The sequence below is a fragment of a genome, unplaced genomic scaffold, assembly GCF_019419815.1.
Source record: "Pyrus x bretschneideri cultivar Hongxiangsu unplaced genomic scaffold, Pyrus_bretschneideri_v1 Contig4, whole genome shotgun sequence".
NCBI lineage: Eukaryota > Viridiplantae > Streptophyta > Magnoliopsida > Rosales > Rosaceae > Pyrus > Pyrus x bretschneideri.
In genome coordinates, this window is record NW_025999723.1 from 12,394,106 (window position 1) to 12,466,194 (window position 72,089).

At 37.2% G+C, this 72,089-nt stretch overlaps 1 protein-coding gene across 1 annotated transcript; it reads left to right on the forward strand.

Moving 5' to 3' along the window:
- Positions 1–25,983: 25,983 nt before the first annotated feature.
- On the forward strand, positions 25,984–27,870 carry LOC103932258. The gene is made up of 5 exons (XM_009341810.3): positions 25,984–26,380; positions 26,458–26,663; positions 26,755–26,853; positions 26,958–27,031; positions 27,496–27,870. Exons 1-5 carry the CDS (start codon positions 26,086–26,088, stop codon positions 27,719–27,721), a joined length of 900 nt encoding a protein of 299 aa, XP_009340085.2. The 5' UTR covers positions 25,984–26,085; the 3' UTR covers positions 27,722–27,870.
- Positions 27,871–72,089: the final 44,219 nt, after the last annotated feature.

A 72,089-nucleotide genomic window follows, 5' to 3' on the forward strand; every position in this document is an offset into this window, starting at 1 on the left:
GGCAATGGTGGTGGAATGGTGTGGGAAAAAGCACGGCAGTGAAGGTTTTTGGTTGAGGGAGGCTACGGCTGAAAAGATTTTGGGAAAAAAATGGTTGCTGCGGCCGCCTGGAAATTATGGGATAATGGGATGTTATGGCTGCGGCTGGAATGGTATTTTGCACGGATTATGGAGTAGAAATAGGAGATGATTGCTGAATGAATTAGGGTGAGATTAATGGGGGGGCCACGGCAGATTTTGAATTAAGGGATGGTTAGTCACGGCTGAAAAAGAAAGAAAAGGAAAAAAGGTGGCTACGGCAGTTTGTGATAATGGGAGAATGGTTGATTATTGTATTAGGGTTTAAGTGGAATACACGGCTTGGGAATAATGGGAAAAAGTGATTAATGGCTGAGATTGTTTTATCAAATAAATGGATGGGATTGTGACGGCTAAAGATGTAAAACCTAGGGTTTTAAATATGTTTGGTTCCTAGCTTATTTTTATTAACGAAAATAAATTCAAAGGCTTCTAGAATTAGGAAATAAAATCAGAAATTAAAGAGGGAAAGATTAAAGGGTGTGGCTAGGGCCTTGGTTTTGTGTCCTAAAGCGCCTACAAGGAATTCAAAGTGGCAAGAAAATACGGATGTTTAAGATTAGGAAAGGTTACCAAAACGGGAAACTTAGGGTTAACTTTCCTAAAATAGGAAACCTTGTTTGAGTAGGATTCCTCGTTTTGGTAAGAATTCATCGTTGGCATAGGAATTCGTCGTTTCTTCACGTCTTCAACTCATTCATTCCTCTTTTGCTCCAAAAGGCTCCAATTTGCATCTTCTTGCACACTTTGGCCTTATAATCTGAAAATACACAAAAATGGCCTTAAACACTAAAATAACTAAGTAAACACAACATAAATGCACGAGAACAAGCTAATTAAGTCGCATGAATATGCTCCTATCATATCCCAACCATATAGCAGCATTTATCACATTTAATATCACAATAACGAATACTTGGCAATATAAGTGTAAAAGTGAAGTAACTACGCATTTTGGGAAACTATAAATATGTATAGGTATAAAATAAACTGCCCACTCACAAGTACATCGCAGGGTCGTAACCCTCGAGTCTAGCTTGGCCTCATAGGTCTTCGGGATACGTTTCCCCTATATGTGAAATAACTATAATAGAATTAATTAAAGCACATATACGGAAACTTAAATCAAACCCTCATAATTTACTCAAACCTAGGGTTTAAATACATGAAATCGATCTACTTGACATCACGAACCTACACAAATTTTTAGATAAATCTTTGGATCCCGTACACGCCCTTACGTGCCAGCCAAGGCACAGCTAAATGCGCCCCCACGCGCAGGCATGTGCTGTCAGTGTGACTGACACCGTTAGGAATATTCTATAGAATATTCTATTAAAACCTTAACAGAGATTAACGGCGTTACCTGACACTGTTAGAATATTTTGTCGACTTTGATGGAATATTCCTTGTCTTCTCCGGCGAGCTTCATCGTCCGCCGTCATCCTCTGGCACCGGTGCCGGTGCCGCCGTTTGCAACTCAAATCTCGCCTGTTTCTAGAAAAATTTCAAACCTCCTTTATATGGATTTGAAGCTTATAAAGAGTAGAATCATGTTATTCATCTTTGGAGTTTAAAAAGAGCACAGAGGTGATCAGAAATCACCTCGAAAGTTCCGGTCAAAAGTGAACTCCTCGAAACTCGGTTGTTTTGACACCCAAGCTTCTTCAAAATTGTCCTAGAGGTCTTAGAAAGTTGTGGGAAAGCTTCCTTGACCTTCAAAACTCCTTTACTCGGCCTGAAATTTGATGAACTCAAACTCATTGAGTTTGGACCTTCAGAGTTCAACTTCCAAAACTCGGTCAAACTAAGGTTGGTTGGTATGGTTGAGTTCGTGAAGATGAGATGAATGTAATGGTGAGGTTTTTAAGCTCAATCTATGAGCTTTGGTGCTCGTTCATGGTAGTTGCAGAGAAAAAGAGCTTTGGGAGGGAGAGAGAGAAAGTTTTTTTTTTCCTTTGCTTTTCTAATTGGGTGCCGTGAGAGGGGAATTGATGGGATTGGTGAGAGATTTGAGGGAGTTGATTGGTGAGGGAGTGAAATAATGGGGAGTGCACGGGTTGGCTTTAAAGAAAACCAAGGATAGGGTTTTGATTTTGTACATAAAAGAGAATCGAAAATCCATCCGAAATAGTGGTTTCACACTGATAAAAATTCTCATACTCTCGCAACAACATGTACAATTTAAATGCGATATAAACACGTCCACGTCACTTACCTACAAGGGCATAATAGTCAATCACATACACAGGGAGGAATTACATAGAAAATTAGGGATGGGTCGTCACATTTGGCCTATGGCACTTTGGTGCCCTCGGTTGGAGATGGTAAGAAATATGGCATGACATTGTCCATTAAAATATTAATTTCTTGGAGGACTATAGGGCTAAAAGAAGCTCTCTAGGCCTTATTCGGTTGAAGATGGCCTTAGTGAGAAAAATAGCACAGCTGCGATTGTGAGTGCTTCATAGATGGTGTAGTCACTTCATGGTGCATGAGTATAAATGATTATACTAGCCTCCATGCACGAGCTCATGCGCGTTCAGAAGGCATTTTTTGAATCATGACGTGCTACATGCGATTTACATGTTTTAAATGTATTTGTTAATGTAGATGGAAATGAATGATAAATACATTTAATAAAAGCGGTCTTTTAACTAATCAATGTAGCTGAATCCATATTAATAAAAGCGGTCTTTCAATTTCCATCTACATTTTATTGAATTTACATTAAGATTAGAAAAAATAATATTTAATAAACAACTGATTGCTAGCCCATTGTGAGGCTATGCCCACTCCCTCCCCCTTAGTGTAGATAACATTGTTTGTTCAAAAAAAAAATGATCATTTGACAACTAATTTAATCACATTATTATGTGCATATGAGAGACTTTTCTATAACTGGCACTACGCACCTCTTAAGTGTTTAAAAATTGAGAAATAATATTTAATAAACAACCGAGTGCAAAAAGGATTTTTTGAATCACAACGCGGCACACGCGACTTAGATATTTTAAATATATTTATATGCGTGAATTGCTTCAATATTTTTTTTATTTCATTATTTTCTTTTTTTATCACCTGCTCTATGTGCCTCTTAAGATGTTTTGAACACAACATTCATGATTTTTCTTATTTTTTATTATATTTTTCTTCCCCATCATGTGAGCACCATCAAATTTGTCATTTGTTTATTCTTTTCTCTCTTCCCTTTCATTTTTTTATTATTTTCTCTCTCCTCATTTATATTTATATTATATTTTATGATGACCAAATTACCAACTTACCCTTGCATGATTTGATATATTATTTTGTGCAGGTTTTGAATTTTTTTGGCTGAGGGGCAATTTGGTCCAATTCTTTTTGTCGAAGCCGGTGACGCAAAATTGAGCCTCCGGCTTTATTTATAGATATTTGGTTCTTGTCGCATAATTAGGCTAATAGGCACAAAGAAAAACTATATCAGTCGTGTGATTTTAAAAGACAAAATTTAGTTTTTCTTCACTGTTCTTATTCGGACTTTAATTGAAATCAATTATGAACATGTGCTTGTGATTTTTATAATTGGGTAATTTTGAAAAATCATTTCACCTGAAATATATTCTATATGATTGTGTCATTCTCTTACAAAGTTTTAGGAGATAGTGATTGATGGCTGCGTTAATGTCGTGCCACTTTCACTCGAAGGCTGAAGAGAGATCAAGTAGCAAAACATGGAGACAAAACTACCTATTAGTATGCGTGTCTAGTTGATGAGTTTGTAAGTCTTTCTGTACTCATTTCTTTTAGTGTTTGTCCTAGCTTGGGAGCTTGAGAATTTTTCCAGTGGTGGGCCTTGCCTCGTTAAATCTTAAATCATGTGTGCACATTTTATTTATCATTTTAACGCATATGAGTGATAATTTGATATGTATTGTGGATATGAAAATGAAACTGAAAATTGAATTGGATTTTTTAGTTGGAACCTATTCAGCTCCCTCTAGGTTAAATTAGTACCCATCTTAGAACTTTCATGTCTTCCTCATCCCACCCTTTCTCCTCCTCACTTTCTCCCCTTTCAGATGAAACCCAAAAGCCACTGTACTTTTCTCTCTAGAATATACAATTGCTCTCTCTCTTAGTAAACGGGGTTTTGAGATAGGTTGGCGGGATAAGCATTTTTTAAGCAAGTCCTCAGATACTTTCTTTTTAAGTGAGTCCTCCTAGAATTTTTCCTAGCTTTAATAAAAAGGGCTTGGACTAAGTTTAATTTAACCAAAAACCATACTACACTATTATTTAATCAAAAGGGCTTCACATTTAATCATAAGGACAAAACAAATCTATATCAGACCCCACAAACATTTAACACACATGGGTTGAATTAAAAGCCCAAGTTACTCCAACTTCTTGTTATCAAAGGATTGTCACAGATGGGTTAAGTCTGCATTAAGTTTTTTTCTTGTCTTGTAAACAAGGACTTTTACTTCATAGTCTTGTATGTTCGAATGAAGGGAGTCCAGAGCCCCTTAAGTCATTTGTTTGGTCCTAGACTGCTCTTAATGAAAACATATCCATTAAACTAACCGGATCCAGATGCAAATGAGACTCTTAAAATAGAAAAACAGGTGGAAATAACTTGAATACATGCTGGAGAATGCATTAAGCAATAGATCTACTAATTTAGAAAACAAACAAAGAGTTTTGGGCAAGATTTCACCTTGGCAAGGTTGAACTTCTTGCAGTCACTTGTCTTTGTATTTATAGGGTTTATATGCTAAAAAGGTATGGATGGTAAACAAGTTTACTCGAGGGAATCGATACTACAACACTAAGGGAGGTAGCAGAGCTTTTATATTAGACAAGAGATAGCATTTTCAGAGAACTATCGCTAAAAATGACTGAATCTGGGTTGATTTCAGCTTTTGGATGCAAATTTGGCTTGAGAGCAGAGTTTATATGTTTGTTTGCTTGATTGGTTGAGTGTTCTTGTCCCCGTTGTCTATTCTTCCTTTTATAGGCAGTTTGGTCTGACTGCTATAGCTTTGCTTTTGCCTGAAAACACTTGGAGGGTAGTGAGTCATCAACTTTTTACTAGCAATGCCACTGGAAAGTGTTTTTTGGCTAATAGTAGTTTAGTCTCCATCACTTGTCATTTCAATTATAGACATGTGGCTTGTGTTTTGGTTTGAGAAGGCTTCAGTTTGCTCATAGGCTTGATGCTTCGAGTAAGTCATCCTTTAATTTTGGCATCCTTGGGCTTTCCTTCATTTAAACCTAATATTCAAATATTAACCCAAACAATGCGCCCTTTAATCATTGTTGAGCTTGCAAATCAAGGCGTTAATGATCTTTAAACAGTCATCGCATGCCTTCACTTGGGACATGCACCATTTAAGATAGCCGTTGTTAATTAAATATTTGCACTAACCCATGATTTCCAACGTTAATTAACCATTTACTATACATTCCTCACTTAAACCCTTCGGCCAAGTACTTTAGCAATCTCAAACCTTCAAATTTCCAAAACTTCCCAGTACTCTCTTGCTCTCTACTCATTCTTGCTTTTTTCTTTCAATTTTTTTTTTCTATCTTCTCTAAGATTATCCAATGTTACCCAAAGTTGCTCAAACTCAAACTTCCTATGAGATTGGTGAAAGAATTGCCACTATGGGTCGTTTCCTTAATAGCCTTTATCACCATCGGGCTAGCCTTCAGACCTCACTTTTCTTTGAAGAGGGAGGAGTGCATTCCTTGGGACTTGCATGGACTTCTCAGGTCCCCATTGTAGTGGAAAACAACATGCCCAAGGTGAATTAGTTCACCCCAAACCCATTTTTGGTCGAAGTTGGCATTCCTTTCTCCAAATGGTCTACCCATCGACGAGGATTTCCTTTGATGAATGATGAAGCTTAGGTGCAGTGGATAAATAAGCTCGAGCCCACCTTTAAGAAGAAATGGATGAACAACGGTATATACGAGCTAATTATGCTGTCCAAGACTACTGTAATTGCTAAGCCTGAACTGCTGACCACATATCTCCTCTTCTAGAATTTGGGCACCAACACTTTTGACTTCAGGATGGGCTTCATGTCCCTGACCATTCTTGACATGGCTCAAGTCTTCTGGCTAAGGCCCTCGGGTAGAGTTGTGGATGTCATCCACGACTGGTCTCCTCTTTCTTTCCTAATTGCTGAGAGTTGGGGCACCTCTGATCTAATGACTCGTCTGGAGTATAATTCCTCTACTTTTAAGAGCTAAGGGACTTCTTTCAAGGGATTCATCCCATTTTTTAAGAAGAACTTTGGTCCCTCATCTTTTAATGCTAACCGAGACCAAGAACACATGCACTTCCTTCTGTACTGGCTCAACAAGCATGTCTTCCCTAACAAGTCCAAGGGAGTGAAGGTCAAGTGTATCCCTTTGGTGGAAGTTTTCGATCACTTTGATGATGTGGCCACGAGTCCCTTCCTCCTTGCTTATCTGTACCATCTTTTGTATGAGATGACCAAATACGAGCCCTTTGAGATCAATCTCAATAAGTCGACTTGGATGATTTAGTTATGGATGTAATGGTACTTCCTTGAGCTTCGGGCACCCAAGCTGGAGTTCTTTTAAGGTGTTGCTCTTCCCAAATTTTGGCCGAGGCTTCTTCTACCAACCATTCTACATTCTGTTGCCTCTACTTTTTAAGAGTCTGTATGACTCAGGCAAACTTGGAGTCGGGATCTTCAGTGCTTAGGAGATATCCTTGGTTCTCCGACCAAGCCTCTTAAGACACGTTTGGGGAGGATGTCAATGCCTTCTACAAGGAAAAGTTCGTCAGTTGCATCCAGCAGAGGTACTTGGCCTGAGTGTGAAGAGCGATTGCTAAGAACGCGGGCTGGAGGTTTAACATCCAAACTTCAGCAGTAGGCAACTAAGCTTCAGGTAAGCTATTCTAGCCCTATTTTTGATTCTGTGCAATGCAGCACGTCTTACCATCTTCACTCTCCAGAAGAAGTCATATTCCGAGTTGCCCGATGTAGTCTTAAAGTCATGAGCAAGATTGCCTGCAAGTCTGTAGCTCTCAATTTTGAGTGTACTCCAACCTTTTCTACTTGGTGGGAGACTAGGTGTGGTCCAAAAAATTGGAAGTGACCTTATAGAAGCCCACAATCGTCTCTTTGAGCAACTATCTATCAAATCATTCCCTTCCTCTGGTGAACTTGAAAACTGGAAGAAGATGGTCCATCAGAAAAACCAACTTTTTCTAATAGGTAATCTTTGTCATTTCTCATTTGTATTTTATGATTCTTTTATAATCTGTTTTCTACTAATCCTTTCCTTGGTTACTTTGATCTTGCAGCCCAAGGTCACACTAAAGAGGTGTGTCGGGCTAGATGAAGAAGTTGCAGACGTCTTCATCCTCCAAGAAGCTGTAGTTGAGGTGGAGAGGCAAGGCGCTGGGTAGGGTGGTGATGTCTCTGAGTTATTTGGAGAATCAGAGGGCGAGGCTGAGCTTGAGGTGGAGGTTTGGGCTACTCGGCGGGCAAGAACAACCATGGTGGAGACTTCGGAGTCCGAGCCTGAAGAACAACCTACACATCGAGCAACTTCGACCAAGAAAAGGACAAGGGCACAGGCTTCTAAAGCTTCGAAAGCTCCCTCTACCTCTACCACTTCTCCAACTAAGGCGAGTAGGAAGAAGCAAAAATCTTCTAATAAGCAATCTTCTATTGTCCTTTGCTGGTTTCACTTTACCTTGGAATATAAATTGACCATTTTCTGCAACTAGGGCCTCAAGGAACCAAAAAACCAACCTTTGTTTCAAGGGAAGAGCCATTGGGAGCAGAGATGTATCAGAAAGACAAGCCCGTTCTTGATGCTACCCTTAAGGAATTGGAGGTACAAGTTCGATTCTTTTAAGTACCCAACTCCTCTTCATGTTTATTTCTCTCAATATTTGCACTAGCTCCTCACTTGTACTTTTCAATAGGACATTAGAGGTGAAGGGTCCATTCAGCCCGACATTTCTCCTCCTCCTGCCTGACCAACACATGCTTCCTCTTCTCGGGCTAAGCTTTCAAAGGTATATCTCTTACTTGTATTTTCACCACTTTTAGAGTTTTAATACTTGACCTTCATTTTTTGTAGGCTAAGGTTGAAGCAGCTGCACCCTTTGTCAGACAAAGCTCTACTTCTATTCCTTCAGCTTCTCCTCATTTGGTGGTGGCTCTTACTTCCCAATTTGACCCAACAACTGAGAAGATGCTGCAATTCATGGAAGACGACAATAATTCGATGAGTACCTTTAGCTTGAATCTTTCTGTTTTAAAATCTTTTATTTATACTTATTTTTCTTCTTGTTTTTTTTTTTAGTCATCCCCAGCACAGAAGTTTCAACCACCGGCAACAACAACCTTTGGGAAACCCATAGTCCCTGAGATCCCTGTAGTTTCAGAGGTCACTAGCCCGTGGGCTTTTCCTCAGACAGCAACAATCACAGAAAAACTTCTTCCTCCCATTAAAGATCCTGCTTAGGTATAGAAGTATCTTTACTTCTATTTTCTTTTCTTCACAAGTTAATTATTGACATTTGCCCTTTATCCGTAATATTTATTTAGTGAAGGTTCAGGCATCATTCCTCCTCCTCAAGTAAGTGAGAATGATCCTCCTCAGCCATTGAAGGAAACAACTCATCCTCCACCTCTTTCTAAAGCTTCAGGTTCCATTCAAGTAAACCAATTTTCTTTATCTCGCATTCCTTTACTTTGAATTGTAGTATTTCTTCTTAACTTTGTTTTCCTTGGTTTTGCAACAGGGTCTTGGAGAAATTTCAGGTAAATCTTCTCCACCCTTGGTGCACAAGGCAGATCTTCCAAGGCCTCCCTTGACTTTTGGGGTCACGGGGATTCCCATCCCTCGACCTAAGAAGAAGACTAAAGTTGCTGATGTCACCTCCATTTCTGCCTCTGAGCCCCTTCCTTCCCCACCGATCGAGGCTGCTCCTTCTACTACTACTCAAGGTATTGGAGGGACACACCCACCTTTGACATCTACTCCTTCAGCAGCACCTTTGCCCAAACTGGTCAAGAAGTTCGAGCAGATCAAGACAAAGCTACTTTCTCCTTTATCTTCCTCCGAATCACCTCTTCTTTAAAATGTTCATCAAATCTTCAAGGATTGGATGAAGAGGGACTTCACTACTTCCTTTAGTCTCAAGATCCTTCATGATGCTGAGAAAGCCTTGACCGAGCTTTACAAGGCTCAGTTACTATCAAAGGCTCAGTACGAGTCATTTCTCAACTTTTCTGAGAATCTGCGAGCGTTAGGGGATCAGCATCAGAAAGCGGAGTAGGCATCCAATAGAGTTAAATTCTTCTAAGAAAAAAACATAAAGACCTCAACCACTTTCTAACAATTGGTGGAGGAAAGATAGTCATGGAGAACTAGATTACCGTTGTAGATTCTGAGATTCAGAGATTGAAGGAGCATATTTCTTCGCTGAAGGCCGAGAAGATGACCCTTACCAACCATCTTTTCAATAAAGTAAAAGAGATGGAGAAATTTTCTCAAGAAGTTGAGGACTCAAAAACCCAACTTGCCAATAGCAACATGCATCTAGAGGAACCAGGCATAATTTTCACCATTATGCAAACTTACTATTCTAGAATAATTGCCTTGGCTGAAGATGCAAAGTTGTCAAGCTAGGATCTTTTGTAATCTTTTATGAAATGAAATGAATCTCCTATTTTCTTTGTCTTATTTTACCTCTTTTTGAATTTTTAGCTGTAGTATCCTAACTCCAAACCTTCTCTAACTTACTTAGATCTCCTTAATATAACAATCTCTTGCATCCTATAAACTTGGAAGGTATATCTTTAAAAACTTAACATTAACTGGGTACCTTTGCAAGTTCCCTTCCAAATCTGCCAAGTAATATCCTCCCTTATCCAACACTTGATTGATAATGAAAGGACCCTCCCAAGTAGGGCTCTACTTCCCAAAACCTCTAACTTGATCTCCTAAGGGCAAAATGGCCTTCCAAACTAATTCTCCTTCTTTGAAGGTTTTCAATTTCACTTTCTTGTTATATGCTCGAGCAACAGTTTCCTTCCCGTCTTGAATTTTATTTAAGGCTTCAATTTGGGCTACATCTAGATCTTCAACTCCTTGACACATAGCCTGAATGTATTCTTCACTGTGTAGCCCAAACTGGTATTGAATCCTAACAGAACTCACATTAATTTCCATGGAAAGCGCAACATCTTGCCCGAAGGTTAGGGCATAAGGAGTAGTTCCAGTTCCTACCCTCTTGGAGGTTTTGTAAGCTCACAAGGTGTCTTCCAACTTTTCATGCCATTTCTCTGGACTATCTACCACCATTCTCTTAATAATATTCACCAAGACCTTGTTGCTGGCTTCTGTTTGACCATTTGATTAGGGGTACTAAGGACTAGATTGGATCATCTTTATCTTGAACTTGCAAATTCCTCCACTTCTTTTGAAATAAAAAATGGCCCGCGGTCTGTAACAATTGTCTCGGGCACTCTGTATCTGTGTAAGATCTTGGTTTCAATAAACTTATTGACTACATTTGGGGTTATAGTCTTCACTGTTGAAGCTTCTACCCTTTTGGTGAAGTAATCTGTTGCCACAATTATGAATGTATGCCCCTTACTAAAAGCTGGGTAAATTTGCCCAATGAAGTTCATTGCCTATCCTTGGAAGGGCCAAGGCTTAACTATAGGGTTCAAGGGTACTGAGTGCACATGTTGGAGAGGTACATGTCTTTGACATTCTTCACACCCTCGGGCATAAGCCTTGTAGTCTTTCCCCATATCGGGCCAAAAGTAACCATATCTCCTGAGCAACCACCTCATTTTAGTCCCAGCTTAATGTGCTCCACATATTCCTTCATGCACTTCAGCCATTACTCTCATTGATTCTTCTTGGCCTAAGCATTTTAACAAAAGTCCATCTGGAGTTTTTCTTAATAGATTATCCTCCCATAAGACATATTTAGTTGTTTACCATCTATTCTTCTTACTTCTGGGGAAAAAAGGGTTTTTCAAGTATTAAATCATAGGTGATCTCCAATCTTCTGTCTTTGGTCCTTAGCCATCACATCTAGGCTGAATCTTCTATCAAAGATAGATGGGAGATTTCTCCTTTGCACCTCCACCTCTACCTCGACTCTTATTTCTTGGATCTGTGCTCTAGAAGCCAAATGTTCCATCTCATTGGCCATTGCATTTGATTCTCTGAAATATGGTTGACTGATATTTTAGTGCCCTAATAACTCAACAATTGAATAGCTACCAGGTAATAACTAGTCATGTATTCCCCATTTAGCTGATTAATCACCAATTCTGAGTCACCAAATGCTTCAACTTCAATTCCCTAACTTTATCAAGATTTCCAAACAAATTATTAATGCTTCATACTCTACCTGATTGTTAGTAGTCTTTTGATAATCCAGGAGAAATAAATAACAATGGTGAGCATCCTTGGGATTAATGATGACAATCTTGGCCCTAACAGCATTTTGAGTGCAAGATTCATCAAAATACAGCTTCCAAGTTGTGATCCAGAGGCTGGTTATCTTCTTTATTTCTTACTGAATCCATTCTTCTTTGCCTGAGAAGGCTTTGTTTGGTGGTAGCTAGAGACTAGCCATCTTTAGAGTTCCTGGGATGTTGATAAGCTCATCCTGTGATTCTTGGTGATCAGCCAAGAAGTTTGTAATTGCTTGCCCCTTTATTGCTCTCTGAGGTACATATTGAAAACTGAACTCTGATAGTGCTAGAATCCACTTTCCAATCCTTTTAATTAGCATTGATTTTGACAGCTTGTATTTGATCACATCAGTCTTGGCAATAATATGGATATGGCAAGGCAACATGTATTGGCTTAGCTTGCAAGCAGTGAAGTATAGAGCTAAACACAACTTCTCCATTGGGGTATATCTTGTTTCTACCTTAGTAAGGATTCTACTGAGGTAGTATATCGCTTGTTCCTTTCCTCCTTCATTGTTTTGAGCCAACAAGTTTTCCATTGACTTTTCAGAGGTAGAAATATAAAGCTTTAAAGGCTTCCTTATCTAAGGTGGCATGAGCACTGGTAAAGAGGCTAAGTAAGCCTTTATTCTGTCAAAGGCCTCTTGGTATGGTGGACCCCACTCGAACTTTTCTTTGTCTTTCAATCTTAACAGAGGAGTTAGCGGTTGAATATTGCCCGCCAAGATAGCAATGAATCTCTTCAAGAAGTTGATTTTCCCCAATAGCCTCTGTAGTTATACTTTATTGGTAGGAGGAGGTGATTCCATTATTGCTCGAGCTTAATCTTTGTCGATCTCTACCCCTCTTTGATGAATAAGGAATACCAAAAAGTTGCCCGACCTTACCCCAAAAGCACATTTCTAAGGATTCATCTTTAACTTATGGATCCTCATTCTTGTTAAGGTTTGTCTGAGGTTTACTAGGTGTTGTTTTTCAGTTTTAGATTTCACCACGATGTCATCAATTTATAATTCCATGTTATGGCCAATTAAGTCATGAAAAATGGCATTTATTGCTCTTTGATAGGTTGTACCAGCATTTTTGAGCCTGAATGGCATGACCAAATATTTGTATGCTCTGACATGGCCTGGGCACCTAAAAGTTGTTTTATGTATACCTTCTTTAACCATGTTTATCTGATTATAACCAGCATTCCCATCCATGAAAGATAGGATTTTGTGTTATGTAACTGCATCTATGGATAGGTCAGCCATAGGCATGGGATACTTATCTTTAGGCGTGGCTCCACTAATGTTTCTGTAGTCAACACAACATCAAACTGCATTAGTTATAGCTTTTAATACAAGTACAATGTTGGCCAACCACTATATTTGGCAGGCCTAATAAATCAGGCCTTTCAATCTCTTCTTTGACTTTTCCTTCGATCTCTTTTGACATTCTTCGTGGTGTTTACTTTACAAGTTTATATCCCTCCTTAATAGGCATTATGTGTTATACTAAGGTTGAATCTAAACCTGGCATCTCAGTGTAATGCCAAGCAAAACAATCTTTAAACTTGTGCAAAAGACTGACTATCTTTACTTGATTTTCAGTTTCCAACATGCCACTGATCTATATGGGCCTTAGATTTTCCTTAGTTCCTAAATCAATGGTTTCTAACGGGTCTTGCACCTCTAGCGGTGGCTTGTCAAGTTCTGCACATAAAAATTCGTCTCGCTCTAAACTCTCGGGCATATCCTCTGGCCAATCTAAGTCATATATACATTCAGCCATTTGTATGGCTACTTCCAAATCTCTTCCAAAAACTCTTATTCTTCTGTGTTCTGGTTACTTGAGGCTCATTCTTTCCATTCCTCTTGTTCTTTGGCTGAGCTCTCATTTCTTGCTTTCTCTCTCTCACACACACCAACAGTTTTTTGATTAAAGACCTAACTGCAACTACTTGGTCCTTTCTTATTTCTACTGTCATTACTAGTGTTGGGAGGTTGGGACGATATAGGGTTTATCCTATTCTTCTATTGTGAAGAACAGTCCTTGCTCCAAGAGCTTTAGGGTCGTTAACTTAGTCGGGCGGCTGTTCTCATCAGCTCCTAAACACTAGAGAATCCCAACATTGGCATTATAAAAGCTAGCTTCTGTAACATTGGTGGTAAGGAGGAATGTCGTGATTCGGCCTCTATCATCTCCCAAAACCTTGGTCTCATAGCCCCCTCATCGTGGTAAACAGTTATTTGTTGATGCAAAGTGGATGGCGTAGAGAAACTCTGATGAATCCAATCTCTACCAAGCAACGCTCCATAAGTAGAACTAATATCCACCACGAAGAAAGCTAACATGATTTACTTGGAACCCAGGTCTACCTCCAAAGGCAATATCCCATGAGTTTTGGTAATGGCTCCAGAAAAGCTAAAGACTATCAAGTCAGTAGGAATAAGATCTTCCTCGCTTCTTCCCAATTTATTCATCTGTTTTAATGGTATTACATTGACTGTAGCTCCTCCATCAATCAAAACCCTATTGAAGGGTACTCTCTCCAAATGAGCAATTACATATATGGGCTTAAGATGGTTAGCTAGGGCCAAACTTGGGCAGCTGAAGACCATTGGATCTAAATACACCCCATCAGACTCTTTATTTGCGAGCTCTAGCAAACCTGTTCTACCCGATTCTCATTTTCCTGCTTCCTCAACACTAATATGTGCCATCATAGGTTCTGTTGCCAAGTAATCACCTTCTATCGTGGCAGGTTGATCAGGCTTGGTGCAAAACATGGCAGATATAACATATGTTATGTTTACGTGGAAGTTGCCAAATTCAGGTAAATCCTCTTTTTTGTCCCTAATATGGTTTATGAATTCATCTAACCAAGCGTATACTTCTTTTGGCATCATAAGCTCGGGCAATTTTTCTTCCCAAGTTATACCAAAGTTCTGCACTTGCTCTGGGACTTTACAAAGAGTATCAACCAGAAAAAGTGAGCGTATTCTCCTCTCACGTGAGATCATTCCAAAACATATGGGTTATGGGCTCAATCTTGGAGTTAGCATCATTATCATATCCTCTTGAGCTCTCCTTAAGATTATGTGTTTTCTCGGATGAGGGCTTTGTGGCACATGAACTCTCTCCTTCAGTCTTGCTATTAGTCATCCTTGCCTCCTTTTTGCATCTCCAGTAAAGTTGATTTCTTCCCTCATGAGGTACTTTCTCAAACTTCACATTTTCAGAGGTTTCTAAGGTAGTAGGAACTTTTAGTGAGTTCATATGGGCTTTGTGCTGCCTCTGAACTCTCCTAATCATAAAAGCTCCCATTTCCTTGACAAGTCTCCCATCCTTTCTAACTACATAGCATTCCTGCCCGAGTCGGCCAGATTCCTTCTTGGTGATTGGGGATACTAGGTTCTTTATTCTTCCCCTTATCCTGACATTACCACCTTCATAACTTGATTGGGGAGGCTTAACTTCCACCCATTTTGGTATTTTGGCCTCTTTATCTTCTACCTTTTCTGAGGTTCGTGGTCTCTGAATACCTCGAACAAGTTTTTTGGCTCAAAATCTCCTCCTAACCTTTGAAAAACATTTCTGGATATCTCATTCTCAGCTATCCACATGATGCTTCTGCGGGCTTCTTGCTCTTCTTTCTCTCTTCTTCTGATCAACTTTTGATCAATAATAACTCCCAATGCTGGTACTTCTAGCTCACATTCATATTGGCACTTGCTACAAAACACCAACCCTTTAACTATGGTTGCTTTGGGTTTTTCGGGCAACTTGATGACTCTTTCTGTAGGTCTGTCTACTTGCCTTCTTTCTGCTTTTACTTCCCAAGTGGCTTTTCCCTTTCCCTTTTTAGCCTATGTTAAGTTGATCATGTTTATTGGGGCTTATGGGAAATGATCTGTGTCAATCATCATATTAGCCTGAGGTTTCTCTAAGAGCAACTTCCCCTTAACTATGAGGTCTTGTATCCAGTCCCTGAACTGGACACAATTAATTATAAAATGGTTGAAGGTATAGTGCAACTTGCAATACTTCTTTCCTCTTAATTCTTTTGGCTTAGGCATTTTCTTGGTCCTGTCGCCACAATTACTCTTGCATGCACCAACTCTTCATAGATTTCTGAAGCCTTAGTTAAATCAAAAGAATAACTCTTGTATTTAATGGGCTTCATAGGGACAAATCCATCATCATTCATCACCACTTTCTGATCCTTGACTGGCTGAACTAAACCCTTTACTGTCAAAGGTTTGAAATGGGTGTTCATCTCTGTTGCATACATCTCAATTCCCTTTCCTCCATGACCATCACTTTTTCTGGCTTTGCTTTTTCAAACTCTACTTGGTGAATCGTAGCTTTATTTTTGTAGAAATAAGGTACCTTGGATGAGTGTTTCACTTTTTGTTCTTCAATCAACAGCATCTCGTACTTTGTGGCAGTAATCACCAACTCTTGCAGGTTACTAAACTGTACATCATAAAACTTTTTTCTCAAAGGCAGCCTTAATGCTTTCTGAGCAATGGATATAAGTTGAACATGATTGATAGGGAATTGGCACCTCATCCTTGTCTTTCTAAACCTCATCATGAAGTTTTCTGTAGACTTATGCTCATATTAGTTTACCTCCACTAGATCATTGATAGTCATCTTGGGCTCTATTCTATAAAACTGTTCATGAAAAGCTATTTCCATTTGGCCCTAATTAGCAAAAGAATTGGGGGGGGGGGTAACAAGGAATACCACTGAGACGCTAGGCCAACCAACCAGTTCCCAAACAATGTTAACTTATAGTTAAGATTGTCTTCAAACACCACACAATGGTTGGAGAACTTGAAATGTGATCTCTAGAGGACACGCTGCCATCTTCTCTACTAAAAGTGGGAAACGCAGACATCTTGAAGTTGAGGGAAAAAGATTCTGCTCATTAATATACTTGGGATATGGCTTCTAATAGGTAATCCTAAACAGCGGGCGGGCCTAAGGTTAAGCATTCTGGACCACCATCATTCTTAATTCGACCAACTATTCTCTGAGTTATTGGTTGGTTGTATTATTTGGTGGGGTAGGAGGAGGTTCCCACTTCGGGCTACGATCATTGCCCAAGAAAGTTTCTTTTCTTAGTTCGGGCCTCCATCTGGCTCATCCTTCCTTATTAGCCAATGGTGGTGACCTATAAGAGGGAGGTTTGTCCACAATTGCGAGCTCACCTTTCCCACTGGATTCTCTGATTAATTGGGGCATCTTATACTTTTTCTTTCTTGCTCACTCTATCCCTTACTATCTAGTGAAAATAATAAGGGGTTGGGCAATTCTGTTTCCAAGATTTCCTTCAATACTGGCTGACTAACTCCAGATTCTTCCTTGTTTTTCCCTTTATCCTTCTTTTCTTCAAGAAAAGGAAATATGGGAATGACGGGTTCTTTCTCCGAGCTTGCCTCGCTCATCATTTCCCTAGCATAACCATTTTTAGGAGTAGAGTAGTCTAGATCTAATCTTCTTTATAGACTCCCTGTTAAGGAACAGAGTCTACTATTCTCTAGTTTCTGGAGTAATCTTCTCCATACTTTTCAACACTTGCACCATAATGGCTTATAAGTCTTCATTAGTTACATTTTCTCCTGATTTCTCAGATAAAGTTGGGCTCTCCAGAGTAACTGGTCCTCATAGGGAGGGGAAATCTTATGGATGATCTGTCATGCTTGATCTTGGTAGACACTAGGTTGGCCCATATTCTGTGTTCCACCTGTAAGTTATCTCCTTCCTTCTCCTTCTTGGCATACAAGACTGATGGGGTCCCAGTGGGCGTGCCAAAACTCTGTTCGGGCAAAGATTTCTCTGGATAAGGCTCATTCGACCTCAGCACAGTTCCTCAAGGGATTGGCACTTTGGACGTGTAGTCGGCCTCTTACTTGTTGATGTGCTACAAGAAGAGAACAAAGTTAGTTCTGAATGGTGCTTTTGTGGGGCCTTAGGTGTAAGCCTTGAGGCTCACAATCAAAACTAACTACGTGCTAGGCGTGCCACTACTATCTCAATATATTAAGTCTAGAACAAGTGTGTTTTAAATTGATTACTTGCGTCTCAAGTTACTCCAACTTCTTGTTATTAAATGATTGTCATAGATGGGTTAAGTCTGCATCAAGTTTTTTGTGTTGCCTTGTAAACAAGGACTTTTAGTTCATAGTCTTGTATGTTCGAATGAAGGGAGTCCAGAGCCCCTTAAGTCATTTGTTTGGTCATAGACTGCTCTTAATGAAAACATATCCATTAAACTAACCGAATCCAGATGCAAATGAGACTTTTAAAATAGAACAACATGTGGAAATAACTTGAATACATGCTGGAGAATATATTAAGCAATAGATCTATTAATTTAAAAAACAAACCAAGAGTTTCGGGCAAGATTCCACCTTGTTTGGCAAGGTTGAACTTTTTGCAGTCACTTGTCTTTGTATTTACAGGGTATATATGCTAAAAAAAGATGGATGGTAAACAAGTTTACATGAGGGAATCGATACTACAATACTAAAAGAGGTAGCAAAGCTTTTATACTAGACAAGAGATAGCCTTTTCAGAGAACTATCACTAAAAATGACTGAATCTCAGTTGATTTTATCTTTTGGATGCAAATCTTGCTTGTGAGCAAAGTTTGTATTTTTGTTTGTTTGATTGATTGAGTGTTCTTGTCCCCGTTGTCTCATCTTCTTTTATAGGCAATTTGGCATGACTGTTGTAGCTTTGCTTTTGCCCGAAAACACCTGAAGGGTAGTGAGTCATCAACTTTTTACTAGCAATGCCACTGGAAAGTGTTTTTTGGCTGATAGTAGGTTAGTCTCTATTGTCATTTCAATTATAGACACGTGGCTTGTGTTTGGCTTGAGAAGACTTTAGTTTGCTCCTGGGCTTGATGCTGGGCTTTGGGTAAGTCATCCTTTAATTTTAGCATCCTTGGGCTTTCCTTCATTTAAACCCAATATTCAAATATTAACCCAAACAGTATTCAATTGGGATTTTGAGGAATTTTAATACTTTTAATGAATTTAGGGGTATTCAGTTAGGAATTTAAGTGATTCTTTGAAATTCAATGTGTATTCAATCAAGATTTTAAGATAGCTTATTAAAATCCTTAGAAATCCGGATGTATTCTGTAAGATCCCACATCATCCATAGGAGTGGATCCTGCAAGCTTTATATGTATATTCTCATCTCTACCTAGCACGAGGCCTTTTAGGAGCTCACTGGCTTCGGGTTCTGTAGGAACTCCGAAGTTAAGCGAGTTCGCGCGAGGGCAATCATAGGATGGGTGACCTACTGGGAAGTTGCTTGTGAGTTCCCAGAAACAAAACCGTGAGGGCATGGTCAGGGCCCAAAGCGGACAATATCGTGTTTTGGCAAAGTCGAGCCCGAGATGTGGTGGGGGCCCGAGCCGGGATGTGACAATTTAGTATCAGAGCCAATCACTGGCCGAAAGTGTGCCAACGAGGACGTCGGTCCCCTAAGGGTGGTGGATTGTAAGATCCACATCATCCAAAGGAGTGGATCATGTAAGCCTTAAATGTATATTCTCATCGCTACCTAGCACGATACCTTTTGGGAGCTCACTGACTTTGGGTTCCGTAGGAACTTTAAAGTTAAACGAGTTCGCGCGAGAGTAATCACAGGATGGGTGACCCATTGAGAAGTTGCTTGTGAGTTCCTAGAAACAAAACTGTGAGGGCGTGGTCGGGGCCCAAAGCGAACAATATCGTGGTATGGCGGAGTTGAGCCCTGGATGTGGTAGGGGCTCGGGCCGTGATGTGACATATTCAATTAAGATTTTAAAGAAGTTTATAACATTCAGATATATTCAATTAGAATTTGATTTTAAAGAATTTGACAAAGTTGAGGAATTAGCGGGAATTGGAGAGATTTTGCAATGTATTTTTAGCATCCACAAATTCCACACCTCCTCAAGAGATTTTGAGGGAATTGAATCAAAATTTTACATGGATTCTCTACAAATCAATTAGACTCCATAAAAATCCATACATTTATAAATCCATTAAAATCTCTCAAATTTCCAATTGAATACACCCTGCTAATTTTAATGGTGAGCAACTTGGGGTTTTGTAATTAAAAATTTAAATGGTCACATTATTATAGCTAGGTGATTTCCTTTTAATATCGAAGAGTTTACAAGATCATTATTCAGGCCATAAAGAAACATGTTTAGATTCCTTAGAGATTTGCTTCCATCACGCAAGACGTTTGGCATCTTCTTCACCAAATTCCTCAAGAAGTGAATATGGTTGCAGAGGCTTCGCAGCTGTTGGTCATTTTTGTGATCACTCTTATACCTAGTTCAATAACTTTCTCAATTTAAAGTTTGTTTTGGAATAAATTATATTATATAAAATTAAAAAAAAAAGTGTAAGTTATTTTGGTTTAGTTTCATAAATAGTGTGGGTTATTTTGCTGTAGTTCTAGAAATAATGTGGGTTATTTTGGTTTAGTTTTATAAATAATGTGAGTTATTTTGTTATAGTTTCAGATATAGTGTGAGTAATGTCGGTTCGATTTTAAATAGTGTAGGTTATTTTGCTATAGTTTCAGAAATAGTGTGGGTTACTTTGGCTCAGTTTCATAAATAATGTGAATTATTTTGTTATAGTTCCATAAATAATGTGGGTTATTTTGAGTCAGTTTCATAAATAATGTGGATTATTTTGTTATAGTTCCAGAAATAGTGCGGGTTATTTTGATTCAATTTCATAAATAGTGTGGGTTATTTTGTTATAGTTCCATAAATAGTGTGGTTTTGCGATAGTTCTAGAAATAGTGTGGTTTAGTTTGCGATAGTTCTAGAAATAGTGTGTGTTATTTTGGTTTAGTTCCATAAATAATGTGGGTTATTTTGGGATAGTTCTAGAAATAGTGTGAGTTATTTTGGTTCAATTTCATAAATAGTGTGATTTATTTTGTTATAGTTCCAGAAATAATGTGGGTTATTTTGATTCAGTTTCATAAATAATGTGTGTTACTTTGTTATAGTTCCAGAAATAGTGTGGGTTAGTTTGCGATAGTTCCATAAATAGTGTGAGTTATATTGGTTCAATTTCATAAACAGTGTGAGTTATTTTGTTATAGTTTCAGAAATAGTGTGCGTTATTTTGATTCAATTTCATAAATAGTGTGGGTTATTTTGTTATAGTTCTAGAAATTGTGTGGACCATCTTAGTAATATAGGAAAGGTGATGGGTAAAGCCAATTAAGCTATAAGGAAAATGAAGCTAAAAACTAACATAGATTTTTAGTTTTTAGTTTTTATTTTCTTGCTAGAAATAGAGGCTTACATGAAACTGGAGGGATGAATAAGGATATAGGAAAGGTGATGGCTAGGATACAGAACAAATGCAGATGGAATCGTACACAACATGAAAACAAAACTAAACAAATTTGAGTAGGTTGTCTTTTTTCTGTCTTGGTTAGCATTTTATGTCATTCCATGTGCATTTCTTCCTCCTACCACACGGTTCACAACAATTTTTCTTTTTTTATAATGAAGGACTGGATGATGCTTTCGAGTAGAACAATGTAGGAGCGGAGACAAAATATATTAATAAAGAGATTGCATTGCCACAACTACATACGAAAAGTGAATCAACAAAAAACCAGATCGTATCCATTAGGCCACCCACTGTGGAAGTATGATATACGCCGGTGCGGCGATCAATCACGAATGCAAATGCAATTTGTAGCATGAAACAGGGTGGATATAAAAAATCCCAATGAGGTACTATTACACAAGTTAATGACATTAAATTTATAATCCGACTTGTAACGTAAGCACCACTTTTATGGGATTTGAGAAATGGAAGAGTTGACAAAACAACTCATTCAGAAATCAACAAAAACATCACCACGGATGTAGTCATTATCTACCAAAATCAACAAAAACATCACCAAGGATGTAGTCATTAATATAGCCATTGCAGATTTCTCCATGTTGAGAGTATAAAGATGCAATGTCATAATACCATGAGCCAAAATCTTCTTGCACATCTCGGTTCCAAGGTGAATTCCGTATAATCTCACAACTTCTCTGCTGTCCTCAATAGGCTCCAAGGCAGCGGTAACCTTAGTTGGTATCTACAGTGTGCCATTTTCTTGTTTGTAAAGTGGGGTGATGAGGAAGAAAACAGCAGAGTGAAAAGTAATTCCAGGAGCAATGGGACAAGTAATTCCATTTGGCTACAGTCATTCACCAAGTTGGCGACAGTCATTCACGAATTCAGGGCGCCATCATCAACCTTTCTCTTCGAATAAGGTAGATCACTCTGATACGCTTCTGGAGAGGCGAGCCCATCAGCTGCAATGGTGTCTGAGTGGCTCATCTTTAACTACAATTCCTTCATCCTCAAAGGCTCCTAATATGGTGATTCAAAAAAATGGTGGAATACTGAAATGCGAATGGAAGTGAAAATGAAAACAGAGATGAGGAGAGATCGAGAGAGAGAGGGGTAGAGAGATCAATCCGATTACAAAAGTGGATGAATTGTTTCTGTGCAGAGGAGAGATCGAGATTAGGAAGAGAGATTGAGAATGAAGATCGAGAAATAGGGATTAGGTGGAATGACTGAGAAACGGAGAGGATCTGACGTGAAAGGTTTGCTGTTAGGGAAAATTGGAAACTCATTCCTTGGGCCGGCCTTATTGTGTTGGTTTGATGTTGAGCTTTGATTTAACCATTAAATAAATGTATTACCTGGTTTTTTTTGGGTTATGATTTAAATTTTTGAAATTATTTTCATTAATTTTTATTTTTTTATTACATTAAATCTTTGTCATTTTTACTAAATTTCAAGTTATTTTTATTAAATAAAGTCATAAGATGATTTTTTATTAAAATAAATTTAACCCAAATCTTTTTCATTAAAGCTTTCTAAAATTAGAGCTTGAATCTGTAGAAAGTGTAGTATATGGTGGAGAGTTTATTCACTAGATTCATTATTTAAAAACAGCTTGAGCGATTGCGCAAAATAATTAGAAATTAAATTATAATTGTTGAATTCATGAAATTAAATATTAACAACTTATTAAAAAAAATATTGACTACACAGCAAACGAAGATTGATGACAATAATGACGCAGCACAAAGCCAACAGGGGATACAAACGTAAACCTAGGCCTAGCATTTTTAACCCGACCTGATCTGATCCGTTAAAATTGGATGAGTGTTAAACGGGTCGAGTGGTTAATAGGTTAACCTGTTAATTATCCGTTAAATACCTGCTCATTTTGGATAAACCCAAAAAACCCGTTAACCATCCATTAACACCTGTTATTAAGAATTTTTGTGTAATTTCAATAGTCTTAATAGAAAAACCTTATGTCCCTCACGACTCTTTCTCGTGCACGTGTTGCTCTAGATTTATGTACTCCTTCCCTTCTAGCTTCGGTTATCTTCCTCATCTTACCAATAAGTTGTCTGCAATCTCATAAATTTCACAGTGCAAATTAACAATCCAAACAAAGATTGGAACTTTAAATTTCCATTTTCTGTTAATTTCCTAGAGAGAGAGGGGGGGAGGACCCGGCGGGGTTTGTATCGGCGGTGGGATTGGGTTCAGAATCTATTGACGGAGCAAAAGAGGAGGAGTCGGGCTCCGAAGCCATCGCCACGGATCGCCATGGATCGCCATCTGGAGCTGCTTGTTGATATGGGGCTTCTTGGGTAGCTGAATTTGGAGCAGCCGGCACTATGCAGTTTGTACAGACTGCACCGATTTCTCTCTCTCTCTCTCTCTCTCTCTCTCAAACTAGAAGGCAGAGCTTTCTATTTCTCTGCAGATTGGATGGAATGTTAAAAAAAAAAAAAAAAAAAAAAAAATTGTTAACGGTGAGACGGATGATCTATTAGCTTAACAGGTTGGGTTTAGATGATCCGTGAACTTAACGGGTTGAGTTTGGATGAGCTGTTAACTTAACAGGTCGGATTGAACCCGATCCAAATCCAATAAACCTGACCCGTTTACAAGTCTACATAAACCATTGAAGAACAATGTTCTAGAATTCACCAGTGTGTAGGAGAAAATCGAAAGGTGTATTTGATTAATTTTGAATGTGTATTACACTAGAAGCCAAAAGGCTTAATTAAGCAACTCAGCCCCGTGTAAGTTTTGTGGTCCTATGAAAATTGAAATGACATAAATTGTACAGAAAACCAAAAATTCGATTTTTATTACAGACTTTAAAATGATGTTTTGGATGTTTAAACAATCTCGGATGGCTAAAATCCACCCTATGTGACAAAGAAACAATGAGTTTGAAAAGGAATGTCATGCTCTTTCCAGAAATGTATTATGCACCCAAAACGAAGCTCGGACGCCAAATTTTTAAATTCCTGGTGCGTTCTTTTTTCTTTCTTCGGTATGTTTCGTATTTAATCCACTCGGTCATCTGTTCTATATCAATAATCACAATAATCAAATAGTGACGACATAAATAATTGTTCATTTTAGTATATTTTCCAAAGAGCTTAACATCTAAAAAGCATAAGAGAAGAAATAAAATAACGAGTGATGATGTCAATGTATTTGTGAGCATTAAAAAGAGAAGAAATATGTATTTGTGAAGGAAAGTGTTATTGACATTTCAAAAATCTTATTCTACACTTCTCACAAGTGTATTTTTCTTTTCAAATATAGAAAGTTTGGAGTGTAGAATGAGATTTTTGGAGTGCCAATAACAATTCCCTTCGTAAATTGTGATATACTTATATGAAATTAGTTATTTGTAGGACCAGGTAACCATAATCAGTAACGGGATTAGAGAACCATTATTATATTTTAATAGTTTCGAATTTTTCTCTTTCCTCCTATTAATGGTAAATAAAGGCACATAAGTTTTGAGTCAAGAGCATGGGAATACATTAGTGGCACGTTTACGTAAGGGTAATTGAAATAAGGAAAGGGAATTGAAGTCTGATTACACGGTGTTTACTAAATTTTAAGGAATAAAAAAGTGGTGGAGCCCACACGAAACAAGGAATCCAATTCCTGAAATTGGAGGAACAGGATTCCCTAATTTTGTGAGGTATTTGAATTCCCTGAGGGTAAGGGAATCGGGAATGCATCTTTTATTCCTATTATACCCTCACTTATTTCTTATTATCCCAACGTTGCCCCTTCATTTGACACTCATTATGTCATTTTTAATAAAGAAATAAAACCTATTTATACATTTTCATATAGATAATTTTATTATATAAATTTAATGAAGAATTTAATTTAATTAATTAGTATGAAAATAATTTATTTATGTAAGGGCAATTTAGTCATCAACTTAGTTTTCATTCCGATTGAAGTGAATTAGTAAACAACTTATATGGACTGAACATTATTCTTGCCATCTTTTAATAAATAAATAAAACATATTTATATATATGCTTATATAGATGAATTTTATTATATAAATTTAATTAAGAATTTAATTTAATTAATTAGTATGAAAATAATTTATTTATGTTAGGGGAATATAGTAATCAACCTAGTTTTCATTCCCCCTCAATCCAATTCCTCTCAATTTAATTACGGATTAGTAAACATGCCATAGATTGTTCTAATTCAATTTTTTTTTTAAAAAAAAAAGGGGAACTCTAGAATTTATCTCAAAACATCCAAAATCTTTTTTCACATAATTGAAAAAACAAAATTAAAAATATTTTTATACAGTTTGATAAATATAAAAGGACTCTCCCATCTCCATTATATAAAAATATCTCATAAAAAATTAACCTAAACAATCTCTAGGGGCGCTAAGCGCCCATAATAACAAGAAAATTTTCATTGTAACAGGAACACAGATGGTATATCACGTGTTTTTATGTAAGTGGTAGGAAATTTTATTTTTAAGTTAATAATTTTTTAATACACATATCTCACTATTTGTATAATGACACGTGGTGTATCATCCCGTGTTCTGATCATATTGAAAAATATCTCCATAATACTAAGAGGCCTTCCCAGCGTGCAAAGGTGTGTGCAATAAGACTTAGTTTAATATGATTTCTTGTTTAAGTAATTAAGTAAAAATATGGGTGTGTTATCCATATGTCTTTTTTCACTTCTCACATAATATGTGCTAATTTTTGTTATTTAATATTCTTCGATTTATTTAATTTAAAAATCAAAAATTAAAAGAATGCGTAAAAAATAAAAAATGTGCATGAATAGCACGCCCCTTAATTTGAGTAATCACGTGACCGGCAAGGATATGTGAGACAGGACTTGGAAACTTACAATGCTACACCGAACCGTCGTCGTTTGTTAGCCTGTGAAACTTACAATGCTACACCGAACCGTCGTCGTTTGTTAGCCTGTGAAACTTACAATGCTACACCGAACCGTCGTCGTTTGTTAGCCTGTGTTATGGGGCCGAAAAGGGGCCCAAAGAGGGCCGAAACGGTCGTCGTTTGGATCCGAACATTTCCGTAGACAAAGCCAGAAAGAGAAAGGAATAATTCTCCGGAGTTGGGAGTGGAGACTGAGCGATGTACTTGAAGAAGCCGCTATGGAGCGAGGGAATAACACCGAAGGCCTCGTCCGGATCTGAACAAGAACCGCCATCCACCGCCGTCGGCGATCTGGTCAACTCGTTGACCCAGCAGAGAGTGTACCGCGAGGTCACGCTCGCGCTCCGCAGCGGGCTGCGCGACGTTCGCGCCGAGTTCTCGTTCCTCCGTGTCCGCGGCCTCCGCGGTCTACTTAAGTTCCTCCGATCGGTCGCCGAGACCGACTCAACCATCAACCTCTTCTCTCAGACCCAATCGCTCCCCGAGCTTCAAGGTAACCAGAAAGTTACAAACATCGTAATTTCTGTTTAATCTTCTGTTATTGCAATTGATTTAATTATTGTTTTACAGTGGTGCCGGTGCTGTTTCAGCACTCGCTGAAAGATTCGGGCGATGAGATCGTTCGGAATTTGGATCACATTTTCGGCGTCGAGCCGCTGAAAATCACGAGCCCTTCAACCGATTCCGAGGTCTCGCTCGCGCTTAGGGTTTTGGAGGGTTGCTGCCTGCTTCATCCAGACAGCGCGGTCTTGGCTCACCAGCACAAAGCCATTCAGGTACTCAATGTAGCCACAACCCTCAACCAAAATCTGTGGAGGTTGGATTTCTGAGATGAAAATGTAGTTTCTGTAATTGTTTTTTGTGTAGGTGTTGATGAATATATTACCGACTCGCGGCGTGATTGAGCAAGGAGCTTGTTTGGATGCTTTGATTTCTATTATGTTGGATTCATCAGCTAATCAAATGGTAAAGCTTCAAACTGAAGTTTTGGTTCAATTTTATTGTGCTTGGTTTTGGAGTGGTGATGGTGTTTTATGCTTCGATTGTCTTTGTTTTTGTGTAATGCGCAGGATTTTGAGACTTTTCATGGTATTGAGGAGGTGGCAGAGCTCATAAGAGATAAGCAAGTTGATGAGAATCTCAGGTTTTGATTTATTTTCTCTTGTGCTTGCTTTATTTTTTCTTATGTTAATTTCGAGTGCACAATATCTGGAATTATGATGTTGAGATGGTGTTCTCATTGTCCTGAATTGGGATTTGAAGCTCTATCTGCTTAGTGTAGTTTTTGGAGGGTAAAGTCTTTTGAATGAGTAGTCCTCTTGATAAATTCTGAGGTGATTGGCAAAAATAGGTGTGGTAGCCAGACGATTGCTGTGTCCTGTGTGTGCTAGTTCTTCATCATAATCCTTGCATCTTTATCATGAGTTATGCCATTTTTCGGCTTGCATTTGACAAGTCTTGATAAAATCCCGTCTTTCCTAACCTTCTAGGTTTTAAGTTGAGCTATGTCCTGTTGCTCATTTTCATGTTTGTCAATTGAGTAACGGGGCCATCTTTCGTTGCTAATATAATGCACACTGAAGAAAAACACCTGTTGCATTTGATTAGGTTGAAATGTGGAGAGTTCTTGCTGCTGCTCATTGGTCACGTAAATGGGAGGGATAGGCCACCCTTGGCAACTGTACATGAGGACATAAGGCGGCTTTTGGGTGAGAAATCTGCTTCCTTGATATGGGCAGCCAGTCAGTTTGGTTCGACTCTTGATCCGGAGCAGAGACTAACTGCACTTCACATCCAAGCTCGTCGTGTGATAGAGTCCTTAGACTTGTACTGAGTCTGAAAATAGAACGCACTCTAGGAATTTCCGTTTGTTTTTCAGTGAAATCACATTTAATCTGTAACCATGTTTTTTTCCATTTGCTTGTCTATTAGTTTACAGTGGCTGATTTTCAAGAATGTTAAAGAAAATGAGTTGGAAGAAAATGTGTTTCATAAACGAAACTAGTGTAGGGCTGTAAATCGGCTCGAAACATTTCGAGCTCAACTTGTTTTCGTCTCGTTCCAGCTGGGTTTGTATATCAGGCTTGCTAGGAAAATGAACCGAGCTTGAGCTTTTGGTAGTTTAGGCTCATAAATCCAAATATTACATTCATTTTCTTAAAATACAATGTCTTGGAGCTGAGCCAAACTGAAGTTCGAGCTTCTCTATAAAATCAATTCATTCAAGCCAAACAAAGCTTTGAGTTCCGATTAAAAACGAGCGAAACCAAGCTTTGAGCTTGAATTATTCATTTGAACCAAACTTGAAAATAGGTCGACGAGCTTATTTGAGCTGATGTTGTGCAAGGAGGGCCAAAGGGCCATGTTTAGCCTTATAGCTCTGTAAAAAATTATATTTTAATGAACAGTGCTAGACTATATTTTATATCACCTCCAACCTAAGAGTCAAAAGGTCATAGGTCAAACATAGCCCTTTAACAAAAAAGTCATCTTCAACCGAAGGGGCCTAAGGGTCAGGCCAAACATAATCCCCCCAATAATTTATCATTTTAATTGAATTAACATTGTTTTGATCTTTCATTGCAGTTTGTCTTGAGTTAGAAAATGGTCCATTGAAACACCCTTTTGCACCTGCCACAAAGTCAAGGTTGACATTTTGACGCTAGTTAGCTAGGTTGAAGGGCTGGCTGGAAATGGCCAACCCTCTAGCTTGATTTGAGGGTTTTGGCCCGGTGGGGCCCACAAACCCTTTGGCCTAGCCCTCAGTTGGAAATGATTTTTATGTCATTCCGAGCTATTTTTAGCCCTATGACCTTTTGGATGGGTTAGTTGAAGATGGCCTTAGTACTCAACTTATCTCGTTTACTCCCCTATTTGAGCTAAACAATAACTTAAATGTGAAATTTTTTTTACAATATTCTTATTTGGTTGGTTTATAACATTGACGGCGTTAAGCAACTTAGTACTATGGTCTAGTGGTATTCTTCTTCACCTCTTAGGTTAGATTCTCGCTAAAGGCGAATTTGAACCACATTATTGCTGATACATTGTGAGGTTTTGCCCACTTACCTATCCCCTTAATTTAGATAATATTGTTTGGTAAAAAAAAAAATATATATATATATATTAGCAGTGTTGAGCATGGACAATTTGAAAAATTAGAACAAAAATAATAAACACAACCAAACGCCTACATATCTCTTATTAACTTGAATGGAAGTCGATTTCGAGAGTTCATGGAGTGTCCCACCTTCAGAGCATTTTCTTAGCATTTATCTTCTATTGAAGACACCTCGATCAATCTCTATTATGATTGTTTTGGTGGCCAATTTCCAACTTTATATCATCAAGAATGACTTTAATCTCATCGACGACTTTAGCAGTGTAGAAAATATATCTCAATTCACTACTTACAACAATCTCAATAATAAATGCTTTTGATTGGCTGGAACTGGAAGCAATTAAAAAGGGCTTGTCTGGTAATGTACTACAAACGATTTTTGAAGAACCATTTTGTAAAACGAAAATGACAAATAGGATTTGCAATTTTATGATCTAAGAACGCGTTTGGTAGTTTAATCCGAGAAAGATTTTTTTAAGAAGAAAAACATTGAAAAAGAGCTGGGTACCAAATGTAAAAAAATATATAACAAATTTGTGTTTGTTAGTAATGGTGATGGTAATGGCAATGGTAATGGTGATGGTGGTAGGGATCATGACTGAGATGAGAGTGGTGTTGGTAGCAATGGTGGTTGTAGTAGTGATATTAATGGAGACAACAGTGGTGTTAGCAGCGGTAGATATAGGTCGTGGCAATAGTATGGTAGAGGGCAGTGATGGAGGAAGTGGAAGTGGTGGTTGCCGCGGTGGCTGCGATGGTGGCAGAGGATGGTTGTATTAACAATGGTTGTAAGAGATGGTTGTGAAAATGTTGGTTGAGAGGTGAGAATGATAGTGGCGGAGGTGGTGGTGGCCATGGTGAGGATAATGAGGTGGAGATGGTGTGATGGGAGGTGGTGGTGGTGATGGTGGCAATTATGTAATCGGAGGTGCAAGTGGTGGTGGTGGTTATGGTTAAACATTGGCAATAAGTCAGTTGTGTCGATGTGAGACGGTAGAGGTGGCGGAGAAGAATATGGTGGTGGGTGGTGGTATGGTGACAATAGTGGTGGCATACATGATTTTATCTTTTATTAAAGGGAACTGTTATGAAAATTTTTATTTGAACCCATATTACCTCTTTTTATACTCAACTTACTCTTTAATTAAATTGTCAACATGCTTGGCCTCTCAATTGTGTGAACAGACTTGAGAATCGATGGCTTGGTGAGCCTCTACTCCCACCCCCGGGCATCAGAACTATTCTTTTGAGCAAAGGAATTGTGGTTGCTGGGTTTATTGACACCCAAAACCAACCATTCCAAAAGGTTCTTACAGCAGGAGATGTGTTTGTTTTCCCAAAGGGTTTGCTTCATTTTTATCAGAATGATAGGTACGATTTCACTACTATTTTCTCAATTTTCAATAACTAGGATCCAGTGATTGTGGGAATTTTTTGTGCCATGTTTCAGTTTGATCAGGATATAATTGAGAGGATGACAAAGGGGTTTCTCACTCATCACATTGGGAATCTCACTCTTAACCAGCAGCAATTCAAAAAGTTAAATCCTACTATTTGAAGATAATTATATGGTTCTAAGTGTATGATCTAGTAGTTAAATGCATAGGTGTGGCATTAATCTCATGAGTTTGTGGTTTGAGATTAAAAATCATCATATTCTAATTTATGAGGAGGGGTTCGGATTTGAGTACAAGCGGATATCTTAAACAACATTCCTAATTCATGTCTACAAAAATGATTATAAAGAAAATTAATAGTGAAAAGACAAATCAATAAAATCTTGAATGAAAAAATAAGTAAAAAAGACATAAAAATGCTTATAAATATAAAATACCAAATGAACCAGACAAGAAAAATGAATTAACCTCAAAGTTAGTGAAGAAATGTATACTTGTGCCATCGATTCCCATGTACAAGGGAAGGAACATGTTAGACTTTAGAAAAATCCTCACCTCTTTCGCTAAGCTTATTAAAGAACGTAGAATAAAAATTGCATGATTAGGGTTTGATGATAGGATAAAGATTACGTGATGGTAGGATTTGATTATTAGCTGTGGGTTTATTGATAAATTTTAGTTTTATTGTTAATTTCATCTTGTACTTGATAGTAATTATGCAATCAAAGTTTAAGTTGGGTGCAGATTGAGATTGTATGGGTTCAAATAAAATTTTCTAACTGTTATTAAAACTCCAAAAATCTTATTCAACACTTCTCATAAGCGTATTTTTCTTTCCAAATATAGAAAGTTTAGAATGTAAAATTTGAATTTTGAAGTGCCAATAATAATTCTCTTATTGTGGCTGGTGGCTTTAGAAGGATAATTTCTAGACGAATTGGGGCTGGTGGCGTACTAAGGGATCATTATGGAGATTGGTTGGGAGGCTTTGCTGTCAATTTGGGACAATGGCAGATTAGTAATGCTTAGTTATGGAGTTTATATTTTGGTTTGCAGATTTTTTTGGATAAGGGTTTTGCTGATCTTATCATTGAGATGGATTGTAAGTATGTTGTTATGTTGGTAAGCAAATTCTTATGGATAACTTTTATCATCTTGACACAATTATACAAAGCTGCAGATTGATGATGAGACAATTGAGGAGATGTGAGTTGAAACATATTTACAGGGAGAAGAATTATGTCGTTGATCAGTTGGTAAACTGGAGTTTTAATATGGATATTGGCGTTCATGTATTTGATAAGCCTCCTGCTTGGATTTGATCATTGCTCATGGATGATACTAATGGAGTCTCTCGAACTCGCTTTGTTTCTTATGATGTTGTAAGCTAGCTTTGGGTTGTATTCTCCGTTTCTTTACCAAAAAAAAAAAACAATTCCCTTATTAAAACTCTAACTTGTTGTAGGCATAATTTACTAAACGATTATGGAGGCCAGACAGAGAGGGAAGAGAAAGATGTGAAATTGTGGTGTGTTCTATTCCACCCCATTGTGCCTTTATTCCAAGATATACTAGGATTTGCACAATCACATTCCTAATCGAATATGACCGCAACACTCCACCTTGAGTGTGTAAATACTCAAGTAAATGGCGCATCAGGTTTTCAGTGATGAAGTAAGTATAGTTGATGAAGTCGTCAGCATAATGAGTGAATGCGAGTCTCAGATCAACGGAAGAATGCATAAAAAAAGTAAAACTCACAAAACCTCGCTATGGTAAAACCCAAGGTGGTAGAAAAACCCATAGTCTAAGGAGAAAAGTGAGAAGTTGCATTAAGTCAAAACTACATGTTTTTTGGATGCAAGTAGAAGAACTCACAAGGGTATGATCAGCCCAGGATAGGTACCTCGTTAAAACCTAGTTAGGTAGCAAAAACCCAGTGGGAAAAATGCTCCTAATCATAGGGAAAAAGAGTACATTAAGATCAAGTGAGTATATTTCTAGATACTCCCCTTGGGTTTGACATAACTTCCACATGAGAACTACAAGCATTGCATATGAATAGTTAGGCATACCAATTCCTCTGACAAGCTTCTGGAAGGTTGACTTCAGGCAGTGATGTCGTGTAGAGGTCGGCAAGGTTGTCTGGGATTTGCTTGCATGACTTCAATCGCCTGATGCGTTGCTGATGTAGATGTAGATGCAATGTGTCTTGGCGTTGACTTCGTTGATGTATCAAGGCTTGGTCGGGTTGATACATGCAACATAATCTTCATGGATTATCATTAGGACTTAGCGATGGATGAAAAACAGCAAGTACTTCGAAATGCTTAACACCATGTCTCACTTGTGGCGTAGTGAAGTAAGGTGAGTCTTGGAACGATTCAAAGATTTCGCAACTAAGGTCATATCGTGGACCTCCAAGATATTGCGATATCCCCAATGGTAAAGACATAACCATTTGGGGATTTTACCTTGTGTGGGTTTGATAAGTAACCTGCGTTAGTATAACAAACAAGGCAAGCATCATTCTAAGGATCAGGGGGGTTGGATCCGCTCAAGATGCGTTGGGATTTGATTTGCCCAAATTTGTAGTACCTTCAGAGTACGTCTTTAATACCAATTCAGTGGTTGCGTGTAGGCGCGATGCTATATCTTAACAGCGAAGGAGATGTCCTCTCTAATACAATGAGATAAGTACAATGAAGTGCAAAGTTTAACTTAGACATGGAATTTCGGATTCCATAACCTCTTCAAGGGTCTTATTTGCATATAACGTATGGACGATCAAAGGTATACTCAAAGGTAACACTTTCAGGGTGTAGTTCGACTGGTAGACCAAAATACCGTCAAAATAATGCTTCAACTTCAGGTCAAGGCATAAACGAGTTTTCCTAAGATCTTTCATCTCAAATTCCATATTCAGGTGCAAGGAAGTTTTCTCAAGCTCTGCCAAAGTCTTAGCGAGATTCATGTTAAAGACATAAACTGTAACTCTAGCAATTCAAAATAAAACTTCATAGTTTAACATGCAAAGGCATAATTCACATCCCTGACTAATCAAATAATCACTTAAACAAGTATACCACATCTGTCGGAGTGTAAGTGAATGCCTCAAACAAGTTAAGAGGGTGTTCCGTGGTTTGGAAGTATTTGAACTAGTCCATGTAATTCTTCGGGAACTTACTTGTAAATCACCTATATCCCCATGGAGAAAACACTAACCATATTTCATGATGCTGCTATCAATCACAGGATGTTTTGAGAGAAACCTTGCGCTATAAGGCGTGCATCATATCACACTATTTCATTCATCTCATAATGTTTCCTTTCCCACTTGTAACACAATAGGGTTACCTTGGGTAGTGTAGGAACGACAGGTCCAATACACACTTTGTCAAGGAATTTGACCTGGATTGTAATTTCGGTTGTCTGATTAGTTCTACATTGTCACTTAATCAACGGAACACGGTTCGGTATTGTCGCTTTTCATTTATATTGGTAGCTACCATATAAGTGAAAACATCATTGATGGTAATCTCATTTCAATTCTATTTAGCTCATCCAAACTAGTATACTAGACCAAGAACTTCAAGTCTCAGGAGTAATCCGGATTATTCTTATGAGATGGAAATGATTTGAGATAGTGATCGAGTATGGATTCATTATTGTGCCGTGTCTTCTTTTTCTAGGAAGTGAATCCTATGAACCAAGTGATTTGTTGTGCTCCAGGCCAAGATAAATTGATTGGCTATTCGTCGGTGTACCGGGCCGTCCAACATGAGCGTCCAAATCATCTAACAGGGGCGGCACACCCTCTAGAGATGTTAACTCGACGTTTGTTAAGTATGTCTATCCTTGCAGGCATGTTTGTAGTTGGTATATGATTTTGTCACTTTAGCTAGATTAAAGGAATGCATTTGGAGTAACATTCTGAAAGCTAGAATTCATCGCACTTGCTTATCACACTTGTGTGGTATGGGGATCAAGGTAAGACATAGTGGGCAATGTCCACGCAACTTCGCCGTTCTACAGAAATGTTGACGTTCTTATCTCCCCCTAACGGCGGGAAGACTGTCTAATTAAAGTGACAACCCGTAAATGAGCGGTAAAGAGATCACATGCAAGGGCTTGAAGAGAGCTAGTGTGAAGGAGAATCATAATCGACAAAGATTCACATCCTTCGTTGAGGACCCATATTGGTACGTTGCGGTGACGCAACTTAGCACATGGAATGCACACCCAAATATGTAAATACGAAAAAACGTCAGGTTTGTACTAGTAACCAATTATAACATCAAAATGGTTGGGTGGCAATGGGCCTAAAGGTGGACCAACATAACTGCGTAGAAGATTGCATAGCCCTAAGCAGAAACCGAAAACTTGATACATTTACTAAAATCCAAACTATCGTTGAAATTGCGCTTTATGATCGCTAGGCGAGGCTATTTGGGGTGAATCATGGGAATTTGATGTTCAATTATAAACCCAAAATACATGCAATATTTTATCGAAAACCGTCGATATAAACTCTCCAGCATTATCCAGTCTCCCGAACTTTATGGGATAAGTAGGGTGGTGAACCTTAATTAGTCAGGAGGTTTAGCAGCAAGGTGTGTGGAAAAACATGTGACCAGTTTGTCGATTCATCAATCAAAACCATAAGTATTTATAAGGTTTGCATTTTGGTTGGATTAGTCTATATATATTCCCTTGAATCCACTGTGAAAAAGGGGTGATTTCTTACGAGGGATGTTTTAGAAGATCAATTTCCCTAATGAGCAGGCTTGGCAAAGTTTGCTTGTAGGCACAAAATCCTTACTTCGGGTAAGGAGATGCATCGTAGCATCATTGTTTGACCTAAGTGTCCCAAATGGTCGTGCTAAAGCAAGTAAACTGCTCAATCACCAAACTTTAGGTCGGCCACATGTGGTGTGTTCCCAGTTGGGGGACAACCCACTGGCCCCAAATCCAAGCTTCAGGCTTATTTTTGGAAGTGGTGCAAAGATATGTCACTCTATTTTCTTCAGTGGTTCATTTATGATCATTTTCATCTCGAATATTCTTAAAACTCAACGACAAGGAGAATTTAAGGTCCTTTAAATGGTAATTCAGTACCATTCATACAACAAGGAGCATGCCAATGCTCTTAATCAGGTTGGATAGACTTGAAGTTGTTGTTAGAGATGTGATTTAGGTGTAAAGTTGGTGTGCATAGTATCGCATTCATCCAGACAACTAACTTTCCCACGTTCCTACCTAATCACGTGTTTAATTGAATTTGGTCACATGTATACAAGAAACATGATTTAATTAACTCATATTCGAGGACAATATCAATAATATTATCCATAAGTAAAACAGACACCAAACATGAATCCAAGAACATGGAAAAATGTTCACAAACTAAATGGTTTACTAAGGGGATTCGGCCAAGAAGGCCATCCATATCAAAGTTCTGCTCTTCCAACGATGTTTGGTGGGAAAAATTAGTCTCACATATTGACTACTAGAATGGTACTCCTTAACAACATTGGTAGGGGCACGAACATGTGCATAACCAACGATCTATTCCATCAAGATAGAAGTAGATTCTGCAGGGTTAAGGTTTAGGAATACTATACCTTATTCTTGAAGTTTTAGGTCTTAGATGCCAAGGATCATGCTTCGGGCATGATGCCACACCTTGGTAAGCCCTGATTCTACCATATATTGTAAAAACAAACTTGAAATTGGATTGTGAGAGAGACAGACTTGTACTGGGTTCGGTAGGCTCCAGCCGAAGCAGAGCAATACCATTTGGTGCATCCCTATCGAAGCAGGGCACCACTATTCGGTAGGCTTTGACCAAATTGGGTTAAGCCATTCGGTAGACTCCAGCCGAACTGAGTCTATACCTATCTCTCACGTTTATGGTAGTAATCAGATCTGAGAATTTGGTAAACTTCCGCTTTCTACACTGCGACTTCAGGAGTGAGTTAGAAACATGAAAGGACGAGAAAAGTATTCTCTAGTTGAAATTCGGTTGGATTTATAAACTTTAGAATTGTACTCATTCATGGACGAAATCATGGTGTGCTTCAGGCAATGTCTTGTACCCTACATAAAGTGGTTTCTATTAGAAACATCCAAATAAGGGAAATCGAACTTGTGACAGTTCGAAAATCCACTAAATTTGGAGGGAACAAGATTGTGATTGGTGCTATGGGAATGAATCATCCATAAGCATCAAAGTTAGAACATTCGGGTTCTAAGACATGGTTTTCATGAAAAATTCTAGTTTTCATGAGTGTATTGTTTTATGAAAATTTCGGGTTTCAAAGGTACTAAATTTGAAACTACATGTTCAATTTAGTTTATGAACGTTTAGTTCATAAAAGAGAGGTTCCTGCAAGAAAACAGAATGCAATATGTTGATTTAAGTGTAGTGGATTTGAGTTGCTTCAGGAACTCAAGTGTGAGTGCGGGATTATGAAAGTGAGTCAACAGCTCAGAGAAAAGAAATAAAATATGGAATTGTTAATGTCCAAAAGTGATCTTTAGGTCAATAATTTTGGATTTCTTGTCAAATTAATGGACTGCTGGTTATTTTTAATTAATTCAATAGATCGGGACCATTCATGGTCTATCGTAGAAGCAAAAATAATGACATTTGGATTTTATTAGCTTTAGTTTACGGCGAGCCAAGTGACAAGTGAATTATAGCTTAATTAGCGTTAACCAAAAACATTCCATAAATATTTGGGTATGGTTAAGAAGCACGGGATGCCAAAATTTGGCATCGGGTCGAAAAAGAAGAACCTAAAATGGCACAACCCATCACGTGTGGGCTGATTGTGTGATGCACGACCCTGCAGCAAAAATTGCATGCCTTTGGGCTCGGGTCGGGCTGCACGCGGCAGCCCATTCAAGAAGGCAAGCTGCAATTGTAGCAGGAAGTGGGCCAAGGGGAAGAGACACGGGTCAGGCTGCAAGTGGCAGCCCATTCAAGAAGTGGGCTGCAATTGCAATTGCACGGGTCAGGCTTGGGAAAAAGCTGCTGTGCAGCCCAACGAACAAACAAGCAGTTGGAAGCAGCGAGGCCCAGCAGGATAAAGGCTACTGGTGATGGGCAGAGGCGTGAGAAGCCCAGCACGTTTGCTGGCTTCTAGATCGGACCGAGGGCTTGAAGCCCATGCACCAAGGACCCAAGCAGCAGGCTTGGTCCAATTTGATCAGTAAGCCTAAAAAGGTTATCCAATTGCTTACCCAAGCTTCAGGCTTGGTGCGTTTCGGACGCAAAATTTTCCCAAAAGTTTACTTGGCTTTTTTTTTTTTTTTTTTTTTTTTTTTTTTTGTGTTTTTCGACAATCTTAGGTTTGAAGAAACCCTGATTGCTTCTAATTTCTTTTGATTCTTTGACTCACAAATTCTACATAGTAAAAATTGCGTAATATATATTGACAAATATATAAAACATATACAATATATACACACACACACACACACACATGAAGGTAAATATAAATGTAGGGGGTTCATGCATCATGAGAATGTTTTCATGCTTCACGGTTGTTTCAAATATCTTCCTTTATTTTAAGCGTACTTGATTGGTAGAAAACAACAAAAGCCTTTGAATGTGTAGAAGATCTATCTCGGAAATCCGAAATTTCATCTTCAATGCGTTGTATCACGTTCAACAAAGAAAAATTAAATTGAATCAATAGCATGTGGATCAATTCAATAAAACAATAATTTAATCATAAAAGAAAATATTAAAGCGTAATACTTCCCAGATTGAAGATCAAACGCTCTTTAGCGTAGCGTCAAGAGCGTGCTGATAACGTGTCGTAGACATAATTTATTGAACAATTATGGAGGTCAGAGAGAGAGGGATGGTTCGGCAATAGTATAGAGAAGAGAGAGATGTGTAATTGTGGGTGTGTTCTATTCCACCCCATTGTGTCTTTATTTACAGTAGTAGGGAAGGTTAACTCCTTACCCTTTTAGGATTACAACTCTTAATAGGTAATCAACTCTTAATAGGAATATAAGAGATATTCCAAGATATACTAGGATTTACACAATCACATTCATAATCTAATAGGACTGCAACATAACTATGTTTTTATAATGTATCTTTTATTTTTATTATTTTGAAACTATTTTTGAGAAACATAGGAAATTCTACAGAACTTAGTCTAAATATTGTTTTTTGAATTTATTTTTATAATACAGTTTTACGAAATTCATTTTTCATCCATTTTCATATCTACGAAACAAAAAATTGTTTTGCAAAATGTTAAGGAACAAGACCTAGGATTCCCTAAAACCTAAACTCTAAGTGGAAATTGTAGCAATGATCTCTCACCTTTAACCTAATTGGAGCAATGGTCTCTCAACTTTATTTCCTTGACCATTAGTCCCTCAACTCGTAAAAATGTGTAGCTATGATCATTTTCGTTCACTTCGTTAACGTTTTTGTTAAATTTAGTTACGTTCGTGGCATGTAAGACTGACTGTAAGGGTAAATAAGGAAACATAATTTTGTGAGGGTTGAAGTTGATTGAACGCCGCAAAGAGGGCTGGAGGCTACGAAAGAAAACATCCCCATTTGAAACTTCCTCCATGCCCAATCTCATATTCCTACGTATTCTTCAAACCCTTTGAGATTGAAACAAGCAAAGTTACAGCAAAAGCAGCCACTGGAAATTGAAATAAAAATTGTCCCTAGAGTAAAAGATTGCCAAACGATAGAATTATATTCCTGCCATACTTTCCTGCTCATATCCTTCCTTATTGGCTTCTTGGTACTAATGGTAACGCCTCCATGCCTTCTCTTCAATTGGGGATGTTTTCCTTCATAGCCTCTAGCCCCATTCGCTGCGTTCGATCGACTTCAACTCTGCGAAATTATGTTTCCTTATTTGCCATTACAAATAGTTTCACGTGTTAGGCACATGACTGAATCTAACAGAAACATTGACAGAGTGAACGAAAATGACTATTGTTGCACATTTTAACTAGTTGAAGGACCAATGATCATGGAAATAAAGTTGAGAGACGATCGCTCTAATTAGGTTAAAGTTAAGTGACCAATACTATAATTTCCTCAAACCCTAAGGACAGTTTTTCAAGTTGGTTCAAAAGTCACAATTAATCATCTTGACGGGTCGGTCAATTCCTAATCTTACAATTAATTTTGAGTGCCCACTTGTCACGCTTCTTCCAATTAATCGTCTTGCTGGGGTCGGTCAGTTGGATTCCTCTTTTCCAGTTGTGCTAATTTTCTTTCTTTCACAAGACACTGGTCACTGGTGTGGTGTCTAACTGTATAATATTGCCATTTAGTACTATAGTTTATTAATATTCTTATTTACTTATAAGTGAGAGATTTTAGATTTGATTATCATCAAAGACAAAATTGAACTACATTATTATGATAAGCTTATTGTAAGGTTTAGCTATTTTCCCATCACCTTAGTGTATATACTATTGTTTGCTTAAAAAAAAAAAAAAAAAAAGTAGCTTTCTAATATATTGCTTTCAAGTTCCACAAAGGAACTTAAGGCTAGGGTCCAGAGGGTCAGATGGTTGAAATAGCCCGAAAACCATCTCCAACCGAGAGTTAGGCTAGAGGGTTGTGGAATTTGAGAGGGCCCCACGAAATCGGAGAGGGCTGGAGGACTGGCTGCATGCAGCAAGCCAGCCAGCCCGGGGCTGGCCAGAATTCAAATCGACAGGATTGATTTGAATTTTTTTTTTTTTACTGTTTTATTATTATTTTTTATTTACGAAATTTTTCCTATAACTTCTATTTTTCATTTTTTTAAGTTCTATTTTTTTCCAATAACTTTTATTTTACAAAATTTGTAGTTTTTAACAACATTTAAGAAATTATTAAAAACATTTCTAGTTTTTCATATTCGTTAAAAAAAACATTTAACAACATGAAACTTAAACAACATTTAAGTTGTAGTTTTTAAATAATAAATTATGTTTGGCCCTACGGCCCTTCATTGGAGACGGAAGCAAATATGACCCTGTATTGTTCATTAAAATATTAATATCTTGGAGAATCTTGGAGGGCCAGAGGGGTAAAACGAGCCCTCTGGCCAGCCATCGGTTGGAGATGGCCTAACGGATCAAAACATTCACTGTGGATGGACTTGGGTTGACTGCTACAGGTTTTGTCAGTCCATCAATCTAATCACTCCTGGCCTGTATTTATATGCTGAGCTGATTAATTATACTCGATGAACCATATCAAGTTTTCATCAGACCCTTCAGCTCTCGGTTAGAATGTGAACACACATGTGTATTTTGGGGCAGATATTTAGGTTCAAATTCGTTTAAAAAAGTCTTATGAAAAGAGGATTAATTGTCTTAATTTATATGAATTTGGACTTGACTAGGTTATGAATGTGATTGTGTAAATCCTAATAAATTTTTATCGGGTTCTACCATATATTTTTTAGATCGTATCATTTTTGAGTTAATACCTATTGGGTAAGAAATTTACTATCCATTGGAGAACTTTTTCCTTTCTTCTTCTGCCTCGCCTTAATGAAAAATTTAGGAAAATAATTCTTACACACATAATTTCTTCTTCTACACATTTTTATGTATGTTTGTTCGTTAATTCACCTTTAATTCATTTATTTAACAGTTTCCAAAATTTATGAATCCCTCACTTTTTTTGAGGGTCGTAATATCGCAAGTTTAGGTCCCCGTTTTTGTGGATTGATTCGAAGAAAGAGGATGACGAGGAAGATACCATTTCAGACCCAAACCAAAGTTGGTCAAAGTAGAAGGCATTAGAATTTTCTAAGATAAGGAAACCGTGTTGGGGCCTTCCTAGACCACAATCCTAGCACGTGGTGAAATTGAAAAAAATAATAAGTAAATGTATGAGACTGCAATGTTTTAAAGATATAGTATTAGGATGTAAATGAACACAAACCTAAAGGGATAAAATGTAATTCACCCAAATATAAAATACAAAAACAATTGCTTAGTGTATAAGTGACACGACTCGGCCCCGATATCCCCATATACTGGGATAGACACATGCTGACCGACACTCGAGGGCAACGAAGCCATTTCAAACATGCATACAAATAAAATATGTAATTAAAAAGAACTATGCCAATACGGAAACATGTTCAGAGCATACAACTAATCAAGAATAATGTGAAAGAATTATTATAAAAAGTACGAACAAAGGAATGATTCTTACGTTGAGAAGACTTGAAGATACCTATGCGGAAGTGCCCTGATGCCGGGATTGTATGCCTCGATTCTAACTCTTAAAGGGGGCACAAAACAAAGAGTGAGTGGACCAAAGTTTATAATACTAATACTAATAATAAGAAAAATATTTTCTTTTTTGAACATACAAACCCCCTATTTTGAAAACACATATAGTACTATATAGTATGTTTTCTTAAAACTCTAACATGCCATGAAAACATTTGTGAAACATGTACATGAAAACCAGTTTTCAGTAATGGTAATATAGTCGCTCGAAGGTAAATCCATAACACATCCATAAATCACATCAATGATGTACTCAATTAGGGGTATCATAGTCGCCTGAAGGCATAACCATCACCCTAAGGTGAAGCTACACGACACTGGGTTATGCCAATGAAGAAATATGGTAGGTCCATCACCTGAAGGTGAAGTTATACGACTTCGGGTTACGCCACAGAAGAAACATATACATAACATAGCACACCGACACTAGCCGTGGCTAGTGAAGCTGTCCGACACTGGTTTCGCCAGTGAAGCTAGGAGTATGTCATAAATATCCTTATCTATGGTCATAGACGTCTACATACTCGTGTTGTGTGTATGTGCTGTATGATAACCCACTAGATAAGCACATAAAACGTATGTCAAAGTCTCAAATCAAATCACCAGAGCTCAAAAGCACAAATCCTCATTCGATAAATCATAAATAATGCATAAAACTTAAAATCATGAAATCATGCTTTTCGTGAATGCAAACCTAATATTTTATAAAACATGCAATTTAAGAAGGGGTTCACTAACAAGTATTCAACTATCAAGGAGCTGCTTGGACAAGGAAGGGCATGGTCACTTTTATTGACGCACCTAAGCACAAATAGAGACCATAAAATAAAACGATTGAATTTGGAAAAACGGACATCAAATTTGAATTTGGCACATTCAAAAACCTAAGGAGGAACCTCGGGTTCCCCTACACGTCGCCATGGGCCTGCTCCCCAGCAGGCTACGCGTCACCGCACGCATGCGAGATAGGTCGTTGGAAAAGTCGCTGAAAAATTCACCAAAGCCATTGTGGTCATCGCCATGGACGGCGACGGAGCATAGTTCCTCTGGCAGATGCGCGTGGATGATAGCCCTCTACGCGCACCCACGTGCGGTCTACGTATCGACCATGGAAAGCTAGGCATTAGGTTTGGGTTAAGTTAAATCCAAGTCAGATCTTGGTTTTAGGTTGCTAGATTGGCCCAGTTGCTAGGTTGGGCTTAGTTGCTGGTGTTAGATCCTACATCCCCTAGGGAAGTGGATCCTCTATGCTTTATATGTACATGCCCACCTTCGTATAGCACAATGCCTTTTGGGAACTCACTGGCATCGAATTCCATCAGAACTCCGAAGTTAAGCGAGTTTGGGCTAGAGCAATCCCAAGATGGGTGACCCCTTGGGAAGTTGTTCGTGAGTTCCTAGAAATAAAACCGTGAGGGCATGGTTGGGGCCCAAATCGGACAATATCGTGTTACGGCGGAGTTGAGCTCGGGATGTGGTGGAGCCTGGGTTGGGATGTGATAGCTGGGTTGGCTCCAGTGTTGGGTTACAGGTTGGGTCGACCTAGTTTTAGGCTGTGGCTAGGCCAGAATCTGGGCAGAGTTCCTAAAGCTCCGTTCGAGCTCATTTTTTCACCATTTTCAACGTTCTAGATGTGGAAACGAACCTTAGAATGAGAAGAAGAGATTCATACCATTTTGGAGTCGTGTCATGGCCAGAGTTGGCTGGGAAATGGCCTAGAAGGCGATGGTTCTCACTGGAGCCTAGAGAAAGTTTCCCTTGAGCTGTTTCTTGCGTCCAAAACTATACCACGCAAGTCAAAACTATCCTAATCCTGCCCTAAGACATAATTTAAGGGGTTTCAGAAAGTTTACCTTGGCTGTAGATAGTGGAACTCGCCGGAGAACACAAGCACATTGACTGTGCTACAGTACTTAAAAGAAGAGAAAGAGATGAGCGCCTAGTCGAGGATAAGTGATTGTCGTCACTGCTAAATGGTGGTGATTGGCTTTGGCACAATAAGAATAGTGGTGGAAGTGTTGTCGTGGGTATGGTGTTTGTGTGCTTTTCCGGAGAGGGTATAAGAGTGCAGAGATGAGAGGGAGAGAGACAAGGGGAGAGAAAGAGAATTTTAAAGAGAGTTCACCCGGGGAGAGAAGGGAGAGAAAAGAAAGGGAAAAAGGAGAGAGGGTTGAGAGACATCAAAATAGAGGTGGGCCCCATTAGCACTCCAACCAAGTGGGAAAGGACGAAACGAGAAAATATCTCGCGGGACGTAAAATCACCATAATGCTTCTACGTTTCGAATTCTATAAAATCTTCGTTTTAGCTCCAAATTCAATTCCGCTTGCGCCCGCGCATTCATAACGACGAGTACTACAAGGATACGCTAAGGAAATGAATCTCATGTGACACGACGAGCTGGTCAATGAAAGTCAACGTTTTTCCTCGAAGGGTATTTTCGTAAATTCACATTTTAAAATTATAAAAACCATAAAATCTAGAACGGCTTGTTACAATTCACCCCCCTTAAAGAAAATTTCGTGCTTGAAATTTGAAATAACTTATGCTCTTAGTAAAGAACATGAAACTTGTCAGTTATTCACACTAGAACAAATTAAAACTCATAGAAAAGATGGTTACAATTACATTCACATAGGTATAGTCCAAATAGCAGTCAAGCCTTTAATAAGAGGAGGCCTCAATACACCTATTTTGTTATGCCTTCGAGACGCAAGATTCACTGACTTCAGTGATAGCATTCTTGGGATGATTGAGTCAAGTCTTTACAACAGACCAATTCATTTTGATTGTTTACCAGATCTCACGATAAGTATTTCAGATCCCTACATGCTGAAAGCACTCACATTAAACATCAAAACTTTCGGGTACTAAGTCCTTGAAGGAGTCCAACCATTAGCCTTAATTTTCAGGGTATACTACAAAGTTACAGGAACAAACATGAACTAAAACGAATCATAAACAAAAGAGTCAACTCGATAACTCTTACCAAAAATTGGTATCGAAGGCCAACACCTCTGAATATTCAATTTGAGGAAAGAAACATCCAAAACCAATTTTCTGTCTCGGCTGATAAATTCTATGAATGGAACATAGATGAATTATCAGAAGAAGAACTTTTGAACAACTTACAACACATCTCCATGGTTGCTAATAGTTATATTACCAGTCATAACCTCAGTCAAACTTAAGTTGTTAACTTTTTGGTCACTAGATTTACAAGAATGCTCCATTCCTGGTGGGAAAAACATCTTACTGAAAACTCCAGAACTGAAATAAAAAATGCAGTCAAAAGAGATGAAGAAGGAACACCTATTTCCGATGAACGTATCGGAAAAGGAGTCCCAGATGTGGTTACGCATCACTTTTCACTATCATAGAACATTTCACCTAGTAATGTCACCTCCAGGATTCATGACCAACTCAGTAACTTAAGATGTCCAACCCTAAGCGATTTTGGTGGTACAAAGATGTTTTAATGTCCAGAATCATGCTTAGAGAAGATAGTAATCAATCATTTTGGAAAGAAAAATTCATTAATGGATTACCAAATTTATTTGCCCATAAAATTAGAAACGTTTTAGTTAATGAAGAAGGTAACATACCATATCATAGCCTTACTTATGGAAATATTATTAGTATTATCCAGAAAGAAGGATTGAAAATGTGTATTGATATGAAAATTATAAAACAAGTCAACAAAGACAAGTCAATAGCCAAATACGAATTAGGAACGAACAATATGGATTACCTCCTATTGCTCCATCCAACAACAAGAAAAAAATCAGAAGCCTTCAGTAGATACCGAAATAGGTACTCCAGTAGAAGACAACCCAAACATAACAAAGTCAAAAATAAGAATTTGAAACAAATAAATTTTACGAGAAACCTAAGTCTAGCAAATGGAAAAGGAAACCTTCAAGAAAATCCCACTCCAAAAATCAAGAACAGAAAGGGAATTGCTACAAGTGTGGCAAATTCGGTCATTATGCAAATAAATGTAGAGTCAAGAAAACAATCAACCAATTGAAAATCTCTAAGGAAGAGAAAACCCAGTTAATCCAAGTCTTAGAATTAAGATTCACAGACCATAGTCAATCTGAAGTTGATTTAGATTTTAATTCATCCTCTTCTAGTAATTCCTCAAGTAGTCTTTCATCCCCTGACATTAAGGTAAGATGCACAGATGCTTGTTGTAAAAAGATTTCCATCCTCAATAAACGAGAACAACTTGAAGATCTTTTTATCGAGTTAATCAGCAAAGTAGATGACTCTGAATTAAAGTCATTTTATTTGAAGAAACTTAAGAAGTTAGTCTCTCTTGAAGAAGCTAGTACTAGTCAACCCTAAGTAGCCCCAAAAATCTGTCTTAGCACAACCCTAGAAAGGTTTAATAAGGCTAAGAAAGAAATTACGGTCAAAGACCTACAATGGGAAGTCAACAAAATTAAGAAAGAAATTAAGTCCTTAAAATAAAAGAACATAGAAATCCGTTCACATGTCAGTAGTACTCAAACACAAGCATTCCTTGGCAATAATGATGAAGAACACAATAGTTCTTCCTCCGACGAAAAATCAGAATCCAAGTCCATAGAAAATCCAACATAAAACCTAGTTTTAGGATTACTACAAAAAATTAGGATCCAAAAATGGTATTCTAAAATAAAAATAAAAATTGAAGGCTTCTAGTTAGAAACAATTGCCTTAATTGATTCAGGTGCGGACTTGAATTGTATTCAGGAATGACTAATCTCCACAAAATATTTCCACAAGTCAATAGAAATCCTTAGTGCAGCAAACCAGTCGCCAATGCAATTAAAATATGAAATCCCAAAAGCACATGTTTGTTTCAAAATACCATTTGTTTTGATAAAAAAACATTTCAGACCCAGTCATTTTAGGACTTCCCTTCATAGCTCTCTTCTATCCTTTTAGGGTTCATTATAACCACATAACAACAACAATGTTAGGTCAAAAAATCACATTTGAATTCTGCACGGAAACAGACCTCAAAAAATTAAGGCAATTACAAAAAGATAGTATCTCAAAAACCATCAATCTAGTCACAAAAAAATCACAACAAATTAATTTCTTAAAAGAAGAAATTAATTACAAAAGAATTGAAGAACAATTAACAAACAAATCTTTGTTACAAAACATTGACAACTTTCAAAAGAAACTTGTTAATGAAATTTGTTCTGACATTTCCATTGCTTTTTGGCACAGAAAGCAACACATTATTAAACTTCCATACAATAAGGAATTTGATGACCTGGCTTTCATTGGTATTTTCTTTTCATCAAATTCTTGTATGGAAGTTTAATAATGTGTTGCTTTCTCAAGAAGTCATGGAATTCTGGAAAACAGAAATTCAAGAACTTCTCAATAAAGGAATAATTTGCAAAAGTAAATCACCCTGGTCTTGAATAATCTGCAAAAAGTAAATCACCCTGGTCTTGTCCTGCTTTTAATGTTCGGAAAAACGCTGAATTAGAAAGAGGAACTCCCAGGTTAGTCATTAATTACAAACCTCTTAACGAAGTCTGGGAATGGATGTGGTATCCAATTCCTAACAAAAGAGATTTAATTAAGAGACTTAGTCAAGCTGTAATTTTCTCAAAATTCGACATGATGTCTGGATTTTGGCATATTCAAATTCATGAGGATGATAAATACAAAACTACATTTGTCACTCTTTTCGGTCATTATGAATGGAATGTAATGCCATTTGGTCTTAAAAACACACCTAGCGAATTTTAGAACATCATAAATGAAATATTCAATCAATACAGCCATTTCTCAATTGTTTATATTGACGATGTTCTCATTTCTTCCACATCGATAGATGAGCATTGGAAACACTTAAATATGTTTGCTAGGATAATTAAGTCAAATGTATTAGTTGTCTCAGCAACCAAAATTAAGTTATTCTAGAACAAAATTATGTTTTTAGGATACAATATTCATCAATCAACCATTCAGCCAATAGATAGAGTAATTCAGTTTGTAGATGAATTCCCATATGAAATTACTGACAAAACCCAATTAAAGAGATTTCTAGGATCTTTAAATTATGTTGCAGAATTTTATCCACATCTTAGGCAACAATGCAAACCTTTTTTGATCGTCTAAAAGAAAATCCCTCATCATGGTCTAATACTACCATAGTCAAACAGATCAAGTCACATGGTAAGACGTTGCCCTGTCTTGGCATTCTAACTCCTAATTTATTCAAGATCGTTGAAACTGATGCCTCTGAATTTGGTTACGGAGGTATTCTCAAACAGTCAATTTATTTCGGATCTCCTGAACAAATTGTTCGTTTTCATTTAGGAATATGGAATCCAGCACAAAGTAATTATAGTACTATTAAGAAAGAAATATTATTCATAGTATTATGTATTAGCAAATTTCAAGATGATTTATTAAATCAAAAGTTTTTAGTCAGAGTTGATTGCAAATCTACAAAACATGTTTTACAAAAAGATGTTCAAAACAATGCATCAAACAAGATTTTTACACGATGGCAAACCATATTAATTATTTTTGATTTTGAAATCGAATACATCAAAGGTAGTCAAAATTGCATTCCTGATTTCCTAACCAGAGAATTTATGAAGGGGAAGAATGAGAACAAGAAGACCCGATCAGAGGAGGCTCCCAACCACTCTACCATCACCACCAGTAAAACAAGAATCAAGCCTTGATTCTTCATCGGCCTTAGTCATTACCAACCATTTCACTCCCTTAGGTTCCACAATAGGAAACCTTAGGCCAAATTACCAGTCACCACGTCCCAATTACCAAACGGCATTAGTCTGTCAATATGATCCTTATTCAACCCCTACATACCAATCATCATCATCCTAACCAGTTAGTTATACTACAACATCATCGTATTTCAAGAAAAATCCTAGTGAATATCTTTTTAGCATCCATTTCAATCTTAATTAGGAACAAGCACTGGATAAATTAGCTAGAACCATCTTTCCACCTAATTTCCATTATCACTCTACAACACCACACAAAACAGAAAATATTATCAAGCCATTCTCAGTGAAACAGGGTCCATCTCTATCAAACCACGTCGCAGTAAAACCTATGAAAACAAAATTCTTTACCATTCTAATTTACATTGGCCAGTTTTTAACCGAATCAGATTGGGGAATCTCCCTTTACAAAACCAAACCTCTTCATACCTAATATGTCCATATTCCCAATAACCATTACAATTACTTTGATTACATTGATGCATGGAGCAAACATAATATTTTAGTCATTTATGGTTCATTAATGTTGACAAGAGTTTCATATTGAATTTTCCTGCATGGTTCCAAAAATGGTGGTCAATCCACAGCCTAACAGCCAGTTTCCTACCAAAAACTTATGCAGGTCATTTCTGCCAGTTTCCAGCAAACATTTGACAGAAGCTGATTCAATTACAGAATTACACTTCTCCCAATATTCATGGCCAAGTAGAAAGTCCCATGGAACATGAAGTGGAATTATGAAGTCGAAACAGGTGAAGTCTACAGAGTCAGATCAGTCCAGTGGTGGGATAAATTTAACCATCAAAAAACCATCAATCAGGTCATCTCAGAATTTCCCATTACTCCACTTCCAATCATTCCGGAACAACCAACATAACCATCACTGCCAGTCATCCCGGAACAATCATTATCGGACATTAGTCCATCTTTATCCTTCACATCAACTAGCCAATCCAATAAGTCAAAAAACACAGTCAGCCAAGTAGGTTGACTACTAGGATTCGAAATACCCTTTTGCATAAGGTCATGTGAACACAGTTAATTACCATGAGAAAATTCAGTCATCATGTGAACACTATGACGATTGCCATGCGAAAATTCAATCATCTTTCCAAGTCACCATGTGAAGAGTTCAGACAATATTCGCATTAATAATTCCGACAAAGCATGGAATCATTCAGTCATCTGCACATTCCACAGCAAAAGCAACAATTATTCCAACAAGCTCATTATTCATCAACAGTAAATGCAAGTTATCGGCACATTTCACCAATCAATTTCTTTTTTGCTGACTCAATCGTCAGTAAAATAATTGTAAGTCCTAGTGTAAGTTTTGCAATAAAACTTATTTTCGAATTATAATTGCATCATTATTTTGAATTCATTATTTTCATTATGAATATTTTCATAACTACTAATTTTGAATGACCTAAAATTCTTACTCACAGTCAATTGATTGAATATCTCAAATTCAAGGTAAACACAAATGACTCATTCATCTATTTTTTCTTATTCATTTATAATAGTTGGTTTCATGGTTTATTCAATCCTAGCTATCCACCACATTAATTCACATGATTTGTATCATTATTGCCCTCATCATCATAATCATCATTAGTTCCGCCCCTATTTGGTATCAAAGCAAAGTGAGTGGTAATTGAGTTAACATCTTCATAATTACTACATTCTGTTTATCTTTCAGTTTTCATTTACAATTTATCTTATTTGTTAACCTTCTAAGTAGGATTGTTTACTCTCAACCTAAACAGTAAGGTATGTTCCAAGCAATAAATCCATAGGATTGGCATGAGCGGATCACAAGAGCGGAGAGAAAGTTTAGCAAATACGAGAGGAAGGTAAATCTAGTAAGAATTATGTATAATAAAAACCTGCAATTTGAGCATTATGAGTAGATTATTAAGATCTAATTCAATGGCCAGCACTAGCTCTAGATCCAGTTTAAGTAGAATTCCAGACATAGTAAATAAAGACCAAAAGTTAGAATTTCAAACGGATGACAGTGTCGACTTTGGAGATTGGAATATCCCCAAGGTTTCTAGTAAAAACATTTACAAAAAGAAATGCTTAGTAGCCTTTTTTAGAAGTGAACATCACGTCAAAACAGTTGTAAAAGCTTATGCTCTTAGTAAAGAACATGAAACTTGTCAGTTATTCACACCAGAACAAATTTAACCTCATGGAAAAGATGGTTACAATTACATTCACGTAGGTCTAGTCCAAATAGCAGTCAAGCCCTTAATAAGAAGAGACCTCAATACCTCTTTTTTGTTATGCCTCCGAGATGCAAGATTCACTAACTTCAGTGATAGCATTCTTGGGATAATTGAGTCAAGTCTTTACAACAGACCAATTCTTTTTTATTGTTTCCCAAATCTCTTGCTAAGTCTTTCAGATCTCCACATGCTAAAAACACTCACATTAAACATCAAAACTTACGGATACCAAGTCCTTGAAGGAGTCCAACCATTAGCCTTAATTTTTAGGGTTTACTACAAAGTCACAAGAACAAACATGAATTTCCAAGCCTTAGTCAAAAGTCCTAGAGACCATACACTCCTGATACAAACCAATCAAGAAAATGACAGCATCAAATGGTCAGATATCAATCTACTTTCAGATTGGTGCTTGATCAATGAAAGCAAACCAGTAAGCATACAAAATAGCTTAGTCAACCTAGACAACATAGAACAATATTTTGACGGAATGGTTCAAATCAACTTCAACTCTCCAGCTAGAAAATCTAGTGTCCATTTACATGAGTTAGCCTAGTCACACAAATTTTTAGAACCAAATAGAAACTCTTTTTCTGGATCCACATCAGCTGATATGGTGGGTCGAGATCATGATCTAATCAATTCCCTGGTCAATAAGAAATTAGAATCAGTAGAAACTAACTCTGTAGTTACCCAACAAGAATTGATTAATGATTTAATCAACATGAAATTAAAATAAGTGGAAACAACCTCTCAGGTTACTCATCCAAGATACCAACCTAGCACCCAAAATCAAGGAGAACAAACCTCTCCAACAGAATTCGATTTCGATGCAAGTCAATTTAACCATCAATTACTAGTCTTAAACAAACCATTCAAACCTTGATGGAAGAAACTCAATGCTGACATCGAAGCAACGGAAAATATTTCCAAGAGAAACATATTTAGAAAAAATACAGGAAATAACAAAAATTGGACATTTATAATAAATGGACCAATTTCATGAAAAAATACAGATTTGAAGTATTTTTCTTCGATTTCATTGAAAAATATTATGAATCTGAAAAAAAGTTAGAAGTCATCACCAAAGAAAATTGGGTTAAAGAAGACAAAACCATAGTCTCTTCTAGTCATCCCCGACAAGAAACAATTTTAATCACAACTGCAAACACACAAGTACCAGCCACTCTTTTTAAACTTCCCAAAGAAGATGTAGGAGTCAAGCCAGTCATTGAAGAAAACAATTTCACAAACTAGAGTCTACACACCATAGGAAAACAGCTAGATAAAATAGAAACCAAAATAGATGGATTTTCACATTCCAAACCAACAATTAGGGAAAAACCCTTAGCCAACTTCCCAGAGTCTTCCTCTAGCACAATTGCTTTGTAAACAATTTCCACAAGTCAGAAAATAGATCAAAAGTTACAAGAGTTAAAACAAGAAAAAGTAGTCAGTGTTTTAAAACACCCAAAAGAAAAAGCAGTTAATGTTTTACAACATCCAGATGAATATCAACCATAAACAACTTCTGCAATATAGGATTCAGAAGGCGAAAGTGAAACAAATTTCATCATAAAAGTAGAATAAGCTTTTCAAAATCTTGAACTCGACAACTCTTACCAAAAATTGGTATACAAGGCCAACACCTCCGGATATTCAATTTGAGGAAAGAAACATGCAAAACCAATTCTCAATCTCGGCTGATAAACTCTATGAATAGAACATAGATAGATTATCAGAAGAATAACTTTTGAACAAATTATAACACATCTCCATGGTTGTTAATAGTTATATTATCAATCATAACCTCAGTCAAACTCAAGTGTTGGACCTTTTGGTCACTGGATTTACAGGAATGCTTCATTCCTGGTAGGAAAAACATCTTACTGAACAATCCAGAAATGAAATAAAAAATGCAGTCAAAAGAGATGAAGAAGGAACACCTATTTTCGACTGACGTATCGGAAGAGGAATCCCAGATTGGTCAACACATTACTTTTCACTATCATAGAACAGTTCATAAGGACACCTAGTAATGTCACCTCCAGGATTCATGACCAACTCAGTAACTTAAGATGTCCAACGCTAAGCGATTTTAGGTGGTACAAAGATGTTTTCATGTCCTGCTTAGAGAAGATAGTAATCAACCATTTTGGAAAGAAAAATTCATTAATGGATTACCAAATCTATTTGCCCATAAAATTAGAAACGTTTTAGTTAATGAAGAAGGTATCATACCATTTCATACCTTTAGTTATGGAAATATTATTAGTATTATCCAGAAAGAATGATTGAAAATGTGAATTGATATGAAAATTACAAAACAAGTTAATAGCCAAATACGAATTAGGAACATTTTGTGAATAATACGGATTACCTCCTACAATAGATATCCACATATGTACTCCAGTAGGAGACACCCCAAACATAACAAATTCAAAAATAAAAATTTTGAAACAAATAAATTTTACGAGAAACCCAAGTCTAGCAAATGGAAAAGATAAACCTCAAGAAAACTCCACTCCAAAAATCAAGAACAAAAAGGGAATTTCTACTAGTGTGGCAAATTCAGTCATTATGCAAATAAATGTAGAGTCAAGAAAACAATCAACTAGTTGAAAATGTTTAAGGAAGAGAAAATCCAGTTAATCCAAGTTTTAGAACTCAGAGACACATACCATAGTCAATCCGAAGATGATTTAGGTTTGTCTTTTTCCAATCAATCCTCAAGTAGTCTCTCGTCCCCTGACATTAAGATAGGATGCACATATGCTTGTTGTAATAAAATTTCATTCCTTAATAAATAAGAAGAACAAGAAGATCTTCTTATTGAATTAATCAATAAAGTTGACGACCCTGAATTAAAATCATTTTATCTCAAGAAATTAAAAAAAGCTAGTTTCTCAAGAAGAAGCCAGTACTAGTCAGCCCCAAGTAACCCCAAAATCAGTCATAGTACAACCCTGGAAAGGTTCAGTAAAACTAAAAAGGAAATTATAATCAAGGATTTACAAAGAGAAGTCAATAAAATCAAATAAGAAATTAAGTTTCTAAAATAAAAAAAAACTTAGAAATTCGTTCACAGCTCAGTAGCATTCAAACACAAGAGTTTTTTTTAGGAAAAAATGACATTCAATCCCCATCAGACAAAGAACGAAATAATTCTTCATCCGATCAACAATCAGAACCAGAAGAAAATTCAACACATAACTTAGTGTTAGGACAATTACAAAAAATTAGGATCCAAAAATGGTATTCTAAAGAAAAAAAAATAATTGAATTGTATTGATCGATTCAAGTGTGTACTTGAATTGTATTCAGGAAGGACTAATCCCCACAAAATATTTCCATAAGTTAATAGAAATCCTAAGTGCAACAAACCAATCCTCGATGCAATTAAAATACGAAATCCCAAAAGCACATGTTTGTCAAAATAATGTTTGTTTCAAGACACCATTTGTTTTGGGAATTGTTATTAGCACTCCAAAAATCTCATTTGGCACTCCAAACTTTCTATAATTAGAAAGAAAAATGCACTTGTAAGGAGTGTAGAATGAGAATTTTGGAGTGCTAATAACAATTCCCTTTGTTTTGATAAAAAACATTTTAGACCCAGTCATTTTAGGACTTCCCTTCATAGCTCACTTATATGCTTTTAGGGTTCATCATAACCACATAACCCCAACAATGTTAGGTCAAAAAATCACATTTGAATTCTGTACGAAAACATATCTCACAAAATTAAGACAATTACAAAAAGATAGTATCCCAAAAACCATCAATCTAGTCACCAAAAAATCACAACAAATTAATTTCTTAAAAGAAGAAATTAATTACATAAGAATTGCAGAACAATTAACAAACAAATCTTTGTTACAAAACATTGACAACTTTTAAAAGAAACTTGTTAATGAAATTTGTTCTGTCATTCCCAATGCTTTCTGGCACAGAAAGCAACACATTGTTAAGCTTCCTTACAATAAGGAATTTGATGAAAAGAAAATACAAATGAAAGCCATGCCAATTCAAATGAGACAAGAAGTCATGGAATTTTGGAAAAGAGAAATTCAAGAACTTCTCAACAAAGGAATGATGAGGAAAAGTAAATCACCCAAGTCTTGTCCTATTTTTTTATGTTTAGAAAAACGCTGAATTAGAAAGAGGAACTCCCAAGTTAGTCATCAATTACAAACCTCTTAATGAAATCTTGGAATGGATACGGTATCCAATTCCTAACAAAAGAGATTTAATTAAGAGACTTAGTCAAAGTGTAATCTTCTCAAAATTTGACATGAAGTCTGGATTTTAGCAGATTCAAATTCATGAGGATGATAAATACAAAACTGCATTTGTCACTCCTTTCGGCCATTAGGAATGGAATGTAATGTAATGTCGTTCGGTCTTATAAATGCACCCAGCGAATTTCAGAACATCATGAATGAAATATTTAATCTATACAATCATTTCTTAATTGTTTATATTGACGATGTTCTCATTTATTCCAAATCGATAGACGAACATTGGAAACACTTAAATATGCTTGCTAGGATAATTAAGTCAAACGGATTAGTTGTCTCAACAACCAAAATTAAGTTATGCCAGACCAAAATTAGGATTTTAGAATACAATATCCACTAGTCAACCATTTAGCCAATCTATTGAGTAACTCAGTTTGCAGATAAATTCCCAGATGAAATTACTACCAAAACCCAATTACAGAGATTTTTAGGATCTTTCAATTATGTTGCAGAATCTTATCCATATCGTAGGCAACAATGCAAACCTTTGTTTGACCGTCTAAAAGAAAATCCGTCGTCATGGTCTCATACTCATATTTCCATAGTCAAACAAATCAAGTCACATGTTAAGATGTTGCCATGTCTTGGCATTCCAACTCCTATATCATTCAAAAATGTTGAATTGATGCCTCTGAAATTGGTTATGGTGGTAATCTCAAACAGTTAATTTCTTTCGGATCTCCTGAACAAATTGTTCTTTTCCATTCAGGAGTATGAAATCCAACACAAAGTAATTATGGTACTATTAAAAAAGAAATATTATCTGTAGTATTATGCATTAGCTAATTTCAAGATGATTTGTTAAATCAAAATTTTTTAATCAGAGTCGATTGCAAATCTGCAAAACATGTCTTACAAAAAGATGTTCAAAACATTGCAGCAAAATAGATTTTTGCATGATGGCAAGCTATATTAAGTATTTTTGATTTTGAAATCAAATACATCAAAGGTAGTCAAAATTGCATCCCTGATTTCCTAACCAGGGATATTTTGCAAGGGAAGAATGACAACAAGAAGACTTGATCAAATGAGGCTTCTAGCCACTCTACCACCACCACCACGAGTAAAACAAGAATCAAGCCCAGATTCTTCATTGGCCTTGGCCATTACCAACCGTTTCACTCCCTTAGATTCCACAATAGGAAACCTTAGGCCAAATTACCAGTTACCACATCCCAATTACCAAACGGCATTAGTTAGTCATCATCATCCTAACCAGTTAGTTATACTAAAACATCAATGTATGTCAAGAAAAATCCCAGTAAATATCTTTTGGGCATCCCTTTCAATCTCATTTAGGAACCACTAGATAAATTAACCAAAACCAATTTCCTACGTAATTTGCATTATCACTCTACAATACCACACAAAATACTGAAATATTATCAAGCCATTCTCAATGAAACAGAGTCCATCTCTATCATACAACTTTACAGTAAAACCCATGAAAACAAAATTCTTTGCCAATCTCTTTAAATTGGTCGGTTTTTAATCGAATTAGATTAAGGAATCCCCCTTTACAAAACCAAACCTTTTCATACCCAACATGTCCACATTCCCAAGAACCATTACAATTACTTTGATTACATTGATGCATGGACTAACATCTTTCCCCATTAAACAGAAGATTTTAGTCATTCATGGTTTGTAAATTTTGATAAGAGGCTCATATTGAATTTTCCTGCATGATTCCCAAAATGGTGGTTAATCTATGGCTCAACAGCCAGTCTCTTTCCAGAAGAACTTATGTAGGTCCTCTTCGCCAGTTTCTAGCAAAAATTTGATAGAAGCCGATTTAACTACAGAATTACACTTCTCCCAATATTCATGGCTAAGTACAAAGTCCCATGGATCATGAAGTTGAATTATGAAGTCGAAACAGGTGAAGTCTACAGAGTCAAATCAATCAAGTGGTGGGATAAATTTAACCATCAAAAGACCATCAGTCAGGTCATCTTCGAATTTCCCATTACTTCACCTCCAGTCATTTAGGAACAACCAGCACAACCATCACCGCTAGTCATCCCAGAACAATCATTATCGGACATTACTCCATCCTCATCCTGCAAAGGAATAGTAAGTCTCCCAAATCGTCGAGCTTAAAGAAGAATAAAGCCACTCAGCTCAAAGATTTAGCGCAACAATTACTTGCAGAAGTAGCAATGCTCCACATTGAAAGAGAAGAAACTTCAGACTCCGAATCTTCAAATGCGTCCTTACAGTAACCAGCCAATCCAATAAGTCAAAAAGCACAGTCAGTCAAGTGGGTTGACTACCAGGATTCGCAAGACTTTTTTGCATAAGGTTATGTGAACACAGTTAATTACCATGTGAAAATTTAGTCATCATGTCAAGTCATCCTGTGAACACTATTGACAATTGCCATGTGAAAATTCAGTCATCTTTCCAAGTCATTATGTGAAAAGTTCAGACAATATTCGCATCAATAATTCTAACAAAGCATGGAATCATTCAGTTATCCGAACAGTCCACAGTAAAAGGAACAATTATTCCAACAAGTTCATTATTCATCAATGGTAAATGCAAGTCATCATCCATCCGTATTTCAATAGTAAAGCTATCAATCATCCAAAGTCTATTTTCCAAGTTTATATGAAGAGGACTCATAGGAAGAAAAGATCAAGTTAACTTCTACATCCTTTCTCAGTCAAAATTTCTTTGAGTTTACAATTGTATTCAAAGAAAACCAAATTTTAAACAATTTAAATTCTCAAATGCCAAGGATGCCTACGTGCACCAATATCTTTTTCACCAGTTATTTTCTTATTTGCTGACTCAATTGTTAGTAAATTAATTGTAAGTCTTAGTGTAAGTTTTGCAATAAAACTTATTTTCAAATTATAATTGCATCATTATTTTGAATTCATTATTTTCATTATGAATATTTTCATAACTACTAATTTTGAATGGCATAAAATTCTTATTCACAGTCAATTCATCGAATATCTCAAATTCAAGGTAAACACAGATGACTCATTCATCTAGTTTTTCTTATTCATTTATAATAGTTGGTTTCATGGTTTATTCAATCTTGGCTATCCACAGCATCAAATCTCCAATTCACATGATTTGCATCATTATTGCCCTCGTCATCATCATCGTCATATATATATATATATATATATATATATATATATATATATATATATAAGGGACAAATCAAGTTAGAGTCGTTGCATAAAAGAGAATGCCATTCTGTTGTAATCGGATTGCAATGATCCCTCTTTCATGCCTCCAAGCTCATACCTTCTTCCTTCCTCAATAATATAGTAGAATAATACTTATATAAAAACATAAAGTTGAAAATACATATTATTATGTAATAACATAAGGTCATATATATATATATATATAATATAAGGAAGAAATCAAGTTAGAGAGCGGTTGCTTAAAAGAGAATGTCATTCCATAGCAATCGGATTGCAATGATTCCTCTTTCATGCCTCCAAGCTCATACCTTCTTTCTTCCTCAATAATATAGTAGTATAATACTTATATAAAAATATAGCTTTGAAAATACATATTATTATGTAATAACATAAGGTCAAAAATATATGCGTATAATAAGATGATGTCAAGTATAGAGATATAATAGCGTAGGATTCAAATACTTGTTATTGACTTTAAAGCTGAAAGTGGAAATGACTCACCCAAAATTTGTAATGGCAAAAATTCATACATAAATAAAATAATGTAATTTAAAATACTTGCACTAAAAATTAAAATCGAAAATGAAAATGGGTCTTGCTCAAACATTCGCAACGTCACGTACTCCGAGAATAGTTGTGTGTGTCTTGGGTCGAGTCCAAACCATAACTAATTAGTAACTACTGCCGTAGAAGGGCTGACTTGCCCACTTGCTTAGCGAACCTAACAAAGAAGCCATCAATATTATAGTCAGCAACTCGTAATATCGATAACTCATTGTTGTCTCAGTAAGCAAGTGAAAAGTTGCCCTGGGTGCAAAAGTACTATTATACCCCTCAATGTGAGAATGTGCCTAGATCATCCAATTCATGCCTCGATTGTGCTCCTGCACTACCCCAAAGCGCACCAATTAGAGCTGCTAGGAGTGCTTCAACATCCAATTATAGACGACCAATAAAGTGCTGGAGTGAAATAGTTGAAAGATGTGTAGAGGCGAACATATGTCTTAAAACATTTCTTTTGTGACTAATCACAATCATCCTTCTCCTAATCCAAGGGGTACAAGATTGAAAACCTGTATTAGAAGAACCATAACTCTGACCACTTCTTTCAAATAATGGTTACTGCTTCAAACCATTCACAGAAACTGGCCCCGTAATCACCAGGCTCGGAACCTACATTTCTACCCTCACTAATTCCTTACTTAAATACTTCACAATCCTCAAGACCACTTGGAACTCTTCCCGGTAAGTATGGTAGGCTTGTGAAAATGTTATGCTCCTAATGTTCCCGTTGGTATCGATATGAAACTGGGCACACCTTTCATCCAAGTCGATCAATAGTGAATTCCTTACATATTTGGCGAGAAACCATGTCGAGAAGGCTAAGAGAACACTGAAGAGTTTAAGGGTCAAAACAAGTCCATTAAATCCAGAGTACAAGATATTTTGATTAAATATACAACTCCGATGCTTGAATACGTGTAAATACTTGATTATGTGATAACAATTGAAATGGTCGAATGCTAACTTAAGTTGAACGATAGTCTAATGAAAACTAATGAGCGGAAACTTAGATTTTTCCTTGACCCCAAATTCACAACAATTCGTTACAATAGAAGCTTCAGGAATATTAAATTACTAGTGGTGAAGATTTGCTTGATAAGGTGTTGATTGGATGATTGAAAGACTGATAATCTTAACTAAAAACTTTAATGTCTGAGTGGTCCTCCTGGATAGTTTGTCTACTCTAGAAATGATTACGAAGAGCAGTAGGGTACCCCAAGATTGACTAAGATATCTTTTAGTACTAAGAGGTGAACTTAGATTACGAACAGAGCAGATTTTGACCAAAATGTTAGAGAATCTGAAAAATTAGAGAATGAGGGATTCTGCCCAATGGTTCAAAGTATAGTCATCGTGAACTGATAGGTTGTATGCTGAATGGAATGGTTAACAAACATCGAATCATCACAGTTGCCTCCACGGAGGGGTGTCACTAGGTTTTAAAGTAGGGTGGTAGCTGTTAACTGAAGGTTGTAGGTAAGATGGTTCATTGTGTGTTTCCAACCTTCGAGAGACATAAGCGTTACTTGATCATGTTGCGTCAGCGCACAACAAATCATTCAGTACACATCACCGTCGGATTCTAAATATGTTGGTGTCATCGAAGGGTGTAAGAACAACGGTTGGCTGAGACAACATCTTAAACAAAACTAACTTGTTTCCTAGTTGAAGATGAAGGTTTGGGTTATGGTTAAAGAATCGTTGGCAACTGTCGATATAAATCAACAAAACCAATGATATTTCATAATTCACGACGCTCGTGAGGGTTTTTTGATTCCTAACTGTCACAAACTTAGATTTGGTAAGAATATCTTTTGCTATGCTCACGTCTACCTAAGAAAGGTACAAATTCTAAGCAAGGTTGACATTTGAGGAATTTGGTATAAAGCTGGTTGTTGATGTTTAGTAAACTGACCTCGTGGTTGAAGTAGACAAGAATGTTATCAATAAGATCATCACCGAGAAATTATCCTGAGGGTCCCCACGAATTCCCTCAATGGAAACAACAAGCCTGAGGAAACTAATTCGATCTACCCTATAGCTACTTGCTAACTTCAGCTACAACTGGTGCTGTCTAATTTCTCCAACAAGAACTTCGGATGTTCTAAGCAATCTCCTAACATGATAACTCTACCTTCCAAGGAAACGCAAGTCGTATAGTACCATCATCACCTCCAATCTTCAACTGGTCCCAACTAGACTTCATCCTACTAAGATTTCTCTATTTCACGTCACTTTTATGTAAATCTGACTCTATCCCCCATTCCTATGGAACACATAATGTAGAGTATTGATCCATTATTGAAAATCATCCATCAATCATTTACGTCAAACTTGAGGCACAATCCTAGCACAGGATTTCTTATGCTTCAAATAAGATGTGATTATTCAAGCAGAATGACGATTGCACAACCATGCTGAAGTACATCAATAAACAGAAGCCGCAACATCCAAATGATATCAAGGCCGACACACTATTAGAATAGGAGAATATCCTACGTATGCTTTAAAAAACCATGCTCTGATACCAAACTGACACGCCCCGACCCCGATATCCCCATATATCGGGATAGGCACCTGCTGGCCGACACTCGAGAGTGACAAAGCCATTTTAAACATGCATACAAATAAAATATGTAATTAAAAAGAAATATGCCAATGCAGAAACGTGTTCAAAACATACAACTAATCAAGGATAATGTGAAAGAATTATTATAAAAAATACAGACAAAGGAATGGTTCCCGCATTGAGAAGACTTGAAGATACCAATGCGGAAGTACCCTGACGCTGGGATCATATGCCTAGATTCTAACTCCTGAAGGGGGAGCAAAACAAAGGGTAAGTGGACCAACGTTTATAATACTAATACTGATAATAAGAAAACCATTTTTTTTTCTTTAACATACTAACCCCTTGTTTTGAAAACACATAAAGTACTACATAGCAGCCTTTCTGAATACTCTAGCACACCATGAAAACATTCGTAACATATATGTGTAAACCAATGCTTAGTAATGGTAATATAGTCGCTCGAAGGCAAATCTGTAACACATCCGTAAATCACATTAATGATGTACTTAACTAGGGATATCATAGTCTCTTGAAGGCATAACCATCACTCGTAGATGAAGCTGCACGACACTGGTTTACGCCAGTGAAGAAATATGGTAGGTCCATCACTCGAAGGTGAAGCTGTATGACTCTAGGTTACGCAAGAGAAGAAACATATACATAGCATAACCACACTGACACTAGCCGTAACTAGTGAAGCTATTTGACATTGGTTTCGCTAGTGAAGCTGGGAAATGTCATAAATATCCTCAACTATGTCCTATGGTCATAGATGTCTGCCTATTCGTGTTATGTGTATGTGTTGTAAGATAACCCACTAGATAAGCACAGAAAACGCATCTCAAATTCTCATATCAAATCACTGGAGCTCAAACGCTTAAAGCCTCATCTTATAAATCCATAATAAATCATAGGTCGTAAATCCATAGACTTTCATATACAAAAATCCAATAGTTCATAACCTTTCATAAAACATAAATTCGATAAATCATAAATAATGCTTTTTGTGAATGCAAACCTAATATTTATAAATACATGCAATTTAAAAAAGGGTATACTCACAAGTATTCCGTTATTGGGGAGCCGCTCTGACTAAGGCGGATTGGGTCACTTTCAGCCGACGCACCTAAACACAAATAGAGACCATTTAATAAAACTCTACAAAAACGATTGAATTTGGGAAAATGGACCCCGGATTCGAATTCAGCTCATCAAAAAACCTTAGAAGGGACCTTGGGTTCCCCCACGCGCCGGCACATGTTGAGATGGGTTGTTGAAAAATTCATGGGCGGCGAAGCATGGTACCTCTAGTAGAGAAGTATGTGCTCCACACACCAGCCATTATAGCCCTTTATGTGCACCCATTTGCGGCCCACACGCCAACCATGGAACACTAGGAATTGGGTCCTGGTGGGGTTGGATTTGGGTTTTGGGTTGCTAGATTGGGTTGGTTGCTGGGTTGGATCCAGTTTCGGTTTACTGGTCGGGTCGACCCAGTTTCAGACCGTGGGTCGACTGGAATCTGGGTAGAGTTTATGGAGCTTCGTTGGAGCTTATTTCTTCACCATTTTTAATGTTCTAGCTATAGAAATTAAACTTAGAATGAGAAGAAGAGGTTTATATCATTTTGGAGCTGTGTCGTGGCCGGAGTTGGCCGAGAAATGGCTTGGAAAGCAACGGTTCTGCTTAGAACCTGGGAAAGGTTTCTCCTGAGCTGTTTTGTGCGTCCAAAACTATACCACGCAAGTCAAAACTATCCTAATTATGCCCTATGACAAAATCTGAGGGGTTCTAGAAAGTTTACCTTGGCTGTAGACGGCGGAACTCGTCGGAGAACATAAGCCCAGTGACTATGCTATAGTACCGAAAAGAAAAGAGGGAGATGTGCACCTAGTCAAGTTAAGTGATTGGCTTTGGCATGACAGGAACAGTGGTGGAAGTCTTGTCGTGGTTGTGGTGTTTATGTGCTTTTCCAGAGAGGGAAGGAGAGTGCAAATATGAAAGGGAGAAAGACAATGAGAGAAAAGAGAGGGAAGAAAGAGAGAGGGTTTGGAGACATCAAAACAGGGTGGACCTCACTGGCTCCCCAACCAAAGTGAGAAAGGAAGAAATGGGAAAACATCTCACGGGACGTAAAATTACCATAATCCCCGTACGTTTCGAATTCCGTAAAACCTTTTTTTTTTAGCTCTAAATTCAATTTTGCTTATGCCCCGGGTTCGTAACAACGAGTACTACAAGGATATGCTAAGGAAATGAATCTCAAATGACGCGACAAGGCGGTCAACAAAAGTCAACGTTTTTGCCTTGAAGGGCATTTTTGTAAATTCACATTTTAAAATTATAAAAATCATAAATCTGGAACAGGTTGTTATAATAAGAGGTCACACCTGCTAACTTTAGTTAGAAAGAGAAAGAGAGAGAAAGAGAGATTAATTTTGTTGGTGTTAAATAACAATGTTTGAGTTAAAATTTCAACCCTAGAAAGGTTTGGAAGTATTTGGAACAAACAATGGATGTGAAATGGAAAGTTTGATTTTTGATACAAAACTTCAAATGCATTTTTGAACTAGTGAATGACCTTGGATGGCTAGAATCCATCGTGCATCATAGAAAAACGATGATTATTGCTTATGGCGTCGTTTCCTTTCCATAAAAGTATTGCGGGCCCAATTCAGAGCTTGGCCAACAAAGTCACAAATTCCAGTTACGTCATTTTTCCACATTAAAACGTTGATTGGTTAGACATTTTATTAGAGATTACTTAATTAATTTTTGAACTTTTAGATTATTTCAAACAGTTGTGACCGTCTGAATTTGACTTAAACAGTTACACCTGTTGTGAAACGGCATCTTACTACTTACATATTTCTAATGTACACTTGCATGAAATATATCAATTTGCATACTCATTCATACATACTTCCTGAGAGAGAAACACATAGAAGTTTGCCAGAATCAAAGTTTCAGTGCTGAAATTTTGATCATAGATAGTTGAATCTTGGTGGAGTAGACGCCTAAAGAACTACAAGCACTGAGTAGGGGTGAAATTTTTATTCAAGAACATTGCAAATCCACAAGCCTCTATCTGCAAAATCTGTTAGTTCATTGCATTTTGTAATTTTATTCTTTGTGATTATATACATATCTATTTCGTAAGTATGGTTACTTGTATCAGAAATTAACTTTCCATTAATTTAATTGATGCTGATTGTTGTTCCACCAACAATCTTGACATAGAATATTTATAGATCAACAATCAGTGACTGTTGTGGGCGTCAGTGGGACTAAGAATCCTCATATTGAAGCTAGAGAAGTTCAAGGGTGTTGACTTCAAGAGATGTTAGCAAAAGATGTTGTTTTATCTCACTACGATGAACTTGGCGCATGTAGTCAAAGAGGAAGTTCCAAAGGTAGATAAGAATCCAATGACAAAGGAAACTCTGAGTGCTATCAAGGCATGGAACCATTCTGAGTTCTGTTGCAGGAGCTACATTCTAAATGGGTTGGATGATAATGTTTTTGATATTTATTCAACTTGTGAGATAGCCAAGAAGTTATGGGAATCGCTAGAAAAGAAGTACAAAATCTAAGATGCCATTTTGAAGAAATTTGTGATTGGCAAATTTCTGAAATTTTCCATGTTTGATTCAAAACCAATCGTAACCCAAGTCGAAGAATTACAGGAATTAATTTATGAACTTCATGCTAATGCCTACAAGATTAATGAACACATCCAAGTCAGGGCAATTATAGTGAAAGTACCACCATCTTTGAAGGACTTTAAAATATACCTCTAGCATACGCGCATAAAGATGTTGATGAAGGATCTTATTCTCAGACTTGTGTTGAAGAGGATACAGGAAGGGTGACAAGAATGAAGTGTATACCTTCGAAGCCAATGGTAATTTTGTCGAGTGAATTGCTGTTAAGCCAAAGAAAACTTTCTAGAAAAAGAAAGGTAAGGGAAAAATCGCTGTTTGTGAACCTAAGGGCAAGGTATTCAAGAAATTCAATGTTTCATGCTATGTATGTGGAAAACGAGGCCACAAAGCAAAAGAATGCTGCAACCGGAAAGATGTCAATCCAAACAACAACAACCAAGCATGGATCACTGAGGATTTCGCTATTATTATTTCAGAGACCAATCTTGTTTCTAATATTAATGATTGGTGGGTTGATACCATTGTAACTAAGAACATATATGGTGAAAAAAACTTGTTCTATGATTACCACGCTATACATGTTAACACCATAATTGAGTCCGTTGATGTTGAATTCTTTGAGGAAATTTTTCCATTCAAAGAAAAACAATCTAGTTCAACAACCAAGGGAAATCGTGACGACAATCATGATTGTCCATCCTCTTCAGGTCCTCAAGTAGAAGAATTAGAACTTTGGAAAGGTGAAAGGACGAAAATTTGAAAGAATTTTGGACTGGGCTACCTGACGTTCTTGTACGAGAATGAACCATAAACTCATCAAGAAGCCATAACTTCATTAGATGCTTCTTTTTGGCAGGAAGTTGTAGATTTTTTGGTTTGAAGTTTCAATGTATATTTGTACAAGAGTGAGTCCGGGTACATATGAGAAGAGAGATGGAAAAAGAGATGGGAATGATGGTTGCAGAAAGCAGTTGACAAGAAAAAAGAAGGCATGTTGCCTACCTAATCTAAACCTTACACAAAGACATTACCCCAATCAGTCTCCTCCCTTAAATCAAGGGAAAAGGTGATTTACATACCCTTACCCTAAAGATTATAATGAGCCTTACCCTAAAGATTTACACTAAGGGTCACCTTGGTAGTAGACTCCATATATAGCATCAGTAGATTTAACATCAGTCATATGCAGCATCAGGAAATGCAAATCACAACACTCCCCCTCAAGCTGGATCGAGGAGGTTAATCAAGCCAAGCTTGCCTAGAAAACGATGGAATGGAGAAGATGCTAGAGCCTTGGTAAAGAGATCTGCTAGTTGATCATGGCTTCACGTGAAGATCGTCTGGATGACTTGAGTTTGCATTTGCGCTTTAACAAAATGACAGTCCATTTCAATGTGTTTCGTTCTTTCATGGAACACAAGGTTAGCAACAATGTGCATGATTGCTTGATTATCACACATAAGAGACATGAGAGTAGTACTAGTAAACCCTAAGTCTGAAAGAAGCCCTTTAAGCCATATAAGTTCACATGCAGTGGCTGCCATAGCTTGATTTTCAGCCTCTGTTCTGGAGTGAGCAATGACATGTTGCTTATTGCTCTTCCAAGTGACAAGATTTCCACCAATAAACATGTAATAGCTCATGGTAGATTTCTTATCAAGTGTATTCCCTACCCAATTTGCATCAGTGTAGCCACTGATGACAGTGGAATTATTGTTACGCATGATGATTCCTTGTCCTATCGAACCTTTGAGATAACGCATGACTCTCTTAACCATGTTTAGATGATCAACCATAAGAAAATGCAAAAATTCGCTTGCCAAGCTCACTGCATATGTGATATCAAGACGTGTGATGGTGAGATATATAAGTTTGCCTACCAATCGTTGATAGTAACTCACATCCTGCATGGCTTCTCCATCTATATTAAGCTTTAGTTTAGAGTCCACAGGACTGATGGCAGGTTTGTAATCAAGCATTTTTGCTTCCTGAAGAAGATCCAATACATATTTTTGTTCATGTAGAAACAATCCATTTGAAGAGGTTGCCATTTCGATGCCCAAAAAATACTTCAGCTTTCCTAGGTCTTTGATAGCAAAGGTTTGGTGTAGTGAGAGTTTTAGTGCCTCAATTTCAGCGGCATTATCTCCTGTGATGATGAGATCATCCACATAGATAAGCACCACCAATTTCCTACTAGTGCCATTTCTTACAAAAATGTGGAGTCAGCATTACTTCGTAGAAATCCAGCCTTCTTTAGAACTAAGCTGAGCTTGGTATACCAACCTCTTAGGGATTGTTTCAATCCATAGATTACCTTGTGTAGTTTACAAACCATGTTGCCTTTAATACCATCATAACCTGGAGGAGGCTGGATGTACACTTCTTGTAACTCTCCGTGAAAAAAAGCATTCTTCACATCCATTTGATAAAGAGTCCACGTACAACTGATTGCAACTGAGAGTAGAACCCTCACTGAATTCATCTTGGCCACATGTGCAAATGTTTCCTTGTAATCTACCCCAAAGGTTTGAACGAACCCTTGAGCAACAAGCCTAGCCTTGTGTCTCTCAATAGAACCATCAACCTTGAATTTAATCTTGTAAATCTAATGACTTCCATCAACCTTTTTTCCTGGTGGTTGTTGAACCAAGCTCCAAGTTTTATTTCTTCTAGAGCATGAAGCTCATTTTCCATGGCTTGATTCCATTGTGGGAGGAGAGATGCCTCTTGAAAGCTTATAGGTTCACTGTGTTTATCAATTTCACAGAGAAATGCAGCATGAGATGTTGAGAACTCACCAAGGCTGATACTTTCACTGATAGGATACTGTGAGGCATAAGTAACATAGACTTACAACCTAGTTAGAGGTTTTTTGGTTTGAGGATGATTTCTTCTAAACCTTTGAGACTCTGTAAGAGATTGTGAATGATCAAAATGAGACTTCTCATCTCTTTCATTGGCAGGGATACGATGATCAGAGATTGAGTCGGTTTGTATTTCTTCAATATATGGTGTCATAACAACTGAGCTTTCTTCTAACACTAGATTATTAATGACTGGAGGAAGTGGAAACATTTCAAACAGTTCCTCCCCCTGACCTGCAATATTCCCCTTGTGAGTAAAATAAGGGCAATCTTCTTCAAATTTCATATCCTTTGACACAATACAGTTCTTAGTGGTTGGATTGTAGCACTTGTATCTTTTTTTGGTGGAAAATTACCCCCACAAACACACACTTGGTTGCCCTAGCATCTAATTTGTCATGGTTCAAGGTTTGAATGTGAACAAAACAAACACATCCAAATACCTTGAGGTGTGTCAAATCAATTTTTCTACCCTTGAGTACTTCATAGGGAGATTTAAACCCTAGCACATGACTTGGGAGTCGGTTAATGAGGTAAGTGGCAGTGAGCATGGCTAATGACCAAAATTTCTTTGGAATATGCATGTGAAGCATAAGAGCATGAATCTTCTCCAAGAGATCTCTATTTTTTCTCTCAGTTACTCCATTTTGTTGGGGAGTCACTCATAGCTGGTTTAATGTATTATGCCCTGAGAACTTATGTATTGAAGCATGTTGTTGGATAGAAATTCAATGCCATTATCTGATCTTAACACCTTAATGTCTGATTGAAATTGTGTTTTAACATGCATATGAAAATCTTTGAAAATAGTTTGGACTTCACTCTTTGATTTCATAAAACGCAAAACTCATTCAAGATAAGTCATCAACAAATAAGACAAAGTACCCAAACCATTCTATTGATTCAGTTGCTTGTCCCCATACATCGATGTGCACCATTTCAAAAATTTTACTTGTCCTAGACATTGAGTTACCAAAAGGTAGTCTAGTAAACTTAGAAAATTGACAAGTATCACAAGTAAAATGTGATTTACAAAAATTTGGAAACAGTTTAGACAAGATAACTTCAGAAGGATGAGCTAATCTCTTATGCCAAAGTTGGCTTTCATCTATGGACTTTGATTGAGCTTGAAAATAGGCGTTCTTACACATGTAGTAAAGTCCATTTATGAAGACCCTTTCACCAATCACCTTCATGGTGAGAACATCCTAAAAGATCACGTTACTTGGTGAGAAAATGGCATGAAAGTTTAGGGTGTTTCTGATCTTTCCAATTGACAGAAGTTAGAAAGAAAAGGTTGGTATATATAAGACAGTGGAAGGTGTTTTGTGTAAGAGTAAGTTTATTTCTCCTTTTCCCAAAGCTAAAACAGTTTTTTTCCATTTGCAGCAGACACATGTAAGGGATTTGAAAAATGTTTAAAATGATGCAAATTTGTGATTTTGTTTGTCATATGATCTGCGGCTCCTGAATCAATTATCCAACAATCATTTTTAGTACTAGTTAACAAGGTAGTAGTGAATGCTTTGAGTATACCTGGTGCTTCATCTTGTGAGAAAGCTGGCAAACTGTCCCAACATGGCTACATGATTGTTCTCTTTATTTCCTTGAGCTTGTGAACCTCCTTCGTGTCCCTTGCTTTGAAGATAAGCTGCAAACTCATTGATAAGAGACAATGGATTGGCAGTGAACTCTATGGATCCTTATGAGATAATAGAGAGATGAGCATTAGCAAGTTGGGCCTTGTACTGAGGTTGAAATTTTTGTGAGGACCTAGGTATCATTTTATAGTCTTTGCTGAACTTAGGCTTGAGTTCAGGATGAAGTTCCCAACATTTGTCTTCCACATGACCAACACCATTGCAATATTTGCATTTCAGGTGTGGATTTCTACCCTTGTACACCTTAGCCTTTGAGCACTTGTAATTTGAGGCATATACACGAATCTCAGTCAATCTCGAGTTATGCTCACCATTCATCACTTTCTTCCTTGCTTCTTCTCGTTGGATAGTTGCACAGACATTGTTGAAGGTGGGAAACTTGAAGGTGGGAAACTCTTGACTCATCAAGATGTGACTCCTTAGATCCTCGTAATCGGAGTTCAAACTCCCAAACAGCTGATAGATTCTACTTTCCTTAGCTCGTTTCAGGAGAATGGTAGGATATGTGGTATGTGGAAGGTATACATCAAACTCATTCCACATAGCCTTAAGGCATCCAAGGTGTTGAACGAATGCTTTCCTTTCTTGTTGGGCACTGCCAATGTCCTTTTTAAGTTGAAAGACACGTGCATAGTTGTTTTGATTTCCATACATATCCTGCAAAGCTTTCCAAAGCTCACATGAAGAATTGTAGCAACTAAAAATCTCAGCAACATGTTTCTCCATAGTGTTAAGTAGCAAGGACATGACAAGTTGATCCTTGCAAAACCATGCACCATATGTAAAGGAAGAGATGTCTGGAACTTCAACACTTCCATTTATAAACCCTAATTTCCCTTTGCCTTCGAGAGCAAGAGACACAACTCGAGACCAAGGGAGATAATTAAACTCGTTCAAGAAAACTGAACACAAACTTTGATTGGTGTTAACCTCGACATTTGAGAAATTTGAAGGAGAGGTATGCGAGATGTCACCCTTCATGTTTAGTGAATCTTCTTCAGCCATGGCTTAAGATTGAAGGAAAGATGCAGTGGAAAAAAATGGCCAGAGGCAGGTTATGAAACCTGCTCTGATACCATGTAGATTTTTTGGTTTAAAGTTTCAATGTATTTTTCATGTATATTTGTACAAGAGTGAGTCCGGGTAGAGAGAAAAGAGATGAGAAGGATGGTTGCAGAATGCAGCTGACAAGAAAGAAGAAGGGATGTTGCCTACCTAATCTAAACCTTACACAAAGACATTACCCCAATCAGTCTTCTCCCTTAAATCAAGGGAAAAGGTGACTTACATACCCTTACCCTAAAGATTACAATGAGCCTTACCCTAGAGATTTACCCTAGGGGTCACCTTGGTAGTAAACTCCATATGTAGCATTGCAACATAAGCAATAAATAGTGAAGTAGAATCCATTATGCATGATAATACTTGCGAATTTGTTGACTTACCATCGGGTAATAAACTACTCGAGTATAAATGGATTGTTAAGAAGAAATTAAAAGCAGATGTCACAGTTGATAAATATAAGGCATGTTTAGTTGCCAAGGGTTACTGTAAAAAAGAAGGAATGGATTATTTGGACACTTATTCTCCAATATCTCGAATAACATTCATTCGAATGTTATTTGCAATTGCAACAGTTTACAATTTGGGCATACATCAAATGGATGTAAAAACTGCATTTCTAAATGGAGATTAGATGAAGAAGTACACATGGAATAACCCGAGGGTTTTGTGGTCAAGGGACAAGAATATAAGTTGTATAGACTTGAAAGGTCGTTATATGGACTTAAACAAGCACCAAAACAATGGCATGAAAAAATGACCATACCATGCAAACACATGGTTTTAAGATCAATGAAGTGATAAATGTGTCTATATAAAGAGTAACGAGAACTCTTGTTTCATTGTATGCCTATATGTAGATGATATGCTCATATCGGGAACTAGCAAAGATGTGATCAACTCTACAAAAAAAATGTTGAATTCAAGCTTTGACATGAAAGATCTTCGTCAAGCTGATGTTATTCTTGGAATTCAAATAAAAAGGAACAATGGTGGATATGTTCTAACACAATCCCATTATGTACAAAAGGTGTTAAAAAGGTTTCGTCATTATAGCAAACTTGAGTCAACGTGATCCAAGTTTTAAATTGAGAAAACATGTTGGCAACCCAGTATCTCAAGTAGAATATTCCCAAGTAATTGGAAGTTTAATGTATATCATGAATGCTACACAACCTGATATTGCTTATTCTGTAAGTAGGCTTAGCAAATATACAAGCAATCTCTGGGCAAGAGCCGGGTTGCTTTAGTTAGGGTGTTACGATATTTGAAATACACCATGACCTATGGATTGCATTATACAAGAATACACTTGTACTAGAGGGTTACAGTGATGCATTGGATTTCTGTCAGCTCGGAAACCAAATCAACTAGTGGATAAGTGTTTACTTTAGTAGCTGAATTTATCACCTTAGATTTGGCGGCTACCAATGCTGAATGACTTCGAGATTTTCTTCTAGGTATTCCATTTTGGCCTAAGCCTATAACAGCGATTTGTATACATTGTGATAGTATTGTAG

What these genes read in the sequence shown, in the direction of transcription:
- LOC103932258 (XM_009341810.3), top strand. Translation starts at nt 26,086, where the DNA reads ATGTACTTGAAGAAGCCGCTATGGAGCGAGGGAATAACACCGAAGGCC. An exon ending in ATCGCTCCCCGAGCTTCAAG is followed by an intron (nt 26,381 to 26,457) that starts GTAACCAGAAAG and finishes ATTGTTTTACAG; the next exon opens with TGGTGCCGGTGCTGTTTCAG. An exon ending in ATTCATCAGCTAATCAAATG is followed by an intron (nt 26,854 to 26,957) that starts GTAAAGCTTCAA and finishes TGTAATGCGCAG; the next exon opens with GATTTTGAGACTTTTCATGG.